Source organism: Telopea speciosissima, chromosome 9 (assembly GCF_018873765.1).
Source record: "Telopea speciosissima isolate NSW1024214 ecotype Mountain lineage chromosome 9, Tspe_v1, whole genome shotgun sequence".
In the NCBI taxonomy this organism is placed as follows: Eukaryota; Viridiplantae; Streptophyta; class Magnoliopsida; order Proteales; family Proteaceae; genus Telopea; species Telopea speciosissima.
Genome location: NC_057924.1, coordinates 54,414,874 through 54,486,962, shown reverse-complemented (window position 1 = coordinate 54,486,962; position 72,089 = coordinate 54,414,874). Strand labels below are relative to the sequence as shown.

Sequence of the window (72,089 nt, the reverse complement as noted above, 5' to 3'; positions counted from 1 at the left end):
TATATATACCCAAGTATGCTTATTTCTTGAGTTCCTATTTGTATTTTATTACATGGAAGATTACTCATTGTTATAGACAGGCAAATCCTATTGAACGATTTGTTTGTAATGGCAAAATGGGATTGGCCAGCCCTGGCTAGTCTTCATATTCCTGCATGATGTAACACTTTCTCTATTTTAATACATACATTGCTGATCTTTACCCAAAAAAAAAGGCAAACCCTATTGCCGATTACCTAGCTAAGGATGCAGTTAAAATCGGTTTTTCTTCCATTCAATTTGATCTTGCTGAACATAGAGATGTCTTTTGCAGGCTTACAATTCGTCTGGGTATGCCCAGACTTTAATCCTATACCCTTCTCAATTCTCTTGACTACTACAATATAGATTTTATCGGTAAGATTGCGTTTGGTGATACTATATATCATATCTAGATGGAGCGGAATCTTATGAATTGGGCTACGTGCTCTAGAATTTTTCACCAAATTTGGGATTCGATCTCTTATGAGGTTAGGAGTAAGGTGCAAGCTCTACAAGAATCATATATGGATACTCCCTTTAATAGGTTCATGGTTTCTTGTTGGAAACTAAAATTTAAAGAGAAGAAGGCAAAAAAATTATTTACCTGTGCTCTTGCACTAGACTGGTTGTAATGGGAGCGTGGATCATCGGAAGTATACATGGAGTACCAGCCCTGATGCACCTTAGCATCAACTGAACCCTGTCCAAATATAGGATCAGCAGAGACCAATATGAAATTCAAGTCATTAGCCCATTCCAAAGGCTGAACCGTTCCCCTCCATGCAACCACAATATCTCTCCTTCCCAAAACTTCCTTCCCTTCATCAGTGGCCACAGCAACATAACCTATCCAATTGGATTCCTTACACCAAGCCTCCCTTGATAAAGACTTCAATATGAAAGCATCTGGAACGTCTATTGAAGAAGTGGCGTAGAGAAACTTGGTCACTTCATACTTGTATGGATTGCCCATCTCCAAACCCACCTTCGAAAAGAAATCTGACCGCCCGTACCGGCTGCTTCCGGCATAGTTGGATGCTTTCTCTGAGTTGAAGGCGTTGTATGTTGCCTGAGCCATTTGGCCGTAATGGATAATGTATCGCCGGAGATCGATGTTAATTGGGTCTAGCAATTTTTCCCACTTATCTTGCCCGCTCATTTGCTTCCATATTCTGGAAAAGCTATGAGTGTGACTACCCATTATTTCTTTGATCCAACCAATTTCTTGGGGATTTTTTTGGGTTGTTTGATCATGCCAATAACCAATTTTATACACTAGGAGCTTGGACCAGGTCTGATCGATGGTTTTCAAATCAAGAAGTCAAGAAGGTTTTTACCAAAAAAAAAAGCCAAGAAGGTGTTTGCTTTGCTGGATTTGCATGCATGGCATGGGCAACCTTAAACCTACCATTCTAACTTCGTTCCACCAACTAAAACTGATTGTGACATTCTAACCATCTAAGAAATCAGAAATTAAAGGATTTTGCTCTACCTAGGCTAATGTAACGATCTAGCCTCTCTCTTGACATGATATTATTTGTCACAGATTTTAAATGTACGTGTCATATCAAGTAGAGGAGGTTATTCTTTATCAATAGCTTAGGATCTTCCTCCCTAGCCGATGTGATTTTCACTCCCTCACCAATCTCCCAAACCCCTTAGTACTAAGTTGTTTCTTGGTGAGGACCCCTCAACAATATATCTCCCAGGCAAGTCGGTACTATGCCATTTTCTTAGGTGTCATAACTAGCTAGTACTTAATATACAGTCCAAGTTAGTGTACATGGGTTGAATTAAGCTGAACGAGAGGTTGGCTAATAGACCCAATCATGGGTTTTTAACATTCAAAGGCTAATTAGGTTCACTTGCATCATTAATGCTTTCTTGGTTAGCCGATTAGCCCACCCAATTTGCATCCTCTACTGTCGAGCTGCCCGACAGGACCCTACTGTCAAGACACAATAAGGCGAGGAATGACCGCCTTACCCCTTCCCAAGTACCTTGCCCGAGTGAGGGTAAAGAGGTCAATAACCGCTTTGTTGTGTCTTGGCAGTAGGGTCCTGCCGGGCAGCTCAACAGTAGAGGATCTAATCCTAGCCCACCCAATTCAAACAAAAAATATTCTTGTTTTTTTGGTAAACGGGAAGATTATTGCAGGAAGGGGGTACAACCAGTGGCTTCTCACACAGAGCTCCTGAAGCCACCGAATGGAATTTGGTCAATCTGTCGCGTACCCAAGAGACAGGGATTCAGACAAAAAATATTCGCATATAAATTTTGGGGAGAGGGATACACACATTGCCCATGTGCGATAAACTAGCGGGCAATACCAACGAGGTGTGGGATGGGATATCATACAGGAGGGTAAAAGGGGGAAAACATAAATATACACAGTGAGAACTAGCTTAGACAGTGTATCCAGCCTTTTTCCTAAAAAAAATTACCAGAATAAATGGTAAATGGTCAAAATCTAAGCCAGCCTACCAGCTGCGATTGAGCCATGAATTATTTTTTAATCAGCTGAAGCTTTTTCACTCTTACTTATTATACCACGTAACTTGATTTTGCAATTGCATTCTTTGACAAGATTATGGGATTCCACCTTCATTACTTTTCTTTTCTTTATTTATTATTTCTGACTTACGATCGAACTAATGTAATTAAGTTAAAAGACTTTTTGGTTCAGGAGTTGCTATCAAAGTCTCATGTTAGGCCAGTCTAATGGATACACTGATACTGAAAATTTTCTTTGAAAACCCTAACCCTACCCTTACCCTTTAAATGCAAAATGGGATATTGGGTCACCTTCGATTGGATCATTGCCTTGCAAGTTCCAAAGTTCAAGCTAACAAGTAATTCTTATTCTTGAATTGGTTTTTGGGTTTTCTTTTCGTCTTCCATCAATCAACCACCTCAAATCAGTCTTTTCTTCTTCTATTTAAAAACCCTAATAAAGATATGTAATTTATAGAGACATAAGCTTTACTTCATGGCTGTTTGTTCCAAAGGAGAAAACCCCTACAAAATTGCTGATCCATTGCTATATATCCCCTTAGTGTACATTTAACTCGAACAATGTTGAGCATTGTTAATTAATCTAATCCTTCATCTTAAATTTATTTATTTTTCCTTATTTTTTGGTTGAATATAAATATATTAAAGAAGAAAAAAAAACAACTATATAGAACTATCCTAAGGAGTAAAAAGACAAAAAAAAAAAAAAAAAAAAAAAATACAAGGCTCCTTGGAGAAGCCAAATCTGAAGATCCTAAGAAGATACAATATGACGATTCTTAGTACAGTCCAATTCTGAGGCATGTAGATGATTGACCTTTGTCTTGATCTCAAAATCAATCGAATACCAAATTAATTTGTTTATAGGCTTGAGATGAGGAAGTCCACCTACGCGTATTTCTTTTCCATCATATGTGATAAATAGATGCAGCTTACTTATTTGATATATGCAAATGATATCTTCATTTCTCTAGAGTATTTGAGATGTCTGTATCGGTTTTTTCGTGGTTAGCCATAAACCCCCAAAAACCATTGATCTTCATCACTGGTATCCCGATCAATAATAAAGAGATTCTCAAGGATCTTGTGGGTTGTGAGATTAGTCAATTGTCCATCTCTTATTGGGTCTCCCCCCTTTATTCCTTCTAGGCTCTCTGAGCGCCATTGTTCCCTTATTTTGGACAGCCTTAGAAAAAAAACTACAGTTATAGAACTAATTAGAGTAGCTATGCAGGTTTCTTACCTCTAACTAGATTGGTGTTTATGAGATTCTAGATTCCACCACCAAAAAGATTAAGGCTCTTATGAGTGCTTTCCTATGGAAAATGAGTGATATGTTGGAATTTTAAATGATTTTAATTCGATTCAAAATATTATTTTGTTTTATAAAAGGTGTGTTAAAGTGTTGAGTCATTTCTTAATAGACACCTAAATAGCCAATGGCTATGTCTATTGAAAGACTTGTATGACTGGCTAACAAACAAACCTTGTGAGAAAAGACATGATTTGGGACATATCTTTTGGAGACATCCCTTAGTGGTGTATCTTCTTCTCCTATATAAAGAGAGGAGATCTTGCTCATTCGATCTAACATTGTTTGAAGAAATCTTAACTCTGTTTTCCTCTCTATCGTAGTGTGTTTGAGTTAGTGAGTATAACATTTCAGAGTGCATCATATGGGATTAGAGAGTTGTTTAATCTAGAAGGTGTAAGCGCATGGTCAACCCGGTTTGCACAAATTGGGACGTTTAAAAATCTTAAGTATCAAATACGACTCAACTCTATCATTTACTGTTCGAGTTACACAAAATGACATTTACCATACTAATTAAATAAGTCGTGTATTTGTTATTCGCTTATCATATTTCTAGTCTTATCCTTTCTGCCCATCTTATTTTATTCTAAAAAATGATAATAACGGATTCTTAAGATATATTATTAGTTAGCCATCTATTTGTCTCAAAAAGAATGAGGGAGAGCTTGGTCTAAGAAAGGTAAAAGAAGTTAATAAATTTTGCCTCTTAGACGCTTCTCTGGAGGATTTTTGAGAAGAAAAATAATATTTGGATCAGCTAGATATAGTCTAGATATCTCAAGTTTGACTCCATTTGGATAGTCTTTTGTGCTGATGATGCTTCATAGACTTCATTATTCTTCTCTCTTCCGTCTTTGGAAGAGTTTGAACATTTGGAATTAGAAAAACTATAAAGGCCAACAATGAAATTCACATAATCAGAAGTATTAATAATTGTTATTATTATATTTGATTAATTAGCAAGATTCTACACTTGCAACTGGCATGATCAAGATTATATAAAAACATTTCTATCGTGACTTGCTCAAGATATTGGTCGATAAATACTGATATTATATTAAAACACAAATTTAGTCTTCTTTTATTCAAAATGAAAGCTACTTACAAAAGAAAATTCGAAGTCCTTATATAAAGAGGCTTGCTTACAGAAGAAGAAAACAAAAATTCGAAATTCAGAAATTTCAAAACTTCGACAAGCTGTTTCGCCTTCAAATCACATGAAAACGGTCAAAAAGAGCATACAATAGCCTGCTAAAGAGCTCGTCGAGATTTTTGACTTGATATATAATTCGCCTTATATTGCTTAATACCTCTGATCAGTCCGGATGAACTTCTGCTGGTCCAACCAACTCAAGAACTCATCTGACATTTTCTCTATATCATTAATATAGATGAACACTTATCTATTCACCAGCCCTTCCTATGATAAATATTAGAACCACCTACAGCAAGAGTAAGGACAGACTCATGACTTCTCTTGTTTGGAGTTTTTCACTCTTTTAATTTATTTATTTTTTTCTCTCTCCCTCTAGGGGTTTGGTGTTTGTTTGAGCTTTGTTGAATATATTGCCCATACAATCAAAGAACCGATTAGACTCAGAATTGAGCTCGTCTCCAGGGAGGCGTGCACCCAGGGTGCTGCCAAGGGGCATCCAGCGGTTGAGCTGTGCCACACACATCTTGGCGCATGCCTAGGGATGTGTGTGGCACAGCCCAACGGCTGGCAGCACCCTGGGCGTTTCTTGCTTCCTGGAGATGATCCTGATCCTTAGACTCACCAGTCAAGCTCTGGTTCCTAGTGGGACGGTTTCGACCCGATTACCTATTCCGATCCAAAATTAACACCCCTACCCTTCCAAGCGTCGAACATGGTCGCCTAGAATTTTTATCACCTCCAATTCGCTGTCCGCTCCAATTCCCTCCAATCCCTCACATAGGAGTAGAAATGATCACCCTATCCCACCTTGGGCAGTGTGTTAGAGCAGTGGGTAAGATGGTCATTATCACTCTTATATGAGGAATTGGAGGAAATTGGAGCGGGCAGGAATTGGAGATGATAACGATTCGCCTCCTCAGCCTTCGCGTGGGCAGTCGCTACTCGAGATTGACGTAAATAAAATCCTCCGATTATGAATGAGAAGAATAAATTACTTAAAATTAGACGACAATACACATATGCCGAAATAGAATTTATCAATCATTAAAAACTCAAGTTAAATAAAACAAAACACTTAAATATGTCGTCAGTTCCTTCGGAGATTAGACTTGAGAGGTTGTAACGATACTCCTCAGGTCCGCATTCATGTTCACGTTCTCAAGCTGTAGGAGACCAAATGATCTGGTAAGGGCTTGGGGTGGGCGATTGATCGCAGCAGGGGTGGGGTTGCGGGGAACTAGAAGCTGGGGGTTGGAGAAGGAATAGGGAGGGGGAGACGGGAGGGTGGGGCATGGGGCATGGGGCATGGAGCGTGGTGGTGGGGTTGGGTTTCAGCACGGGAGTAGGGGTGGCGGATGGGGTTGGGTACTTGGGTTGGATTGCAGCAGGGGTTGGGCTAGTGGGGTTGTTGAGAGGAGAGACGGTGATGTGGCTTCAGCATTGGTTTACCTTCATTTCTATTGTTATGCGCCAATTGTTCATTGTGACTTGAAACTAAGCAATGTTCGATTTACTTAACAGTGATATGACTGCACAAATCAGTGATTTTGATTTGACAAGGCTACTTGTAGAATTTGATGACAATTCATCCCAAACACAAACCAATACCAGTGGGATAAAATGATCTATTGGTTATGCTGCTCCAAGTAAGAAATAAACTATACAAATTTTATTTTAAACTAATGGGCCAAGTTGGGACTTTAAGAACAATACCCAACAAGTCAAAGGAAAAATCATAGACCATATCAGATGAATACTCAAAGCCCAAAATCAATGTCTCCCTGATGGTCCATTAATTCCCAAGAACCATTAGCAACTTGAACCATTCCCTTATTCTTCTCAACCCACCATGAAATAGGCACAAGATATTCATCTTTCAACCCATCCATGGACTTGTTCACAAGTGCTATATCAAGATCAATTTCCAGCTTGAAACCTCCTGTGGCCCCTTGTGTGCCAGCAACACCATGCAAGTACGCCTGCAAGCTATGCCAACTTAAAAAATTTCCAGGACTCTTCAAGTAATTAGACTTCAGAGTGTTGATCACCAGTTCTTGTCCAACATCGGAATAGCCCAAGAGCGGGTAGTTGGGGACGAAATCGGGGTTGTTGCGAATGCGCAACAGTCGGAGTTCATCTAATCCGGAGAAGAACTTTTGGAAGTTGGCATCTCCAACATGAGGGCTGGCGAAGACGAAAGCAGTCACTAGGCAGGCATTGTTGGGTTGGTCCTTGGGCTTGTTCACTCCATTGGCAACTATGTCTGCTGCATTTAGTGTTGCAAGAGCTGCTCCCAAGCTATGACCTGTTATAGTTATGCTGATCTCTTCCCCCTTGAATTTTTCTACTAGTCTTCTCACCTCATTCAATACCTGAAATTTAAAATAAATGGGTAATCTATAAATTTTTATTCCAAATTTCAATCCAATTGTAATATATGATTTTTTTTCACTAAAGATCAGATTTATATTAAAGAATAAGAAAAATAATGTACAAAAGAACGTCAATCTGGAGAGGTCCAAAAGAGAAAAAAAAAAAAGAATAAGATCCAGGGTTTCACCTTTGGCATTGCCATCATCAGAGACCCTAGACCCTAGACCCCAAAACCCCTTCAACAAAAACGAAATTTAACTTTCCCAGCAGCGTCCCAAGAGAGATCCTCTTGCGCCGTCGTAGGGAAGGATAAATAAATCCAGGATGATTCCTATTTTACTGCGTCTTTAGCCAAATAATCCTCAATTGTATTATATGATTATACATCTATTTTTATTTTTTTTTGGGTAAAGATTACATTTTATCAAAAAAAGTAAAGATATACATCTACTTTTTCAACTCCAGTATTTCTTATGTCAGGCTCAATCTAAGATGGTTATTTTGGGGTTTGTGATGTGAACTTGCTAACAGGTCACGACCTTTCGAAACTTGTTAAACTAGCTACCACAAATATCCTAAGAAACCTAGTGCCATGGTAGGGGAAATATCGTGAATTTTAAATGGTTTGTTCATTATCCCTTTGAGTCTTCCCATGTTATGTTAACGCGATGATAACATGTGTTTTTTATGTTCAAGATCAAATTTGTATTAAAGAAAAAGAGAGAATGTATAAAAGAACCTCAACTTAGATAGGTCCAAGAGAAGAACAAGAAAAAAATAAGATCCAGGACTCTACCTTCGGCATTGCCATTTACAGAGACTCTAATCCCCATAATGATGATAACATGTCAAACCCTATTATATTAATCAAATGACCAAATGAATCCAATATCTAAACTGGTATCATTCATATATTCTTAGCTTCCTAAGGCTTCTCTTTCTCTATATATACCCACAGAGAGAGAGAGGTTTTTATGGAGCAAGACCCAAGGGGATGTACATTATTAGATATTCTCGGTTACATAAATTCTATCTTCTTCTTGTTGTTGTTAATGATAAATAAATCTAAGGGTGCTAATTTGGGATTGAGATTCGAAATTGTTCAGCTAATTAAATCCGGAATTGATCCATCTCATTATTAAATGGGATGGTTCTGAGATTTGATCTTGAGATCAATTATTAAATGCAACTAGACGGTTCTACGATGGGTTTCCCAAGGGTCTAGAACCGAAAGACCAATAAGGAATGGGTTGGAATCAGAACCGAAACCACTAAGACCTGTTAAGAAGCAGTTATATAGTTAGGGTTACTTAATACTTAATAATTATAATTTATATACACAAATATGTGGTAATTACAACGAAAAAGCTAAGATTCATATAATTATTAATTATTAATTATGAGGATTGAAATTCAAGTTTATGACTCAAGAGTTAAGATTAATTTCATATTTTTTTGTGTACTTAGGAGATTTTTACATATTTGAGAGTTTGAGACTTTGAAATACTCAAAACCGTTAAAGAACCGGAGCCAGACCATCCCACTATTTTTTGTTTTTTGGGTGAATAAATAATATATTTGACGAAAGCACAATGAATATGACAAAAGCACCTAAGAGGGGAAGAAGGGGGAGAGAAGAGAGGGAATTACATTAAAAAAAGGAGACTAGAATTCTCCAACTACCAACAATATGCCGGTTTCTACCATTAACTGGAACAGAGGGAATGGCTTGCCCAAGCTTTCCCCTGATTTCAAACACAATGAAGTCCCAAATATGTTGATATGTCCTTGACTTATCCGTCCACCTTCTAAGATCCTAATTTTGGGACCGTTTAATAAATAGAATGGTTAAGGGATTGCCCCATTGGGACTGAAAAATCTACTAGATTTTATTCTTTCAAAACCGAAAAAAAGTTGTGTACAAGCACCAACGATGGTGTTTGAAAAAAAGACCCTTTCCAAAAATATTAAAAGAACACTTTCAGTTGGAATAACCTGATTTTCTCTTGTTTTTTGCTGTCTTCTCCCATCAGAGAAGGGTAAATAGAACGCTACCCGGTAGTGTGCAAGGCATGGCAACCACGCCTAGACACAAAAGGCGCCTGGGCACCTGAAAATTACTCTTTTTTAAGGGATTCGGCTCCTCTCCAAGGAGCTTAGCACCCAAGGCACGTCAGGGGGGAATGGCGACCATGCCTAGACACAAAAGGTGGCTGGGCACCTGGAAATTACCCTTTTTTACAGGATCCAACTCCTCTCCAGCGAGCTCAGCACCCAGGGCATGTCTAGGGGGCATCCAAAGGTGGGGCTGTGCTGCACACATCTCGGCGCATGCCTAGGGATGTGTGCGACACAGCCCAACCGTTGGATATTCCCTAGAGACGAGCTCAACTCTTTTTTATATGGGGTAAGGTGGTAATTTTTCAGGCACCTGAGGCTCTTTTTGTACCGAATTGCCAACATTTTTTATATGGGGGTAAGGTGGTAATTTTTAGGCACCTGGGACGCATTTTGTACCCAGTCGCCATGCCTTGCACACAACCGGGTAGCATTCTTTTTCCCAAAAAATAAATAAATAAAAAAAGAAGGAAAAACTAATTTACCTGATCTCTTGCACTGGACTTATTGTAATGGGATTGTGGATCATCGGAAGTATACATGGAGTACCAGCCCTGATGCACTTTGGCATCGCCGGAATCCGGCCCAAATATGGTGTTAGCAGAGACCAAGATGAAGTTCAAGTCGTTAAACCATTCCAAAGGCTGCACAGTTCCTCTCCATGCAACCACAATGTCTCTCCTTCCCAAAACTTCCTTCCCTTCATCAGTGGTCACAGCAACATAACCTATCCAATTAGATTCCTTACACCATGCCTCCCTTGACAAAGACTTCAATATGAAAGCACCTGGCACGCCCACAGAGGATGTGGCGTAGAGAAACTTAGTCACCTCGTACTTGTATGGATTGCCCATCTCCAAGCCCACCATGGAAAATAAATCCGACGGCCCATACCGGCTGCTTCCGGCATACTTTGACACCTTCTCTGAGTTGAAAGCATCGTATGTTGCCTGAGCCATTTGGCCGTAGTGAATAATATATCGCCGGAGATCGATGTTTAGCGGGTCTAGCATATTCTTCCACTTATCCTCCCCGCTCAGCTGCTTCCTTCTTTTGGAAATGCTGTTATTAAAGCTACCCATTCTTATTTCTTCTATTGAGTTTTTCCTTTGGGGGTTCTTTGGGTTCTTCTACCACTTCCATAACCAATTTATAGACATGAAGTTTGGACCAGAATCAAGAAGCCAAGAAGGTCCTTGCTTTGCATGCATGGCAAAGGTAACCATATGTTATTGGTGAAGCCTGATCTCAGTCTAGAAAGTGTTGTGGTGATTCTTTGGTTGGGCGTTTCATTTTCGAAACGAGTCAGAATGGGAAAATTATCTCCTCCAGTTCCCTGCCCGGCCTACTTCCTCAGTTCCTCTAATAGGGGGTGATGGACCCCACCTGGGCAAAGTGTTTGGGCAGGGGGGTAGGGTGGTCATTTACCCCCCTGTTAGAGGAACTAGGGAACTAGGTTGGGTAGGGAACTGGAAGAGATAAAGAGGACAAAAGTGCATACAATAACAGACCTGGTGGATCTCTAGGGGTACAGTTTTGTACTTTCTAGGTTAGGGTTTTCCTATATATTGTAGTTATCTTTTTGAGAAATAGATGTGAGAATTTGTATTTGCTCCATAGAAATAATGGTTTCGTGCTATCGTTCAACCATGAATGTAGCTTCCTTCTTGGGGGTAAATCACGTAAATCTTGTCTTGTATGTGTGATTTCTCTTTCCTTTTGCATTTCTTCTGCAAAGTTATCATTCTGTTGCGCTGTTTTTTCTGACATCATAAACCAACCAGTCTAACTTGGTTCCACCAACTGATATTGATTGCTACACTCTAACTAGTTAGTGATCCAGAAACTAAAATTAATGGATTTTTATAAGCCTAACTACACTCTTGCTCATTTATGTTTTTCGAACTCTACCTGAGTTACTACATTGCCTGATAAAGGTATTATATTATATTGCCTGCAAAACTTGTCAGAATAGGGTTTCCAAATAGAGTATTCGATCTACTCCAAAAACGGTGCATAGTATAAAGTCTGGTTTAGTTTTTGAACCAGCATGGGTTGAATTTGTCCGATTTGGATCTGTTACCCATGTGTGGGGATAGTCCTCTAACACGCGAGAACCACATCTTATGGACGGTATTAATGAAATGGAGATCGTTTCCACGTAGGGAGTGGAATCAGATTCCAACATGGTTGGCTAATCGACTGTTACCACCATTATTTTTATTTTTTTATTTTTTTTGCTATATGGAAATTTTAGTAATATGTGCATATATGTCTATGTAGGGTTTCAATATATATTTGTACCGAGATGATTTTCGATATTATCTGAAATAGGTGTGAGGACGAGTAATTGTAACTCTATTCTCCATTGATAGTGAATCAACTGTGATTACTTGTTTGCATTCATTTCTTGCATCAGTGTAGATATTTGTGTTCTACACCTACCCTTACCTCGAATTCACAAGGAACAAACGCAATATGGAATATTGGATCACTTTCCATTGGGTCATTACCTTCCAAGTTCAAAAGTTTAAGCAAACAAGTAATTCTCATTCTTGAATTGGTTAAAGGGCTTTCTTTTCGTCTTCCATCAACCAACCACCTCAAAGAAGTCTTTTCTTCGTCCATATAAAAGACCCGAATAAAGTTATCTAATATTTAGAGACATAAGCTGTAAATTACTTCGAAGTTCTTGCTCATGGCTTCTTGTTCCAATGGAGAAATTCCCTACAAAATTTTCTACTTCATTGCAATATATCCTTTAATGCATCTTTAACTTGAGGAGTCCATTTTTTCTTCCCCTTATTATTCTTTTCTTTCCATATTTGGAGTTTGGTCATGGGAATTAGATAAACTATAAAGGGCTATATCGTGAACTTTACATAATCAAAAGTGTAAATAATTGTTATTACATTTGATCGATCAATAATCAAGATTCTACACTTGTTGGTGGGCCGCATGACTGTTATTGGTGAAGTCTAATCTCAATCCAAAAAGTGTTGTGATTCTTCAGAGAACCATTTCACCTTCAAAATGCATCAGAATAGTCAAAAAGTGCATAAAGCAGTGTCATAGGCGCTACCCTGTAGAGTTTGTTGAGATCTTCGATTTAATATGTATTTCACTCTATGTTGGTTCAGGTCCGTACCAGACCGAATGGGTCTCTAAGGGCAGTTTTATACTTTCTGAGTTAAGATTTTCTTATATATTGTAGTTATCTCTTTGAGAGATGAGGGAGTGAGGGTTTATATTTGTTTCACATAAATAGTGGATTCGTTATATCGTTTGGTCGTGGATATAGCCTTCCTTCTTGGGAATGAACCACGTAAATCTTGTCTTGTCTTGTATGTGTAATTTCTCTTCTTTTTTTTGTTTTCTTCCACAAAATCGTCATTCTGCCCAACCAACTTCATCTTCAAATACTAGAATCGATAGCTTGTAAGTTGCAGCAAAAAGACCGGAATTAATTTCTGTCGTGATTTGCTCAAGATATTGTTAGATAAATACTCATAGTACATTAAAACACAAATTTGATTATATTATTATATTTTAAGTTGAATTGTTCATCTGAAACTATTTTAAGGGCTCTAATTTTTTGAATGGCTTTGGGTCGCCCGAAACTTTATTTAATTGCAAAGTTCAACCTCAAACAGATCTCACACGTGGTAAAATTATAGTTTTAATTAAATATGTTTGAAAGGTCAATAACATTCATCGAACATGGAGGGAAAAATATGAATTGAATCGCTACCACAAGGGAAGTAGTTATTTAGATGATCACTTATCTATTCAATTACTCTTTGGACTAGCCCTCCATATGACAAAGATTAGAACCAACCAGTCTATCATGGCTACAAGTACCAACCAGTCTTAATAAATTATAAGTTAATAATGTACTTATTTAATTATAAATGGGTTTACTTGTAAATTTATAGGCGCACAATGTCCATCTTACCTCTGCTTGAACGATGTGTCTGGATCGCTATGGCCGTTAGGGGCAACACACCGTAGATGATCATGATCCATATAATTAAAAACAAATAGGTAATCTAGAAGTTAAATTTTGTGACATATCTTACCTATATGAGATTCTTTTTCTCATGCACTAAAAGCCGTCAAATAAGGCTCAATTCAATAAAAAGCAGATAAGGGAATTCTTCTTGTCAAATTAATATTGATTCGCCAACCATTTATTGAATCTTTTACCTAAATGTCCAAATCTTAACTATGATGACCTATTGATTTGGCACAAGGTATTTGATACATCTAAGATTCCCCGGACCAATTAGCGGCTATCACGTGTCACCGAGCAATATTTATTTCATTCTATGTTGGTTCAGGTCCAAACCAGATCGAATGGATCTCTAAGGGCAGTTTTATACTTTCTGAGTTAAGATTTTCTTATATATTGTAGTTATCTCTTTGAGAGATGAGGGAGTGAGGACTATATTTGTTTCACATAAATAGTGGATTCGTTATATCATTTGGTCGTGGATATAACCTTCCTTCTTGGGGACGAACCACATAAATCTTATCTTGTATGTGTGATTTCTCTTTCTTTTTTGTTTTCTTCTATAAAATCGTCATTCTACACGACCAACTTTATCTTCAAGGAATGAAATCGACAACTTGTACGTTGCAGCAAAAAGACAGAAATTAATTTCTGTCATGATTTGGTCAAGATATTATTAGATAAATACTCATAGTACATTAAAACACAAATTTAATTATATTATTATATTTTAAATTGAATTGCTCATCTTAAACTATTTTAAGGGTTCCAATTTTTTAAATGGCTTTAGGTCGACCGGAACTCTATTTAATTGCAGAGTTCAACCTCAAACAGATCTCACACGTGGTAAAATTATAATTTTAATTTAATATCATTGAAAGGTCAACAACATTCACCGAACAAGGAGGAAAAAAAAATGAATTAAATCACTAACACAAGGGAAGTACTTATTTAGATGATCACTTATCTATTCAGTACTTATTTAGATGATCACTTATCTATTCAATTACTCTTTGGACTAGCCCTCCATATGACAAAGATTAGAACCAACCAGTCAATCATGGCTACAAGTATCAACTAGTCTTAATAAATTATAAGTTAATAATGTACTTAACTAATTATAAATGAGTTTATTTGTAAATTTATAACAATGAAGATTCGATGTCTTCATTGAGCACGCAATGTCCACCTTACCCCTATTCAAATATTACGTGACACGATGTATCTAGACCGTTATGGTCGTTATGGGCAGCACACCATAGACAATCACGATCCATATAATTAAATACAAGTAGGTAATCTTGAAATCAAATTTTGTGGCATATCTTAACTATATGGGATTATTTTTCTCATGCACTAAAAGCCATCAAATAAGGCTCAAATCAATAAAAGGCTGATAAGGGAATTCTTCTTGTCAAATTAATATTGATTTGCCAACCATTTATTGAATCTTTTACCTAATTGTCCAAATCTTAACTATGATGACCTATTGATTTGGCACAAGGTATCTGATACATCCAAGATTCCCCGGACCAATTAGCGGCTATCACGTGTCACCGAGCAACCCGCTCTAGAACCAAGGAGAACTAACCGAGGGTTCCACCCGGGCACGGCCAGCACCCAGGCGCGGCCTGACCCAGGCGCGGCCTGCACTCAGGCGTAGCCTCACCTAGGCGCGGCCACACCCAGGCGCAGCCTCTCACTCAAGCGCGGCCTGCACCTAGGCGCGGCCTCTCACCAGGCGGGGTCTGCACCCAGGCGCGACATCGTGGACGCAGACGCGGACATCGGGGCCACTCGTACCCAATCGTGTCACTACAGACTCATGTCACCACCAGAACTCTAGGCCACCGCTTAGAAGTCACGTCATCCAGACGGATTCAAGCATCAATGACGTTATCACCACACGCGGGTATCTATCCACCAAGGATCTTGATACCACCAGGACACTCCCTCCCGCGAGGAGATGGTCAATCAGGATAGAACCGCGTTACCCAGGGCCTCTATCCACTCAAAGGCACAATCTCCATCAAACTGGGACTCTCCACACCTCCATACACTACTATAAAAGGCAAGGTACACAACCCCATTGGGGGACATAAAAACTCATATTGAATAATCACTATTCATCTGTTTGCTCAGGAGATCTAACTTTGGCATCGGAGAGCCCTAGGCCTGAACCACACCGGTTCTCTCTGTTGACCCCTTGGTCCACTTGCAGGTGACGGCACTCGCAGGACTGCTCGACGATTTCTTGACGCAACAGTACCACATAAAGATAAAAACTGACTGCATAATAAAAATTTGGTAAAAGATCTACACAATATCCGTGTGTGGATTCTTTCTCATACCCTTACGCAAAAAAATGAAGGCCACACACTATCTGTGTATATTTTCCCATGACCTTATTTCAAATTAGGCTCTCTATTGTACATGGATCTACTCATATTTAAGGTTTTTGTGCCCCTTTGAAAAAATTATAGAGAGAGTGAGAGACTCACCTGGATCGCATGAGTAGTCTGAAGAACGGTATCATTTTTATCCATCATGATCCCAAGATCATTGTGTATCCCTGTTGTTCCCATTAGAATCTAGTGGATCTTGGAATCATATTTTCATCAAAAATTCCTATTATCAAATGGTGAACACCAAGGATACACCATGGTCAAGGCACCCAAATCTTCATGCTCGAAGCAAGTATATTAGTGGAATCATGAACAATTTACACTCTCAAGAAAGAAAATTGTCACTCCCTCTAATGGCAATTAGGAGAAAAATAAAACTTGAAAAAACTTGTTTGAGAAAAATATAAAGAAAGAAAAAGGCTGGACACACCACCAGGCTGCCCAGCCATGTGTCTCTCTCCCTCTTCAACCCCTATGAAATGATGCCCTTGCTCAACCCATCCTACATTCCCCATTGGTGCATGAGCGAGAGGCGTGCCCAATCCTCACCCTATTCTTAAAAAAATGTTCAAAGAAAAAAAAATGCAATACCTAGCATGCTCAAGGGGGAATTACAACACTTCCATCAGTCTTGGAAACAAGAAATGAAAAGCAACCAGCAATGGACCATAAACCTGGTAAGGGTGAACCCACTGTGGCTTTCATCTCAGCTCCATTCCCTCTACTTATAGCTTAGATTGTCTCCTTTCCCCCTATGAATATGGTGTACCCGGCCAATGAATCAAACGTACCGAGTACACATATACAATCTTCTTAAAAAAAAAAAAATACTAACAAGGAAGTCGTATACATCTTTTGTTAAGGAAAAAAATGTCTAGTTAATGCACTAAAATCTTTTCGAGATACAACACACTGGCTAACATTTATGGGGCGAGTTTTCCTTAATCCCATGTGAATGGATTCTTTACCTTAACCATTGAATCAGACCCTTGGGGTATGAACGAATTCCTACAATAGGGGGATGGCATAATTTACCGTTGATTTCCTTCACCATGGTACGTATATACCTTTTGTTAAGGAAAAAATATCTAGTTAATGCACTAGAATCTTTCCGAGATAAGACACATTGGCTAAAATTTATGGACTTAATTTTCCTTAATCCTATGTGAATGGATTCTTTATTGTAATCATTGAATCAAAACCCTGAAGTATGAACAATTCGTACAATAGGAGACCGACATAATTGATCGTTGATTTCCTTTATTGTGGGTGAATGAAAACTTTCTAAAATATTTATATTATGACCCATTAAAGCGATTTGTTTCAAAAGTAGGATTTTCAAAAGAAAATCAAATCAAATAAAGACCACCAAATCTATGGCATTAAATAGAGAAAAGAATAAAGTGAAAATCCTTTCTATTATTGGGGTTAGAACTTAGTAGACAGCAAAAAAAAAAGGGTTGAGTAACTGTAAAAAGAAAAAAATTGTTGATGGTTTAAAACTATAGAATCGTTAAGAACAAACATTTTGGCACACGTGACTCAATAAAAGATTCATGACCAATTTAGAAGGTCTCAATTTTATATTAGGTGTTTACCTAAAAAAAAAAATGGCCTAATGTTTTAATCACAATCATATAGTTAAGGTTTATCAAGGAAAAAATTATGTAGTCAAGAATAGCATGTCATCCCAAAGTTTAACTTGAGATCCTTACTGAAAGATCCTATTGGTATGATTTTTAATCTTTGTTATGCTTTTTGAGTAATAAAACAAATGTTATCCCAATTTTTATATCATTTATATATTATGCACATATGATAATTGGTTCATAATTTTACACATGTACTACAAATATTAAAAATAAAGTCTGAATTTTTTTTATAAAACGAATAATTCACGAATTTGAATTCGAACCCGAATTATATTTTGTTCGCTTCTTTGACTGAATTCTTAAATTAACAAAACGAATTATTCCGAATAATTCTCCGTCCGAATAATTCCCGAATCCAAATTTGCTAACTAGGGTCATGCGACGATGTGATGGGGGCTGGTGAATTCTGCTCAGCGGCCAATCGATGGTCTAGTCTTGGCTCAGTTGGGCTGGGTCAAGCCCAACTTACTCTAGTTGACACGAAAAATTAATCTATTGTTTTTTTTTTTCTATTAGGTTCCATTTTAATTTGGCCAGGCCCAATATTCATAACTTTCAATCCATGCGATCGATTTTGATGTGCCACATTGGCCCACATATCACCGTGAAGTTCTCGACGTGTTATACCCGCACCCCGGATCATAATTAATTATTATTTCTTTCCCGTGACGTGTAGTTATCACTGCCACATATGCTGGTGAACTGTTCTCACTGGTGGTCAAACCCAGCTACAAAATTATTGACCACAGTACGGGTTTATCTGTGAGGAAACTATTCGGGATCATGGGTGACACACCATGACAAGGAAAAAGTAAGTTCTAGCTCTTAAATTTACTTATTTATCCTTTTTCTCGATGCCCTCGAAGTACGGGCCAAGGTTTGGATCGCCCGGACTATTTTAGTGGAGTTGGGAATATTTTATTTGTGGGTCCCACTTGCTTTGGGGAAACATGTGAAGAGCAATTATACCCATATCATGTAAGCTCATCTTTAAATTAGGTTATTTCCTAATTATAACTAGTGGGCATGCCTATTAGCTTGAGAGGCCCATTGGGCTTAAGTGGCAATTTAACCTAAGGGTCCATCTAACTCTATTTGACCTAAAGTTGGGTATTCCTTTCTCTAACCCAAATAGAACTAATAGGTCAACCCATTAAGCCCTCTTGACCCATTTAACTTAGAGTACCCATTTAATTTGGGTGATCCATTTAACTTAAAGTATCCATTTGGCTTAATGACCTATTTGTCTTGGATCGCCCCATTCAACCTACTTGACCCATTTGACTTGTTGGATCAAAAATGGGTTTTATTCTATTTCTTGTCCAATCAATTGGATCCATCTTTATTGGGTTCTTTTCTAATTAAAACCAATGGGTCAACCCATTTAGCTATTGACCCATTTAACTTAAAGGACCCAAGGCCCATTTTCTATAAATAAGACAAAGCGGGGGGAGAAGCATTCATTCTCATTACTTCTCCCATCTAACCTAAATCGTGGAGGAGAGAAAGAGGAGAGAAAGGAGAAAGAAGAAAGAAGAAAGAAGAAAGAAGGAAAGAAGGAAGGAGAAAAGAAGGAAGAAGGGTGGAGAATCTTGGTTGGAGGTTTGAAGATCACTTCTTGGAGCCTCAACATGGAACCTTCTATATTGGGGGTAGGTATGCCATTCAATCCCACATCTTTTCTTCTATTTTGGGTTTTGGGATTTGGGAAATGGGAGAGATTCGATCTAGGGTTCTCTTGGAACCCAAGGAATCGATGGAACCTCTAAACCTAAACTATGGTGGAGTTATCTCACTCCATTACAAGCTCTAAGCCTAAGCAATCTCTTTCCATTTGAGAAATTTAGGATTTCTACCATTTATGTCCTAAATTAGGTTCTCTTTGTTTTTCCTCTTAAATCCTTGGGATTACATGGACCTAATGATGTCTTAGAACCCTAATGGACCTAGGAGGAAGCTTTCTTGAAGCCTCCTACCTTTAAACCCCTTGGGAAAGGAATCTCCAATTTTCGTTCGCGTATGTGGTTTTACATGTGGTTTGCTTGCAAGAAACCACCAAATTACCTCCCGAGAAGGCCCCAAAAGCTAGGATTTATATGCGGTTTCATTTCGAGAAACCACTCCGCAGTGAGACTAACTAACCCCGGTTTCCTAGGTTTACGTGGTTGCGAATTGGGCATGAAACCACTCCTCAACACTCCACTTTTGAAACCTTACTTAAAGTGATTATGGGAGACCTTTTGGGGATCCGTCCCTTTACTTAATTAACCATGTTTTCACTCTTTATTTAGGTTTAAAGTTTTCGCCTTGTGACGTATGACTTAATTGCGGCGACAACTCATAACATCAGAACATAACTTATATGTGAGTGGGTTTGGTTGTTTGGGCTTGATATTATTATTGCATTGTATATTATGTCATCATTATAAATTATTAAGCATGCTTGCGCATATTGCATACTTTTATATATGATTGTTATAATGTTGATTGGAGATGCTTTACTTTGATGGGTCTCGGTGTCGGTGGGTGCCGATGCCGAAACCCTAGATACTATATACATTTATGAAGTAATTATGTTGAATGTCATGTTGAACTGTATGCGCCGTGTCGTGCTGGTAACCGGGCACTAAACCAGATGAAAAGTTGATGCGCCCGAATTACCCCTCGGAATGATAGAACTTGCATGTAGTATATCTGCGGCTAGGATTTTACACCCTTATGCTACGACCCTTACCAACAGGGGTTTAGGTGTTGGGTAATCAGTACACCGGATTCTGTGGAGGTGGGAGAGGCCAGTCATGGTAGTATTGGTTATCAGGGGTCTGCCACCGAGTGGTCTTGGAGGCTTCGATCGGCGTAGGTCCCAGGTGACAATTGAGGTTTCATTGTGGCGATAAGTTAAGTAACCCACAGTGTCTCCCGAGTTGTCATAGTAGCATATACCTCTGACTTAGTTGTGATGTTAGGTAGAAAATTTATTTAACATATGCATGCATCATTGGACTATGTGAATTGTGTGTTTGTGCATCCCCATCCCCTCACTGGCTCAGTGGAGCTAACCCCCTCGTGTCCATATTTTTTTAGATTATGCTGCAGGTACGGAGGAGCCGGAAGCTGTGTTAGAGGAACATGGCAACGGGTGTCCTTGTGACAATTGTGCCTACGGGCCGTGAGAATTCTAGGGACTTGTTCCCCTTTTGTTTATTTTAGGGCGTAGGCCCATGTATAAACATTTACTGTTATACCCTTGTTGATCATTATTAGATGGTAATGAAAAATGGATTAATTACAATATTTATCATCTAGGCTTTGATCATCTTGTAACTATTTGATTTTATACGCTTCCGCAAAACTATTGATCTTTTGGAATGTAATATTTTTTTTTCCGTACTCTGATATTATATTATTTTAATATTGGTTATGACTGTGTGTTGGGACACTGTGTCAGTGATCCTGGCAGCTTAGTAGGATGACACGCATCGTCCTAGTCACCCCTTATAATGTATTTCATTCCTTGTCTGGGATAGGGGCGTGACAGAGTGGTATCAGAGCTATGATGCTTTGCAACAACCACAGTCTTGCGGACTCTTGATTTACTCTCCACAATTAGGTTGTAAACTAAAAATCTTCAAGAACATAAATGATTGTGTACAGACATAGGAGAAGACTGATTGTAGTGAAACAAGAACTTAGAAGATAATAGGTAACATGGAACTTAGAACTTGAACTACAGGCTGTTAAGTTACAACTATATAATTGCTTGGTTGAGTCTTAAGTAGGTCATAGATGGACAATTATATGTTATAATTCAGAAATAATAATGAATCAATCATAACCAACCACAATTATCAACAATGATTTAAACAAGAGCGAATTAAGCAAATACATAGAGATACATATAAGATTAATTACAAATATCCAATTGTTCCAAATCTTCTTGGGAGGCAATCATATCCTTCCCATTTCAACATTCATGATTTCATTTATTCCAACAAAGACATATGATTCTATCCTACTCAATCAAAAGATACTAATCTAAACACCATAATTGTTCCAGATTCTCTGCTTCGGCATAACTGTGCCTTTCCAAACTCAAAATGCAAGATCACATTTGTTCCAACTTAAAACATTTGATTATGTTCATCTCAGATTAAACATACAAGTCCACCATTTCTAAAAGTTCCCAATTGTTCACCCTAAGACAAAAACTAGAAGAACTAATCTGAGATAACTTTAATTGTTGAGAGAAAGCTGAGCTAGACATTGCACCACTGCCACCACCATGACCAAGAAAGGTGTTGATGTCATCTACCCTTCTCTCGATACCCTCTAGGCGACTAGTCTGGTCGGAGAGTTGCTTCGTGACCTCATCGAAGCCATCCACCACTCGTAGGTTCAACCGCCTGATGGCCGTCAGAATGTCAATACCTCCCGCTTGATGAAGGTATATGGGTTCCTTCCTAGTGAACAATAGGTCTTTGCTCCCGCAATAGACACATTAAGAATCCCTGCTAACTGTGTTACTGTGAAGGCTATAGGAACCCCCTTTACATATGAAACAACCCGATAATTCTGTATGCCCGGGTTCTCGGTGTCCAGATTTGTATAGAATGGTAAATGAGTTTCAGGTAGTATGGTTCAGGAAGGTTGAGAATGTTGGTCCACCCCAATGCCTCGAATCTCTGCCCCATCATGTAAGCTTTGAGATCATCCAACACTACATCCCGCCCTTCCATTATATTTTTGAATAGGAAGTAGTCTCAGTAAAGCTCTTAGTCCTCTATCTTTTGAAACTATAGTAGATCTAGGACAATTGGTGCAACTTGTTCTACGCATGCACGCTGTGTTCTTGGAGCCATTGGTTGTTTTAACCTGCATCCAAAAGCCAAGATTGATAGCAAATTAGTACCCTGAATGCTAAGGCCTAAGTAGATGATCAATGTAAAGTTGTGAAGTTCAAAACCTACCCCTTGATTTTCCTTTCAAAGCAAATTAAATTACAGCAAAATTCTTAGGCTAGCAAATTCTGATTTTTATCAAATTACGATCTAAGAAGTGGGGGAAAAAGGAAAGGCATGGCCATTATGTGAATGACATGATAAGTAATGAAGATTCATGGTCATAATATGCCTAGAAAGTAATGCTTTATGCAAAACAGTGGGTTCAAGCAAGAAATGGATTTATTTAATCATAGAGCATGCCTTGAACTTTAAAGAAATTTTCCAGATTTTGTGGTTGGAAGTTTGAATCTTGAGAAACAAGTAAACATGGCTTGTGACAACTCAAATGATGTAAACTAAGTCCTATCTAGTAAGACCGATTCATACATGGCAAAAGAGAAGAGGAAAATTTGATTAGGTTTTGGTTTTTCCAAAATCCAACCTAAATCCTTGAGTTAGATGCCAAGATTGTATGTAAGCCCTTGTATAGGTTGCTTATGGTGAGAAAATGGTTAAGATTAGGTTGTGAGTAACCTACCGAGCAAAAGAAAACAAAAACCCCAAGTTTTATAAACCTAAAATCGATTTTGGGGTTTCTCCTTGAGAGAAATCGATGGGAGAGGGAGAGATCTTACCTGAATGCGATTGGATGTTGTTGAGGAGTAATTTGGAGCACTAAAATCCACCAAGGAGTGAGGAGAGAGCAAGTACGATCGCAGTTAGGGTTTCTCCGGAGCTTTAGAGTTGTGTTTTGAAGGAGGGAAATAAACCTCTAAGTCGTGGGTTTTAAAATTTTAATTTTGGGCCATGCGGGTTCACCGCGGATTCAATTTTGTGAAACCGACTGAGAATCCGTGAATTTCTGAGAACAAAATTTGGTTCTGTAAAAGCCCGGATTTACTTGTGGTTGCAACTTAGTGAAACCACACCTAAAACCGCCCAAGCCAGAAAGGATTTTTGGCCCTGTTTGGTTTAACCAATCTATTTTTGGTGTTTATTACCTCCATTTGATGTTTCCCTCGCCCCTCTTGTGGCATATCTTACCCCGGTAACTTAAGTTTTATGCTTGGGAAATAAAAGTATAAAAGTGAAATATCTACAAGATATGAAAATTGTATTGTGACAAGAGCATATAAGGGAAATGAGACTTGATAACCATAGGAAGATGTTGGGAGTGAAGAGATATGAAGAAGATCAATGCACATATAAAATCCATGTGAGATCCCTAATGCATGGATGTGAATAATGAGATCAATGTGAACAACATGTGCTTTTGGTTACTTTACATCCCAACCAATACCAAACGAGCAAGTTATTGGCTGAAAATACCCCAACAAGAGACAAGAATAATTTATTTAAGAAAAAGTGGAAAGATTCTAAGGATTTTATCAATAATCATGTATACAAGAGAATATGCTTGAGGATAAGACAACGTGATAATTTTCTATAAGATTTTTTGGCATGTAAAAGAATTAGATTTGAACTTGGGGAGTTTTTCCAAAATATTGTGAATTGAGGATTTTACCACAACCAAAACCTGAACATAATCCAAGTAAAATTCAACTAGACATGATAAACCTAGCAACAATCTCTAAAATACTTGCAAAGACTTAAAATTTATAAAAGATGCAGTAATTAAACAAGGATCCAACAACTTAGTGTCATCGATCAAATAGGACTTGATTTACACCCAAAAACCCTAGTTCCAATCGGTTTGATATGGATTTGGTGTACATGACCATGGGATTACAAGCAAAGTCAAGACATGATCACGCCTTGAAATGACTCATCCCAAATTCAAGAAAAGAGAAAGTAGGAATGGGAAGAAAGCCATATCTTGAACAACTGAGAGTTGAACCTTGAGGCTTGAGATTACAAGAAAAAAAAACACCCAAGGGAAGCTTGAACGGAAGTCCCTGTAGAGCTTTTTCTCCCTACGGTTATGTCCCTTTCTTTGGAGCCAAAAGTGAGTTTTAAAACTTGCGGCTCTGTTTTGTTAAAATTCTACGAACAGACGAACAAACGGATCCACTTGTCGTGAATCCGCTCCGCACAAAAAAAAAACTTGAAATTATCATTTTAAAGCTGTGCTGATCAACAAATGGATCCACACTCATGCGTCCATTCGTAGATCCGTTTGACTTAAACCCTCTCGGCCATTGAGACTTTTGAGATCGGACGAACGAACGGATTCGCATTCCACATCCGCCCGTTAGTCCGCTCTCCCTATTTTCGCGGAGGAGCCACGAACGCACCCGGAGTGCTGACGTCTCTCATGAGTCCACCCGATTTCTTTTAGGATTTTGAGCTTGTTTTGGAGACCTTTGACTACACTTATATGTAATGATTATGTGTCTATACCCTAGATCGGACACCCTTGTTGTGTGACCCATTTGTGGAAACCACCTAAGTCTAGTCAATACCTTGAATTGAAAGAGGTTAGGACTTGTACCCGACTGGGCCAACTAATAAGAACTAGCAGGCATTGGTAACCGCTGTGACTCCTCTCTTACATAAAAGGAGAAGAGTTACTTTTGAGGATGAAGACCTTCGACCCTGTGAATTTAAAGACCCGAACCTTATGGATAGGAAAACCTAAACCTATACGGGTAGAGACCCTTAATGCGGTGCGTAGAATCTAAACCTGTGGGTAGATAATAAGAAAGGAAAGTAATAGGCTGGTTTGGGTTGGTATCTGTGAGTGAGCCATAAAGGTCACGTGTATTTTGAAGTCAGTCATAATACCTTGAGCTAGTGACGACTCTATTTGAACTTTACTTGGTTTATCCAACCTTATTTAGACTCATAGAGAAAGTCCTACACCGTGATTTGACTTTCCAAAAAAAGACTTAGTGAACCGTACCTAAGAACTTCTTGTTCTTGTGGATTGACCTAGATGACAGATATGTCTATAGGGATTTGAATATAATTATTGAATCTATGCCTACATATTGGTGTGATAAATATATATAGATATCCCTTAGAATCTTGGACTTGTGTGACTAGAGTGATTCTCTGGTACTACAAGTATGACTTACCTCGACCTTGCTGTGAAACTAGTTGGAGCCCTGACCTTGGTTGACCAAACCTTAGGGTAATGAATAATGAATTTAATGACCGGATAGGTTAAATTATGGAGACCTGCTTGAAGAGTTGACTTGGACAAAAGCTAGTAAAGGTTGTTGGTTCTCGAAAGAGGACTGATGTGGACTCTTCCCTGTGGGATAACTGTGTTATAGGTTTAAAGGTTGTGAAAGCTGAAACTGAAGGATGTAACAAGACCTTCTCCAACGACAGATATGAATGGGGTAATGGATCACCAAATGCGTTTCCTCCGTACTGGGAGTGAACAATAGGAGATTACATCAATATTCCAAATCATTCTAAAGTTGGGTTAGGTAATGAGACAACCGGATGTGAAAGCCTTCAGAATGTGAACCCTATGTTTGGAAATGGACAGGTTAAATCCTGTAACCCAAGAATGACCAAAGTAGTGAAGGCTAGAGTAGTGTCACCTGATCTGGAAGATTTAGGGAACCTTTGTTCCTTGACACTCAACTTAGTAGTTGGAACCCTGTTTTCCTAGGGTTATTGTGAACCACACCCCTGTGGTAATGTTACCCTGTAAGAAAAAGAAAATTGTGGAACCTGGCTTGTTGTGCCATGTTGGCACGGCCTCATCTTGACTCGACCTGTGACTTAATTTAAGATGTGGGTGACTTGGGATGTTGTTATCCAACAACCCTTATCACTTGAGACCCTAGTTGCCTCAAATTTCGGGGATGAAATTTTTTGTAAGGTGGGGAGGATGTTATACCCGCACCCCGGATCATAATTAATTATTATTTCTTCCCCGTGACGTGTAGTTATCACTGCCACGTATGCTGGTGAACTATTCTCACTGGTGGTCAAACCCAACTACAAAATTATTGACCACAGTACGGGTTTACCTGTGAGAAAACTATTCGGGATCATGGGTGACACACCATGACAAGGAAAAAGTAAGTTCTAGCTCTTAAATTTACTTATTTATCCTTTTTCTCGATGCCCTCGAAGTACGGGCCAAGGTTTGGACGCTGGGACTATTTTAGTGGAGTTGGGAATATTTTATTTGTGGGTCCCACTTGCTTTGGGGAAACATGTGAAGAGCAATTATACCCATTTCATGTAAGCTCATCTTTAAATTAGGTTATTTCCTAATTATAACTAGTGGGCATGCCTATTAGCTTGAGAGGCCCATTGGGCTTAAGTGGCAATTTAACCTAAGGGTCCATCTAACTCTATTTGACCTAAAGTTGGGTATTCCTTTCTCTAACCCAAATAGAACTAATGGGTCAACCCATTAAGCCCTCTTGACCCATTTAACTTAGAGTACCCATTTAATTTGGGTGATCCATTTAACTTAAAGTATCCATTTGGCTTAATGACCCATTTGTCTTGGATCGACCCATTCAACCTACTTGACCCATTTGACTTGTTGGATCAAAAATGGGTTTTATTCTATTTCTTGTCCAATCAATTGGATCCATCTTTAGTGGGTTCTTTTCTAATTAAAACCAATGGGTCAACCCATTTAGCTATTGACCCATTTAACTTAAAGGACCCAAGGCCCATTTTCTATAAATAAGACAAAGCGGGGGAGAAGCATTCATTCTCATTACTTCTCCCATCTAACCTAAATCGTGGAGGAGAGAAAGAGGAGAGAAAGGAGAAAGAAGAAAGAAGAACGAAAGAAAGAAGGAAGGAGAAAAGGAGGAAGAAGGATGGAGAATCTTGATTGGAGGTTTGAAGATCACTTCTTGGAGCCTCAACATGGAACCTTCTATATTGGGGATAGGTAAGCCATTCAATCCCACCTCTTTTCTTCTATTTTGGGTTTTGGGGTTTGAAAAATGGGAGAGATTCGACCTAGGGTTCTCTTGGAACCCAAGGAATCGATGGAACCTCTAAACCTAGACTATGGTGGAGTTATCTCACTCCATTACAAGCTCTAAGCCTAAGAAATCTCTTTCCATTTGAGAAATTTAGGGTTTCTACCATATTATGTCCTAAATTAGGTTCTCTTTGTTTTTCCTCTTAAATCCTTGGGATTACATGGACCTAATGAGGTCTTAGAACCCTAATGGACCTAAGAGGAAGCTTTCTTGAAGCCTCCCTACCTTTAAACCCCTTGGGAAAGGAATCCCTGGTGAGAAACCTTTCAATTTTCGATTCTGCAGATATGTGGTTTTACATGTGGTTTCAGACCTGCAAGAAACCACCCTGAGATTACCTCCCTGAGAAGGCCCCTGGAAAGCTAGGATTTATGTGCGGTTTCATTTCCTGAGAAATCACTCCTGCAACCGCACTGGACTGAGACTGTCCTGAGCCCCTGGTTTCCTAGGATTTACCTGTGGTTGCAGAAATTGGGCATGAAACCACTCCTGCAACTACTCCACTTCTAAAACCTTGTACTTAAAGTGATTATGGGAGACCTTTTGGGGATCCGTCCCTTTACTTAATTAACCCTGTTTTCACTCTTTATTTAAGTTTAAAGTTTTCGTCTTGCGACGTGTGACTTAATTGCGGCGATAACTCATAACATCGGAACATAACTTATATGTGAGTGGGTTTGGTTGTTTGGGCTTGATATTATTATTGCATTGTATATTATGTCATCATTATAAATTATTAAGCATGCTTGCGCATATTGCATACTTTTATATATGATTGTTATAATGTTGATTAGAGATGCTTTACTTTGATGGGTCTCGGTGCCGGTGCCGGAACCCCGGATACTATATACATTTATGAAGTAATTATGTTGAATGTAATGTTGAACTGTATGTGCCGTGCCGTGCAGGTAATCGGGCACTAAACCAGATGAAAAGTTGATGCACCCGGATTACCTCTCGGGACGATAGAACTTGCATGTAGTATATTTGCGGCTAGGATTTTACACCTTTATGCTACAACCCTTACCAACAGGGGTTTAGGTGTTGGGTAATCAGTACACCAGATTCTGTGGAGGTGGGAGAGGCCAGTCATGGTAGTATTGGTTATCAGGGGTCTGCCACTGAGTGGTCTTGGAGGCTTCGATCGGCGTAGGTCCCAGGTGACAATTGAGGTTTCATTGTGGCGATAAGTTAAGTGACCCATAGTGTCTCCCGAGTTGTCACAGTAGCATATACCTCTGACTTAGTTGTGATGTTAGGTGAAAAATTTATTTAACATATACATGCATCATTGGACTATGTGAATTGTGTGTTTGTGCATCCCCATCCCCTCACTGGCTCAGTGGAGCTAACCCCCTCGTGTACACATTTTTTTAGATTATGCTGCAGGTACGGAGGAGCTGAAAGCTGTGTTAGAGGAACATGGCAACGGGTGTCCTTGTGACAATTGTGCCTACGGGCCGTGAGAATTCTAGGGACTTGTTCCCCTTTTGTTTATTTTAGGGCATAGGCCCATGTATAAACATTTACAGTTATACCCTTGTTGATCATTATTAGATAGTAATGAAAAATGGATTAATTACAATATTTATCATCTAGGCTTTGATCATCTTGTAACTATTTGATTTTATACGCTTCCGCAAAACTATTGATCTTTTGGAATGTAATATTTTTCTTTCCGTACTCTGATATTATATTGTTTTAATATTGGTTATGACTGTACGTTGGGACATTGTGTCAGTGATCCTGGCAGCTTAGTAGGATGACACGCATCGTCCTAGTCACCCCTTATAATGTATTTCATTCATTGTCTGGGATGGGGGCGTGACACGACGAGTACGTTCCATCCGTACGATGACTATGATCAGATTTTACCAAAAAGTGTTACTGAACTCGAGGGACACCATATCGAGTTTCTTATTCAATTTTTTAATTATTTGGGTCTAATGACCGTTGTAGGTGATTTGTATAGCTACAATAGAGTCCGCAAAAGCCAATTAAATTGTTGATGTAGCAATCTGGATCATCCAGATGGATCATTCTCAAGGCTTAAAAACACATAATCGGGATCCGGATCAATAGGGACTGATTCATAATTGAAATCAACAGGGACCGATTCTAGAGATTTTGGAATCGATTCCAATTCGATCGGGATCAAAATCGCATGGACCGGTTCAATTTGCGATTCAGGGTTTAAAATTCTTGGTTTGAATCGGTCAATTTAAATTGGAATCGGCCAACTGTGAATATCCCGATTCCAGCCATTACAAAATGATTGATTCTAGGGCTTTTGGGATTCAATCCCTCAATTTTCATAAATGACGGTCGATTCTAGGTTTTTTAGACTGATTCCTATTCCGGTTCCAATTGGAATCAGTAGGGATCGGTTCAATCTTTGAGTCCAAGTTTAAAATCATTGGTTGAATCGGAAATCAAATCGATCTTTGTCAATTCCGATCCGATTTGACTGGAATCAATAACAAAACCCTAGAATCGACCCTCAGATCCAAAAATCAGTGATCCAATCCCAAAAACCCTATAATCGACCATTCCAAAACGATCAAAATTGGGATTGGTCACAGTAGATTCCAATCAGAATCAATCGATCCATGGTCGAATGTGTTTGATGATGGAACCCTATTTGAAGATTGGAAACCCCAGCCCCTCCTTTGTAGAGCTTTCTCAAGAAAACTTTATTATTATGGGTTTTTAACTCAAATTGGTAAAACACTTGAAATGGTGGTTCGAATCCACTAAGATCTCGTTAATACAACCGTTCATAGGCAAATCAGTTGAGGTAATCACGTAGAAGTAAGTGCAACTGATAATTATCATGTAGATAATACCATAAAACTGTAAATAATTGTGTTAAAAGCTTTCTTAAAGCTGATGAAGGAAAATATTCGACTAGCATTTTTTAACATAACCCCAACAAAGATTAGAGAAGAAATCTAAAGCACTAGCCATTGTAATGATATAATTAAAATTATTGGAATTATGGTTTAATCACTTAAAGTCATTTCTGTAATTAAATTTTAAATTTTTGGAATGATTCTATCAATTGCATACCAATCAGTGATTCTGTTCTAAAGATACTCCGAGATCTATTTTGGAGAAATTTTACAAGTAATACTTTTGCTCTCAAAAATCATAGAATCCGAAAAAATAATTCCACCTGAAAACAAAAAATTGAGAGCGAAAATGTTACCAATCAACCCCTTTTTGAATGCCTAGGAATTAAATCAAATACAAATTGGTATGGAAATGCAAATGTGTGGAAGATCTTCACAGACCTTTTTGACCATCTTCCACTGACAACATTGGTTGAATCAGAAATATTGTCTTTGCATGTTGGAAAAATATCACCTCAATTTTTCTGCCCGTCAATTTCCTCAATTCCCTCTAATAGAGGGAGGTGGACCCTACTTCGGTCAGTGTGTTCGGACAGGGGTTAGGGTGGTCATTTTCGCCTTCTATTAGATGGAATTGAGGAAATTGAGAGGCAGGCAAATTGAGGAGATAAAGATCCAGAAGGGACTTGGCCATCGCTTAAATTAAAATTTAAATTGGTATTGAAAGATCTTTATAGACCTTTTTGACTTTCCCCTTCCATTGAGACTCTTGCTTACATAAGGAACTTTTAACCGTGTCTAAGAAGTTTCTCGTGGAGCTTGGTTAATTTGTTAATAGTTTATTTCTATATTTCTGTTATTATCATTGAGTGATTAAGACAAGTATTAGCAGAATTCAAGTCTGATGTAATTGTCAATTATCCTTTATTTATCTCACACCTTAATTAAGGCTATGTTTGAATGCCAAGAAAAGAAAAAAAAAAAAATTTAATTTGAGGAGAAAAATAGACACATAAATCAATCATTGTATCATCTTATTTTTATCTTATTATGTTTTTTCTTTTCTTAGCATCCAAACATAGCCATGTCATGTGAGAAAGCCAAATAGATAAACTGAATGCTCAACTTCCCATTTAATGACGTATCTAACAATTCTTGAGAAGTTTTCCATTAGTTACAGCTCTCAAGAATAGAGAGAGTTTATATTACATGAGATGCTTGAGCAACAAGTAAAGGAGTCCAATATAAAGAAAGAAAGTAAAAATAGAGCAAATACACAATTAGAAACCATATAGGAAACAAACCTTAAATAAAAAACCAAGATATGCACATCTGATCTCAATAGGATATGATTCAATACACCCCCTTAAAATGGAGGTTCGACGAATCGAAACTTGTTAGAACAAAGATTGCTAAGATTATTTGACTGATAGGGCAACTGATGAACACGAACTACTTGATGATGGACACGTTCATGTGGATGACCAAGACGATGATGCCAACCATCTAATGATGTACATTCAGCTAGATTGGCATATAGGAAAGCAAAAGGCGGGACGCAAAGAGTGTAGAGTCCTCCTTTACTTGCTCCGGAGAGAAGAGTAGTTTTGATCTTTTGAATCCTTAACAGAAAAGAAAAAAAAAAGAGGGGTGACATTCAAAGAAACATTATTATCACCCACAAATTGTTGAACAAAAAGAAGGGGTTTAGCAATAGAATGAACATGGAGAACATTAGATAAATTAAAGGGTATGAGGGGGAAAGAATAGAAGTTGAACCAACATGAATTAGAAAAACCCTTATCATTGCCAACCTGAAGTTGATCTGAACCCGTGCAACCATCATAGGAGGAGAGTGACTAAAGATCTGGGGTGGGGTGATGGGTGGTGCTCATATCAGGGAACTAGGTATAGGGGGAGGGAGAGGCCGATGAATATGAAGGGGTAGGGTAGGTGAAGTGGGCGGTAGGGGAGGGAATCGGGTTGAGGGAGGGGGAGGGTAAGTGAAGGTGGGGATATGGGATACCTACTAGGAAAATGAGCACTCAAAGAACAGATGATCTCTACTCTCAAGACAAGCCCAACAAAAGCAGCAGAAGAGAGTGACCTGAATGGATCTTGTCAGAAGCTGGTGTTATCGTCCTCCTATGAAAAAAAAATATATTGAACAAAACAAAGAGAGAGTCACCTGGATCACACAAGTGGTCTTAAGAATGGTATCATTTCCATCTATCAAGATTCCAAGACCATTGTGTATCCATGTTGTTCCCATTAGAATCTAGTGGATTTTGGAATCATATTTTCATCCAAAATTCTTATTATCAAATGGTGAACACCAGGGATACACCATGGCCAAGGCACCCAAATCTTCAAGATCGAAGTAGGCATATTGGTGGAATCACAAACAATTTACACTCTCAAGAAAGCAAATTCTCACTCGCTCTAAATAATCGTTTGAGTGGATGATATGAATAGCAGCTATATATCTCTAGACTTGTTAGTGTTAATCTTGAGAAACGAGAAGCGAAAAGCAGCAAGCAAGGGACTGCAAACCTGGTCAGAGTGAACCTATGCACTATGGTTTTCTTCACAGCTCCATTGCCTCTATTTATAGATTAGATTGTCTCCTTTCCCCAATACCAATAAGGAATTCTTATACATTTTTGTTAAGAAAAAAATATATAATTAATACACTGGAATCTTTCTGCGATACGACACATAGGCCAACATTTATGGATCGAGTTTTCCTTAATCCAATGTGAACGGATTCCTTACCTTAATCATCGAATCAGATCCTTAGGGTACAAACAACTTTGTACAATAGGGGGCCGACATAATTGACCATTTATTTCCTTCACCGTGGGTATACGTCTTTTGTTAAGGAAAAAAAACTTAAGTTAATGCTCCAGAATCTTTCCGAGATAAGACACACTGACCAACATTTATGGACCGAGTTTTCCTTAATCTAATGTGAACATATTCATTATCTTAATCATCGAATCAGATGCTTGGGTACAAACAACTTCGCACAATAGGGGGACGACATAATTGCCCAGTAGAAAATTTTCTACGATTTTTATAGTATGACCCAGTTTTCTTTCCCCCGATACCCTCTCTTTTTTTTCTTTTTTTTTCTTTTTTTTTTTTTAATATTGGTTGGTAGAATCCTCCCAATACCTTTTGGTGGTTGAAAAAAGTTTTCCTTTATAGTACTCTAAAATACAATAGAGGAAAAAATAAATAAGAGAGATTTGTTTCGAAAGTAAGATTTTCAAAAGAAAATCGAATCAAACAAAACCCGCCAAACCTATTGCATTAAATGGAGAAAATAATAAAATTAAAATTCTTTCCGTATTGGTTGGGTGTATTCACCAACATCCAACTTTTTATCACTTGGAAGAGGTATATAGCATCTTTGACTATATGAATATTTAGAAAAATGGTGTGAATTAAGTGGCAACAAATTTTATATTTAAATTTAATCATATGCTCTCTCATGTATATCCATCCACCTTTCTCTCCTCTGGATTGTCTTGAATTTTTCAATACTTTATTTTCGCACTCAACAAACTCCATTTGAAGTTGAATGAATCGGGTCCGTCGAGTCTACCGGTCTACAAAATTCAACCTTATCAAATATTCCATGTTGTAGAACTTGACGTGTTCGGTAAAGATGCCTTCAACCCCAATTAGTAAAGAGAACCTACAAATTATAACTATGATTTTGGGCGCCTCTCTTTTAGTAACGAACACTTAATCTTTCTAGATTTTACTTAGAAAATATTTTCTACATTTAAGGTTCATTATAGAAATTGATTTTTAAATTTATGAAATTACCATTAACACTCTCTTTATGTTTTGGGAAAAGGTTTTCAAATAAAACTAGGGACTACAGTGGGATGCATGGACATACATTGGGACAGTTGAGAAAATACAATGATACATTGACATACATGGGAGGGTATTTGATTGATTTGACAAATGGCTAATTTAATCATTGTCCTATCCATCCAACGGTCAGAATTTTCCACATCATCTTCCTATGCAAATCAAAATAGTGGACTATCAGAACGAACTGTGAGAAGGAAAATAAGCATAAAAGAAAAGTCTCTCTAAGCTGCCGACATGGGCTATGCTAGCAGGTTTTATGTCTATCTCTCTCCTCTCCGCCCATATTGATGAACCGCCGGAGACCCCGTAATTGGTGTGCTCCCCTATGCCTCTTGTTAAGGCAACCATCTCTCTAAGTATAAATATAAATGTTTTGTAGAATGAAAAAGTTCCTCATCTGCAAACTTGTAAAAGCAATTCACATGGTCAAGCTAACAAATACACTTCATATACTTGTTTAACATGCGGTATGGTACATTGGTACCTAGAGATCTTTCCTGGGTCTCTCATTATTGAATAGAAATTTGGCTGTTTTCAATGTTGCCGCCTTTCAATAGGGGTATCCAATTACCAAAGAAATACAAAACTTTCATGCATAACATTATATTGTATCCTACTGCATTATTCCTCAATTAGTCATCCAATTATGGACAATTTTTCTTGTGATACCACCCACAGAACGACAGCAACGACTCCACATCTGTCAAATAGGCCCCATTTTGGTGTAAAGCCCATACCCTTTGTTGATCCCAGGTTGACACTGAAAGGGGGGTGAATCAGTGTTCATAAAAAATAATTCCTAAATTCCAACCCTGTATTGACGTCGATGCAGAAGACTTCAAGCAAACCTAATTAGCCGGGGCAATCCCGTAATTACTAATTTCACAACACACATGCACGTCCACCTCGCAACCACTATGTGGCAGATCTACCAGACAGTGCACCCCACTTTGCAAATCAAACACTATATGAGGACTTAATATGCCATTAAATGGTGTTCTTCAAGTGCGGGTATCCTTGTAACCCTGCCAAATGATCAAAATACCCTTATAACTGTGTAGGTGACTGTTTGACTATTTCAGCTCTTCCAAACCACCAATAGCTACTGCCACAACACCACTATGACCAAATACGTTGCCAACAATGACAACAACATTCCACACACTCCAATGGACTAACAATCTCCCTCTTTGGAATTGGTGGCAACTCACTGCACAAAGTCATGCTGACTGTGTGATGCACTTCTCTCCCCCTTTGACAACAAGTACAAAGGGTACTGACGCTCCCCCTACTCCCCTGCACATGTATCATCAGAAGAATCTACTATGGGAGTATCTACTGCATTTTTCTAATCCTCTAGAGATAGGGAACTCCTCCTACGTACACATGACATCACTAGATATTCAATCAACAAGAATATCATTCCTCCACACACACTACAAAATACCTCATCACTAACACCTCATCAACTTTGCTCTCTCCTCTGCATAATCATATATCTCCTCATATGGTGACGATTCATCCAAAATAAAAAATTAATAAAGGAACTAAACAGGTGATGTCCACGATGATTCCAAGCACTACATACCTAAGACTCCATTGTTGCCATGCCAACTAATGTACCTGTTTTTCTGAAGTCTACCTCTACCACCAATGAATTGTCATTTGCTACTAACTTGTTCTTTTCTCTCCAATCTCTGTTCGTTGTTGCCTTGATCTTCTTCTGTTGCATTTTCTCATTCTGTTTCTCTTGTGCCTTGGGGGCTACCTGCTCAAGGAAAGAAATGTGCTCAACATCTGTACTTCCTTTCTGTACCCAAATCCTCTTCTTGACTGTTTGGGATTTCTGACTATGCTGCTTATCTGTCTTCTTGGGAGCTCTTCTAAACTGTTGTTTCTGTCTTTGAAACTGAACAACTGGCAGTTTGGTTTTGCAATTTCTATCCACGTGTCCCAGCATCTGACATTTGTAACATACAACAGTCGTATAAAATCTTCGAAATCTATGGTCCCTGCCTATGATCCTCCTCTGCCTCATAATGTATCTGCAATCTGACATCCTGTGGCCGTAAGCACCACAACTGTAACACCAACCAGGGAAGTGGGGAGTGAACTTGGATGTGGGTCTATGCCATACTGTAGGAGTCTGCCATCTTTGTCTCTGGTGTAAAGTTCTTCTAAGTCCATCACAATTGGCTCTTCGTTGTATCCGAATGTCCTCTAGAAATGATGTAACTTTCGCGCCTTCCACACATGATATCCCTATGATTTCAAGTACGCCTCCATCCGAATTTTTCAAAAGCTATAATTGGAGCCATAAAAAATCGAAATCTTCCCGTACATGCTTATTCTTTCACTGATGTTTGCCATCACTATCAAATCTCAATGTCCAACCCACAACTGTTAAGTTTTCTTCCTTGGGAACCTAGCTTTGATACCACTTGTTGATCCCAGGTTGACACTGAGAGGGGGTGAATCAGTGTTCATAAAAAATAATTCCTAAATTCCAACCCTGTGTTGACGTCGATGCAGAAGACTTCAAGTAAACCTAATTAGCCGGAGCATTCCCATAATTACGAATTTCACAACACACATGCACGTCCCCCTCGCAACCACTATGTGGCAGGTCTACCAGACAGTGCACCCCACTTTGCAAATCAAACACTATATGAGGACTTCATATGCTATTAAATGGTGTTCTTCAAGTGCGGGTATCCTTGTAACCCTGCCAAATGACCAAAATACCCTTATAACTGTGTAGGTGACTGTTTGACCATTTCAGCTCTTCCAAACCACCAATAGCTACTGCCACAACACCACTATGACCAAATACGTTGCCAACAATGACAACAACATTCCACACACTCTAATGGACTAACAATCTCCCCCTTTGGAATTGGTGGCAACTCACTGCACAAAGTCATCCTGACTGTGTGATGCACTTCTCTCCCCCTTTGACAACAAGTACAAAGGGTATTGACGCTCCCCCTACTCCCCTGCACATGTACCATCAGAAGAATCTACTATGGGAGTATCTACTGCATTTTTCTAATCCTCTAGAGATAGGGAACTCCTCCTACGTACACATGACATCACTAGATATTCAATCAACAAGAATATCATTCCTCCACACACACTACAAAATACCTCATCACTGACACCTCATCAACTTTGCTCTCTCCTCTGCATAATCATATATCTCCTCATATGGTGACGATTCATCCAAAATAAAAAATTAATAAAGGAACTAAACAGGTGATGTCCACGATGATTCCAAGCACTACATACCTAAGACTCCATTGTTGCCATGCCAACTAATGTACCTGTTTTTCTGAAGTCTACCTCTACCACCAATGAATTGTCATTTGCTACTAACTTGTTCTTTTCTCTCCAATCTCTGTTCGTTGTTGCATTAATCTTCTTCTGTTGCATTTTCTCATTATGTTTCTCTTGTGCCTTGGGGGCTACCTGCTCAAGGAAAGAAATGTGCTCAACATCTGTACTTCCTTTCTATACCCAAATCCTCTTCTTGACTGTTTGGGATTTGTGACTATGCTGCTTATCTGTCTTCTTGGGAGCTCTTCTGAACTGTTGTTTCTGTCTTTGAAACAGAACAACTGGCAGTTTGGTTTTGCAATTTCTATCCACGTGTCCCAGCATCTGACATTTGTAACATAAAACAGTCGTATAAAATCTTCGAGATCTATGGTCCCTGCCTATGATCCTTCTCTGCCTCATAATGTATCTGCAATCTGACATCCTGTGGCCGTAAGCACCACAACTGTAACACCAACCAGGGAAGTGGGGAGTGAACCTGGATGTGGGTCTATGCCATACTGTAGGAGTCTGCCATCTTTGTCTCTGGTGCAAAGTTCTTCTAAATCCATCACAATTGGCTCTTCTGTTGTATCTGAATGTCCTCTGTAGAAATGATGTAACCTGTCTGCACAGTCTTCCACACATGATATCCCTATGATTTCAAGTACGCCTCCATTCGAATTTTTCAAAAGCTATAATTGGAGCCATAAAAAATCGAAATCTTCCCGTACATGCTTATTCTTTCACTGATGTTTGCCATCACTATCAAATCTCAATGTCCAACCCACAACTGTTAAGTTTTCTTCTTTGGGAACCTAGCTTTGATACCACTTGTTGATCCCAGGTTGACACTGAGAGGGGGGTGAATCAGTGTTCATAAAAAATAATTCCTAAATTCCAACCCTGTGTTGACATCGATGCAGAAGACTTCAAGCAAACCTAATTAGTCGGAGCATTCCCGTAATTACTAATTTCACAACACACATGCACGTCCACCTCGCAACCACTATGTGGCAGGTCTATCAGACAGTGCACCCCACTTTGCAAATCAAACACTATATGAGGACTTAATATGCTATTAAATGGTGTTCTTCAAGTGCGGGTATCCTTGTAACCCTGCCAAATGACCAAAATACCCTTATAACTGTGTAGGTGATTGTTTGACTACTTCAGCTCTTCCAAACCACCAATAGCTACTGCCACAATACCACTATGATCAAATACGTTGCCAACAATGACAACAACATTCCACACACTCCAATGGACTAACAATCTCCCCCTTTGGAATTGGTGGCAACTCACTGCACAAAGTCATCCTGACTGTGTGATGCACTTCTCTCCCCCTTTGACAACAAGTACAAAGGGTACTGACTCTCCCCCTACTCCCCTGCACATGTACCATCAGAAGAATCTACTATGGGAGTATCTACTGCATTTTTCTAATCCTCTAGAGATAGGGAACTCCTCCTACGTACACATGACATCACTAGATATTCAATCAATAAGAATATCATTCCTCCACACACACTACAAAATACCTCATCACTGACACCTCATCAACTTTGCTCTCTCCTCTACATAATCATATATCTCCTCATATGGTGACAATTCATCCAAAATAAAAAATTAATAAAGGAACTAAACAGGTGATGTCCACGATGATTCCAAGCACTACATACCTAAGACTCCATTGTTGCCATGCCAACTAATGTACCTGTTTTTCTGAAGTCTACCTCTACAACCAATGAATTGTCATTTGCTACTAACTTGTTCTTTTCTCTCCAATCTCTGTTCGTTGTTGCCTTGATCTTCTTCTGTTGCATTTTCTCATTATGTTTCTCTTGTGCCTTGGGGGCTACCTGCTCAAGGAAAGAAATGTGCTCAACATCTGTACTTCCTTTCTGTACCCAAATCCTCTTCTTGACTGTTTGGGATTTCTGACTATGCTGCTTATCTGTCTTCTTGGGAGCTCTTCTGAACTGTTGTTTCTGTCTTTGAAACTGAACAACTGGCAGTTTGGTTTTGCAATTTCTATCCACGTGTCCCAGCATCTGACATTTGTAACATACAACAGTCATATAAAATCTTCGAGATCTATGGTCCCTGCCTATGATCCTCCTCTGCCTCATAATGTATCTACAATCTGACATCCTGTGGCCGTAAGCACCACAACTGTAACACCAACCAGGGAAGTGGGGAGTGAACCTGGATGTGGGTCTATGCCATACTGTAGGAGTCTGCCATCTTTGTCTCTGGTGTAAAGTTCTTCTAAATCCATCACAATTGGCTCTTCTATTGTATCTGAATGTCCTCAGTAGAAATGATGTAACCTGTCTGCACAGTCTTCCACACATGATATCCCTATGATTTCAAGTATGCCTCCATCCGAATTTTTCAAAAGCTATAATTGGAGCCATAAAAAATCGAAATCTTCCCGTACATGCTTATTCTTTCACTGATGTTTGCCATTACTATCAACTCTCAATGTCCAACCCACAACTGTTAAGTGACTGTTTGACCATTTCAGCTCGATATCCTTGTAACCCTGCCAAATGACCAAAATACCCTTATAGCTGTGTAGGTGACTGTTTGACCATTTCAGCTCTTCCAAACCACCAATAGCTACTGCCACAACACCACTATGACCAAATACGTTGCCAACAATGACAACAACATTCCACACACTCCAATGGACTAACACCCTTTGATCCATAGACCAGCCCAAACCCATAAGATTGTTAGATGACCATCCCACCACACTATAGCATATAGATATTATCGGCCAAGGCCATTGAACAAGGTCACAACCTTTTGGCCCATTTGGCCTTTCTTACCTCTGACCACCAAGTACACCCTACCACTGCAAAGGGTGAGCACTTCTCCCCTCACAGTGACACCCTTTGGTCAGGATTTGGACAGTTATACTAGGGAAAGTGGTCCAATACCATGATGGCCCATATAGTTAAATTCGAGTGATGGCCAATCCACATAGTCATCCCTGACCTATCTTATCCTATTGTCATGATATCCACATCAGCCCTCAATGGGTTTGATAGCTGAAAACACAAGGCAGAAGTATTCACAACCAAATAGGCCATCAGGGTTGAAAAGGGCTACCAAATTTACCATATTCAAGAGGTATTTTATCTATCCAAACATCATGTCTGCAAAATCATCCCTCATTGCATAAATAGCATGCCATTAGCTGCCTCTGTAGAGATTTTCTCTAGTGCTCCCTAGAGAACATTTGGCCTAATGAAAATTAGTAACAATAATAGGAAATTAGAACATGTATCCATGAGTAATATTTTACCCGTATTGGGATCATATGTTTAATTGGAAATAGAGAATAAAGAGGAAAATTTTCCTTCACCATGCAGTGACGGGACCGTACAGCCATCAATGGCAGTACTTTTCTGCCCCCTGTTTACGAATGGTTGATAATAATACTCCCACCCTTTGAACAATATTCTCTCAACGCCATACGAAGGCCTCAGTCAAGGGATTCTTCCTTTACTGTGGCTGAAGGAAAATCCGGCCATAGAATAAACATTAACAAAAGAAAAGATGCACCAAAAGTTGCAGGACTGGATGTTTACAATTATTAAATATATTGAAGTTACAGCTGACCAAGGAGGAACTAATCAATTGCCAAATCCAGACATGGCATACAAACTTCAAAGAATTCTAATTCCACTCAAACATGCATAAAAAAGATGATATTAAATCTTCTCACTTTTTTCGCAGAAATTCTCTGAGACATTGCCACAGGCATCCCTTGTAACTTGTAAGTGATGATGTTTCCTATGATTGTTAAAATATATGAAGCTAGTAAGCTTCATTATTCTCATTGAACCTACCCCACGCCACACACATAGCATACTAAATTATGGATCTAAATTTTCAGTCAGTGGCCACAACATGAATGAAGCATTTCCCCAAAAGAGGTTTACTAAAATTTTGTAACTACCTGATATTGTACTTAACTTCTCAGCTGTTTTTGTGGTTGTCCAATTTTTAGGTTCAGGTTTAAAGGCTAATACCCCCAATCAGTTTATGTGGGATATTTCTATTCGGTTCTGGTCATCTGTTTGGGTTGTGAAATATTTGTGCTTGGGCATTTCAGGAGATCTCAGAGCCTAATTTCCAATCCTGGTGACCAACTGTGAAGTGAAGCCAATATCCTTTGGTAAACAAACATATTTGTAAAGATCTTTATGTAAAATAATTGTTTCCTTCTTTCTTTCTCTAAGGTGGATCTTGCCCACTTCTTGCATACACTATTTAATCTTTTCACAAAGAATATTTATTCATAAAAGAAATTGAGAGAGGAACCATTGCATGAAATCCTGACTGTCCAAAGACCAAAATGCTGCAAATGAATAAATAGAATATCAAATAAGAACCCTGACTTGCTCCCCATGTTAAAAATAGGAATTACCAAATAACAACATCTGATTTCTTACCTGTTTTCTGAAGAGAGCATTATGAGCAGAATCAATACTTAGATCAATCATATTAGCCTTGACCGACATGAAAATTACAATCCCTTGCTTGTTTTCTTTGGCACGTTTTCCACAATCCGCAACCCATACTCTGAAGCAATTATTGCTGTGCAGCTGCAGCATATCAACAACAGGAAGTCAAATTTAGATAACAACTTAGAATATTGTAATCTAGGAAGGCAGTTGTTCTCATTGCAATGCCAGTATAAACACCCAGGAAGAAGAGCTGTATCTCATATACATACAATATACATATAGAATATGCGAGAGACATCTTCTAATTGTTATATAAAAGAGTTCATGAGATTAGAAGACTAACGAGATTCCAGATACAATTCCATGGTCCACAACCCCAACAATTTTATCTAAGCTTTCTGCCACTTCAGCTGCCATTAACATTGAAAAACCATCGTAAGCAACAGGGAAGAGAACCAAGACACTAGAATATCAAAGGAGCCAAGAGTTTGAGCATGCACACAACTTTAAGCTTCAAATTAGCATATACTTATATTTTGTTGAAGTATTATCGGAAAGTATTGAAATCAAAGCACACTCATGGCAGTACTATACCTGGATTCAATATGGGAGAAGTGAAGATGAGATCAAGAATATTATGTCCGTCTCTGGTAACTAAAGGGAAGTCACCTCCCAGTGGACCAGAATGTCCCAAAGCCGGTCTCCTCCACACCTTCAATGGTTATAAGGGGTGGGGGAATAAAGAAAATTAGTATCTTAATTGAATTTGTTCCTCTGTCTAATGGCTCATCCATGTCCTCTAAATTCAGAGTTCATGGGGTAATACTTATCAGTGTCATCTTGCGTTTTTTCACATTGCTTTGTCATGGATGGGTGTTAATCTTTTGCTTGTGTTAAAGTGTCAACTCTCCTCTTACTAGAGTAGAAGCCCATCATTTTGAAAGTGATGACATAAAATTTTCAGATGTAACTAACCATCTTCAACAAAGGTCAGTGTGGATGCTGCAAAGGGCAATAGATTATGTTTTCTATTTCTCGTTGGTTTTCCCCAGTCCAAAGGAGGGTTACATACTTCAAGCTATTGGGTTTGATTTGGGATCAATAAGAAAAAAAGGAAATAATGAATAGCTGCATGGAGGCCCTTTCAGTATTCAAAATCTCAAGAGTCTCTCATTAGAATGTTCTTCATCTAGACACTGAATCAAATGGTAAATATAAATTATATAATGTCTCATGACAAAGAGAATCATTTAGTTCTTTTTTTTTTTTTTTTGTGGGGGGGGGGAGAAGGGGGCAGGGACAGGTTGGTTTTACTTCACCAGAAAAGAGTTTTCACTAGTTGAGGGTGTTGTGGGGTGAGGGAACCATAGTTTGATTACATTTTGTATAGGTTGCATAGTTGTCACGGCGGTTAGGCAACCCAAGGCGTTGGAGAGGGTAAAAAATCAAGGCGACACCAAGTAGGCAACCAAGGCGTCCACCTAGACGACCAAGGTGCCCAAGTCGACCAAAGCGCCTGGACGCCTAGGCGTTGTCTGGGCGACGCCTTGACAACTATGAAGGTTGCTCCATTGTGACCAAGTGGTCGCGGGTTCGAGTCTGGAAACAGCCTCTCTGCAAAAACAAGGTTAAGGCTGCATACATTATGACCCTCCCCAGACCCCGCAGTGACTGGAGCCTCGTGCACTGGGTACGCCCCTTAGGGAAGGGATACAGTATACAGAATTGCAGACAATCATATAACCAGAGAAAAGATCATTGTAATAACATAGTGCCTGAAATTTGTAAGAGGCAGACCTCTGCATCTCCTAGGAAAAGGTCGTCAATTTCTTCCGCAGTGTGCATCCAGTTATACTGACAAAAGGAAAGGATGTGTTAATTGTATGGCATTTTTTTAAATTGATTTCCTTTTTCTGAAAAGTGGCGTCAGAGGAAACTTACAGCATGAACCAAGACTGGAACAGAACCATCTAGAAGTCTTCCATATTGCCTTTCAGTAACAATGAATGCAAGCTTACCAGCTTCCTCTACAATGGACTACAAATAAAAAATGGAATAAAATCCAATATTAAGCCTTCCAGATCCACAAAACCAAAATCTAAATCTTCTGGCAAAGAGCTATCAATCCCAGGAGTAGTACTCAAAAGTTACAGATTCAGATAATCTGAGTACACACATGGATTAAATATTCCACAAGCTCAAGCTTGATTCCTCATCAAAACCAACAGAAATAAGACAGGTAAGAGCATGCTGACTCACCTTCTCTTGGATTATAGACTCACCACCTTGCCATTTCCGGCGACCAATGATGGCTATAAGTGTTCCCTCTTCCATGGTATCAGCATCATTAAACGCAAAATCAATCTGCAAGATAGCAGTGTCATGGCAAATTGGCAAGTCTTAAAACAAATATTATATTCAGGCAATGTTTATGGATCAAGAAAAGAACTATGAAGAGAGTTCATATGCAATTCAATTCAATTAACATGCAGTGAGATCACACTAAAACATGTAATACTCACAAAACCCCATAAAAATGCAACTTATTGGACAATAAGAATGCGAGCACACTTGAGAGCTTTCTTGGTATTCATCTAATGGGATTCCTGCCTTCACAGCTTCACTCCCGCTAAAATTAGACCTGCAGGTTCCAGGAATTTCAACTTTTTTGTCAGGAAGAAATGAAAAAAGTAACTTCACTCTCACTAAGAAGTAAAAACAGACCTACAGCTTCCAGGATGTTTAACCTTTTTTCCAGGAAAAAGTAACTAGTAGAACAATGGGATTGAAACTGATTTAGGGGGGGGGGGGGGGGGGAATACTAATTTTGCATGTGTCCTAAACATTTCTATGTGTTTCATACATATCCAACACGTTACAAAGACCTTCCTTCTTGGCTTAAATTGCGTGCTTAGTTTTGAAAGAGCAAATGACCTTTCAACAAGAGACATAGATCACTTGCAAGTACTTCCGGCTTCTTCAACTTTTTCCATCCTGTCCATGCATATCTACACTACGTTCATTATTATTGGTTTTCCAAAAACTGTGCTCAATACGGATACTTCAATCCTTGATAATAAAAAACAGAAAGATGAAAACTACACGATGCACATGAAGAAGGCTTTCACAGGAATCACTAGTTTGCAAACTTGTAAGGTGGTTGGGTCAGCCATAAATAACAAGAAAGGGGAGAAAGGGGCATATGTAATAGTTGGATTTTAGGTTAGAGATGTGAGTGACAGAAGGAGGAGAGGTTGAAGAAAAAGGAGATGAGAAGGAGAGCAAGAAGAGAATAGAGAGAGATATTTCGGCTGTGAATCTAGTGTGTAGGAGAGACTTCTCCACACTCTATATTACTTGAATGGAACTAAAAGAGTTAATACATCCACCTCCCTAGGGAGGTACAAGGTAAAAAAGACAAACAAGATAAAATACATAACAAGGCAACTAGTGTAAAGTCTAGTTCCCAAACTACCCCTGTTACATATCTACTAACAACTCTAACACTCCCCCTCAAGCTGGAGAATATATATCATGCATTCCCAGCTTGCTTAGAAGAGAACTAAACTGAGGAGAGGCAAGGGCCTTGGTGAGAATGTCTGCCAACTGATCACCAGTCTGCACAAAAGGAGTACAAATGCAGCCAGAGTCTATCTTCTCTTTGATGAAGTGTCTATCAACCTCAATATGCTTAGTTTTGTCATGCTGAACAGGGTTGTGGGCAATACTAATGGCAGCCTTGTTGTCACAATAGAGTCTCATAGGGCCTTCAGTGTCAAATCCCAGTTCCTGAACAAGTCTTTTCAACCATATGAGTTCACACACTCCATGAGCCATAGCTCTAAATTCTGCCTTTGCACTGGATCTGGCTACAACATGCTGTTTTTTGCTCCTCCATGTAACCAAATTACCTCCCACAAAGGTACAATAGCCCGAGGTAGATCTCCTGTCTGCAATAGAGCCAGCCCAATCTGCATCAGTGAAACCTTCCACTCTCAAATGATTGTGTCTGGCATACAACAGTCCTTTCCCTGGGGAAGACTTCAAATACCTAAGAATGCGATACACGGCATCCAAGTGGCCACTTTTGGGAGCATGCATAAATTGGCTCACCACTCCCACTGCATATGAGACATCTGGGCGTGTCATAGCGAGATAGATAAGCTTCCCAACAAGCCTTTGGTACTTTCCCGCATCAACCAGAGAAGGACCACAATCTTCTCCTAGTTTGTGATTTTGCTCAATAGGAGAATTTACTGGTTTGCAATCCAACATCCCTGTCTCTGTCAACAAATCAAGAACAAACTTCCATTGACATATGTTGATTCCTTTCTTAGTCCTTGATACTTCAATTCCTAGGAAGTACTTCAAGGGGCCCAGGTCTTTGATCTCAAACTGTTGTGCCAAGTAGCTTTTTAGTGTACCAATCTCAGCTATATCATCTCCTGTGACCACAATATCATCCACATAGACAATAAGAGCAGTGATGGTACCATTGCCCCGCTTGGTAAAGAGTGTGTGATCAGCTTGGTTTTGGGAATATCCATTCTTCATAATAGCCGGTCGAAAGCGTTCAAACCATGCCTTTGGTGACTGTTTGAGAGCATATAGTGCCTTCTTAAGGAGACACTTTCCCTTCAGTTGAAGGCATTTTGAAGCCTGGAGGGGGTTGCATGTACACTTCCTCTTCCAAGTCACCATGGAGAAAGGCATTCTTCACATCTAACTGATATAATGGCCAATCTTTATTGGCAGCCAGTGATAAAAGAACTCTTATAGAGTTATGCTTAGCCACAGGAGCGAATGTCTCCTGATAGTCAATCCCATAGACTTGACTGTACCCCTTGGCAACCAACCTTGCCTTGTATCTCTCCACAATACCATCAGATTTGTACTTGATTGTATAGACCCATCTGCATCCAACTGGGACACGTCCCTTAGGAAGATCCACCAACTACCAATTATCATTCTTCTCAAGAGCCATCATTTCCTCAGACATAGCTTGTCTCCACTTTGGGTCAAGCATAGCATCATTGACATTCTTGGGAATAGAAGCTGTAGAGAGAGCAGTAATAAAGGCAATACTTGTAAGAGAAAGAGCATCATAGGAAACAAACTTTGCTATAGGATTAGTACAAGCTCTTTTCCCCTTTCTAACAGCAATAGGAAGGTCTAAATCACATGGAGGAGAAGGGATGTCACCTGACTGAGATGGATGGACCTCAGGATGTGGATCTGGATCCAAAGAGGACTCTTGGTAGGTCTTCTTTCCTTCATTATGCAAGCCTTCACCTCTCTTATAGGTAATGATGGTAATCCTTCTCCTTATCAATACCACTATCAACAACTAAATCTGTATTCACATTCACATCCACAGCCCTGTGCTTTCCAATGTCAAGTGTAAAGGGAGAGACGGGTAAAGGATGAAGGAAATCAACAGCCTGTTCACTTCCACAATTCTCCCCCTGAAGAGGATTCTGAGAAGGGGCAAAGAAATGAACAGATTCAAGGAAGGTGACATCCTTGGAAATAAGACACCGACGAGAAGAAGGATGATAACACTTGTAACCCTTAGTAGTAGAAGAGTACCCAAGGAAGAGACACTTGAGGGCTTTGGGATCAAGTTTAGTACGTGCAGATTTGTTTACATGCACATAACAAACACACCCAAAGACTTTAGGAGGAAGAGAGAAAGCAGAAGCCTTGGGAGATAAGATGTCTAAAGGAGATTTGAAAGCAAGAAGTTTGGTAGGCATGCGATTGATGAGAAAGGAGGCAGTGAGGAGAGCAGCAGACCAAAAAGTCTTGGGGACATGCATGCCAAACAAGAGACTACGGGTGACCTCCAATAAATGGCGATTCTTCCTCTCAGCAACCCCATTTTGTTAGGGGGTGTCAACACACGCTAGCTGATGGAGAATGCCATTATCAGTAAAAAAGGTTTGGAGGCCACCAAACATGTATTCACCCCCTTTATCAGATCAAACAATTTTGATCCGAGTGTCAAACTGAGTAAGAATCATCTGATAAAAGGTTTTAAATGCATCACAAACATCACTTTTATGCTTCATAAGAACAGACCAAGTAGCACGAGAAAAATCATCAACAAAGAACACAAAGAAACGATAACCAAATAAAGAGATAGTAGGGGAAGGTCCCCAAACATCAGTGTGCACAATATGAAAAGGAGCAGTAGTTCTATTACCATGATATGGATAAGAGGAACGACAATGTTTGGCAAACATACATGGTTCACATTGAAAAATATGAGAAGAAGCAACAGAAGAAAATAAGTGAGGTAATTGTTTCCTCATTACAACAAAAGATGGATGGCCAAGAAGACGATGCCATAACATAACAGACTCCACAGAACTACTATCATTACGTCCACACACATAGGACTGAGCTGTGGGCAAAAAAGGCTCAAAAAGGTAAAGGCCTTGCTCCTCACGTCCACTACCAATAATCCTCTTCGTCACCAAATCCTGAAAAAGACAATGAGAAGGAAAAAAGGTGACACAACAGTTCAAAGATTTTGTCAAATGACTCACAGAGAGAAGATTAAGGGTAAGGTTAGGAACATAAAGGACAGATGTAAGAGAAATAGATGAAGTAACAGGGATACTGCCCTTACCAGAGATGGAGGAAAGGGAGCCATCGCACACCCGAACCTTATCCTTACCGGAGCAAATGGTATACAAATCATAATAATAGGACATACCAGTCATGTGGTCGGTGGCACCAGAGTCAATGACCCAAGACTGGGCTGTAGTAGAAGCTGAGGTGGAAACCTGCAAAGCGGAGGATGAAGAAGAGCTAGCCATTGTGGGTGTAGGAGATGTGCTCAGCTATGACATGACCCTGTGGAACACTGCATCGGCCAAAGTAGAGTCATCATGTGTAGTATCTGTCTCCGTCATAACAGAGTGGGCACCTCGAGCTCCCCTTCGACGGCCACCACGAGCCCCATTGCGTGTACCAGGAGGACGGCCATGAAGAGTCCAGCATCTATCCTTGGTGTGCCCAAATCTCCCACAATGATCACATTTAAATCTGTCTCTGCCACCTCCACTAGCACCACCTGTCTCCACTGCTCTGTCCTCCCCATACGTAGGCCCCTGGCCTCTACCACCACTACGGGTGTCCCAGAAAGAGGAAGAATTGAGAGCTGATCTCTCAAGGGATGATGCTGGAGCAGGTGCCATAGCAACACGCCGAGTCTCCTCACTTTGTAAATAGCTGCAAACCTCATCAAGAGATGGAAAAGGAGACCTCCCCAAAATCTGGAGCCTGATAGGTTCATACTCAGGGTTCAGCCCACCAAGAAGAGTGAAGACACTCTCCTTTTCAAGAGCACGATACACCTTTGCCTCATCCGCTGGGTTGGTCAATTGGAGATCCCTGTAATGATCATACTCCTCCAAAAGACCAATATATGCATTGTAGTACTCAAAAATACTCTTGTCACCCTGCTTCATTGCATTAATTTTTTGGTGAAGTTGATAAACTTTGGCGGAGTCACCCACCCTGTCAAATGTCTGGGCGACACTGTCCCAAATAGCCTTGGCAGTTTCCTTTCTCATAAATCTTCTCCCAATCTCGGGCTTTATGGAGAAGATGAGCCATGTCATGACTGTGGAATTTTCGGTCTCCCATTTCTCATAAGTAGGGGAACCAAGAGCTGGAGCAGTAATGGTGCCTGTAATATACCCAAGCTTCCCTTTGCTCCTAAGGGAAAGCTTCACTGAGTGGGACCAATCCAAATAATTGGTGTTGTCTAATTTCACAATGGAGATCTGTGGGTGTGAGTTCTCAAAGACAAACCGTGAGGCTACCGGAGTAGGTTGTGATTCAGCCGTGCCAAGCCCAGAGGCATCAGATTCTGCCATATTGTGGGGATAAAAGAGGCACTTAACCATGCACAAGTAACTCCAAACAAAGTGGGGAGTACACACTCAACCCAAATAAAGATGCCAATCTCAAGAAATAAATTCCAGCAAAAAAAAAGAGGTAAAATCTGGACAGAACTTCACCCAATACCTTCCAAGGAGAAACACCCACTCAAACAAGTTCTAAGACCTTAAACAAGGTATCCATAAACACTTCTCAACCAAGGGAAGAGTCCATGGTACTCCAAATGCAAGAAAAAGAGGAAGCAGCAGTCACAGTTTATACCTGGGCAGAAAAAGGAACCCCACGAAAATGAGCTATGCTCTAGCAAGAGAACCCTTCAGCAAGGAGACACACATGGGGCATAAAAAGCATCCTTGTACAATCCTAATGAGCTATTCCAAGCTCCAAACCCATGCCGAGAGAAGAAAACACAGGAGCTGCAACTTTGAGATGGCGGAAAACCTAGGTGAAGCTTGGTTGACTTCAAACACTTCAATGGGGCTTCAATACAGCTCAAGGATCATCTTCAAACACTTAAACAGGTTGCAAAGAACCTATTTCATCTATCTACAGCAAGTTGTTCACATAGATGCCTCTTCCTTGAAGTTCCTTGTGTCTTAGGACTTCAAGAAGAGGAAAAGAATAGAGACCGAGGACTGATACGACTCTCAAACCTAAAGCTCTGATACCAAGTTGGATTTTAGGTTAGAGATGTAAGTGAGAGAAGGAGGAGAGGTTGAAGAAGAAGGAGATGAGAAGGAGAGCAAGAAGAGAATAGAGAGAGATATTTCGGTTGTGAATCTAGTGTGTAGGAGAGACTTCTCCACACTCTATATTACTTGAATGGAACTAAAAGAGTTAATACATCCACCTCCCTAGGGAGGTACAAGGTAAAAAAGACAAACAAGATAAAATACATAACAAGGCAACTAGTGTAAAGTCTAGTTCCCAAACTACCCCTGTTACATATCTACTAACAACTCTAACAGTAATTTGAGATTCAAGAATATTATCTGTGCATGATTTATATATGCACGTGATTGCCAGAGAAGAGAGAAAGAGAGATGTAACTTCTCTGATTGCTAAACTGAAGAAATTGAAAATGTTCTTCCTCTCCAAGAGGTGGAAGGAGCATCCACGATCCAATCGTACATGGACTAAATATATTATCAACTCTATTTGGAACCCTAAGAATGATAAAACAGGAGTGAAATCCAGTGGAATGCACTCTTGAATATGGAGGAAGAATAGGAAGGGGGTTCAAAAATATATCCAGCATAACATCCATTTGCCAATGCCATCATCTAGCACATCCTTTAGTGTGCTTTGAAGTCTACATAATTAGCCTGAAAGTCTGAAACATTGATTAGATTCCTTTCACTGACAAGGTGATGGTTGGTGCCAACTAGCAATAAGACATGTCTTCAAGTGCACCAATACAGCACATTTACTGGTCAATGAATTATATATATGTAGGCCAACCATGAAATGTAAAGCTTCTGTCGCTGGCAGCAAAACACGAAGAGAAAGAAACTGGCATTTCTTACTTTTGAGCCGTTAGCTTTTTCAAATTATCAAAACCATGACCACTGCTGAAAGGAGTTATCCACGTAGCATTTACATCACTTCCATTCTCACAGGCTACAGAAGTAACGTGGAATTGGCAGCTAAAGAAGCTGGACCAATACGGAAAAGTACCTCACAGGAAAGCACTGAAAGAATTTCTAACTGTTACTAGCGTGGGGTCAGGGGCATTTAATGCTCGAGTCATAAGTTGTAAAAATGCAGGGAAGGATGATCTTTAAATGCTGAATATAGTCGAAGAGACTATCCAAAGTCGTGTTTGAATAAGAACTGTTCAAATAGTAAGATAGCCATAAAAAAAGGAGAGGTTCAGATAAAAAACTACTGCAGAAAAGAGAGGTTGATGTTGGACAGACAGCCTATGGTTGAAATGAAAGAAAGAGGTGGTGATGCAGTCTCTGGGCACTAGCAGCAGTGCTAAGAGAAGAAGAAGAACCTGTGGTTTGAGGAATTTCAGAATTCCTAGTCTCACTAGGAATTGTATTCCTAGTCTACTATGGAGTTCTATTTAAGTAGAGTTCCATTCTCAGTTTCTCTTCCTATTTTGATTATGTGGACGTAACTAAAGATATGTATGATGGCGTGGTGGCTAGTGTGAGAACCGTGAGAGGTCAAGGTAGTGAATTCCCAATTACAATGGGTTAAGTCAAGGATCAGCTTTAAGCCTTATTTGTTTGCACTTATCATAGATGATTTAACCAGAAACATTCAAGATGAGGTTCCTTGGTGGATGAGATAAAAGCAGATAAAAGCAAGGATTAAGGTTAAGTTAGAGTTATGGAGATCGACCTTGGAATCAAGAGGTTTTAAGATACGTAGAACGAAGATGGAGTATATGGTGTGTAACTTTAGTTACACTAAGACAGATAACGAATTGATGAGAGAGAGATAATGCAAAGTGATTATTTGAGATATATGGGGTCAACCATAAATAAAGGTCATATAGAAGATGATGTTTCACATAGAATTGAAGTAGGATGTATGAAGTGGAGAAGTGCGTCCGGAGTGTTGTGTGATCGACATATTCCTTTAAAGCTTAAAGGAATTTTTTATAGGACAGTCGTACGACTAGCTATGATGTATGGGGCGGAATGTTGGGCAATTAAGAAGCATCATATAGATAAACTAAGCGTGGCAGAGATGAGGATGTTGAGATGGATGTGTGGCAAAACTAGGAAGGATAAAGTAAGGGATTATCATATTAGAGCTGATTCAGATGTTGCTCTGATAGATGATAAGCTCTAAGAAAGTCGTTTGAGGTGGCATGGCCATGTTCAGCGGAGGCCTTGGGATGCACCAGTACGTAGTAGTGATTTGATTCAGATTGAAGGAACTAAAAGAACTACTGGCAGGCTTAAAATGACACTAGGAGAAGTAGTAAGGAAAGACATGCATAGTATAGGCCTTGTTTCAAGTATGACCTCGCATAGAACTGATTGGAGGGCAAGAATACATATAGCCCACCCTAGTTAGTTAGGATATGGGATAATGCTGATTTGTTGTGGTTGTTGTTGTTGTTGTTGTTGCGATCTTTTTCTTTTTACTATTTTTATTAATATTTTGTCTTCGCAAGGATCCATGTACCTGACCCCATTTAGTTGGGATAAGGCTGAATTGTTGTTGTTGTTGTCGTATGTCAAGTCCTAGTTGGTTTAGGACTCCAAACACAGCTGGAGGTTCTTGAGTCACACCCGCAACCAACAAGTTGCAATAGCGCAACTTAACCGTTGCGCCAAGGCTTGCCTACTATAAAGTGATTAAAAATAGCAAACCTGGATTACTATAAATAAGTGAAAGAATTGTTTAGTAAATTAATAAAATTAGCATAAAACCCTCAGTAACCCTTAAAATAAGACTAACTGCAATATTATCTCCCCTGATAGAAATAAATTAACTCCTATCTTCTGCGACACAGAAAAAACCCAAAAAGAAAGTCATCCTAACTAAACAATTGGCCAGCCTGGTTGGCTGGTCCCACATCAAATCAAGTAGAGCCGAAATGAACAACTTGGAAAGTCAACAGAGCAATAGGCAACATATGATAAGACTATTCAAACTTTGATAACCTGTATATTTTCACCATCTACTAAATGCTACCAGATTCCCATCCAATGAGGGGAATGGGGAGGGGAAGGTATGTCATTTTCCTCGTGTGGTTAATGTGCATGAACATGGTGAATCTGTCGTCTAAGAATTCATTTTAAGTTTCCAACGAATATCCAGCTGTCATGCTTGGTTGTATTCATTTTGAACTTGGTATCTTCTAGTTTGTGCCCTTCAAGAAGATTGGAAACTCTTTTGAAGTTCTTACTAACAATAACACTGGAGTAATTCTGATTTCAGTTTGTCACAGGAGAATTTTATTGACTGCAATTACCACTAAAATCAATTATTAGGCAGATATAGTTGACATTTTCAAGCTAGAATGCTATATTCACTCTGCTTGTTCTACAAGAATTTCCATGCCTCGGTCTACCCCACAAGAATTGCATCAAGTTTTTCAGCCATGTTAGTTCCATAATAGAAAATTCAGGATCATTGCCAATTGCCTTTTGAAGCCAATCAGTGTTAGGGATATTCTTTGTGACAAGCTGTTTGATGTCTTTCAAAGACTTACATTTATTCCATCTGTAAGGAGTCAAAGCAGTGTCACTGAATGGGACTCCATCACCATGATTAGGTGGTTCTTTTGAGTACCAAAAGCCTTTTGATATTATCTCATTCCAGTACATGTCAAAATCTACCAATTCTTTATATCCAATGAGTTCGTTATAATGAGAATCTATAGGCAAGAAAAATACTTCACAAAGCTTTGAACACTTATATAGTTATATTTTATATTTTGGATGGTTGGGGTTAAGGTTTGTTCAAGTTCAACTTTCCCGTCTCTAGTCAAATTATATATTTCTAAAAAAGGGCGTACCCAGTGCATGAGACTCCCGCCACTGCAGGGTCTGGGGAGGGTCAAATGTACGCAGCCTTACCCCTGCTTCACGGAGAGACTGTTTCCCGTCTTGAACCCGCAACCACTAGGTTGCAATTGAGCAACCTTACCGTTGCGCCGAGGTCCGCCCTCTAGTCAAATTATATTTAAAATTGAAAAATAGGAAAGCGCTAAAAAATGAAATATTTTCTCACCCTATTCTTCCTATATGGGGAACAAAATAAGAGAAAATAAAAAGCTTTCAATATAATGAGGTGGGTAAAAACAAACTCACATGGGTATCCCTACTATATCTTTTAAAGTTCCTTCTTTAAGTTGTCGGCCCAAATACTCTATTGCCAAACAAGAAGCATGACCAGATCCTAGTCCAACCACCATTCCACTTCTGATGTAAGTATCCACCTGCAAGAATCCCAATTAGATGCATGTTGTTCTTTAAGTTAGTCACACCAGAACTGCTATTGTACTTGAAAAAGAACTAGTAAAGTAAACCCCATTGCATAAAGTGCACACAAAAGCTAAACTAACGCTGTACAAACACCACAAAATGTTGAAATTGCATATCACTACTCTTCCATGATTCAACTCATAAAGTATAAAGCTCTTCCTAATATTATTTGGAAAACAAAGATCGTTAGATATGGTAGCCAATGTGACTGATCTATCTCATAAAAAAAATGTAATTGAACCATGGGCTAAAGAACCATTTTGAAAGACATTGACAAGCATTTTGAACTCAAATAGGGTTTGAAACTCTATTCTACATACAAGTAGCAGGTATTCTAGTCAACCAGAACAAGCTACTTACTAATAATGGGGCTCACTTTTTATGTGTTGTTAGATGCCATAGAGGAGTCTGTGTCTGTGTCAAGAATATCATTTATACATGTCATACAGTTTTAAATAAATTAAGACAGTATGTAACACATGACTGCATCTCTTCCTGTAAAAAATTGTAAAGGTTCCATGAGTCTACACAGTCTACAACATTTCTGTGGCATGGACATCTCAGGAGATATTGACTGATAAGAGCTCATTACGCCTCAGATTCATCCATCAATCCATTTTAGACAAGGCAGATAATGTGTGGCTCCTCAAATGGTTTAATCTAGACTATGTACCCTCTTGACCTCTCAGATTCACCTTTAAGTCCTATCTCATCTTCGTTTTTAGTGATAAATGGAGTGGTTGCAAATATCCATTTTAGACAAGGCAGATAATGTGTAGCTCCTCAAATGGTTTAATTTAGACTATGTGCCCTCTTGACCTCTCAGATTCACCTTTCAGTCCTATTTCATCTTCGTTTTTAGTGATGAATGGAGTGGTTGCAAATAAGTTCTTTCCATCAAAGTGTAATATAAATATTTCCTGCAATGCGAAGAGGAATAGATTCTCCACGTAATACAGGAGCCAAAACTCAGACAAAGGACCATAATTGGAAATTTAACAGCATTCAGAAGGGTAAGTGTTAAACCCATGTGGTTGTTTAAGTGTATGTAGGGCATTCTATCATACAGTTAATGGGTGTAGTTATTTATGGTAATGGATGTAATTAATTGATGTAGTTATCTAGTAGTTAGCATAGTTAAATGGGGAGTTGTATGGGCAGTTACCTTAGTGGTGATGTACGTGGTTAACCAGTTATTTGTAACTACTTGTAACTATTTGATAGCCATATAAATAGACCTAAAGAGGAAGGGAAGGAGGACTTTGAATAACAAAAGGATTCCTATTATTTCTCTTGGAGAAGGAGGCAGGCTTCTTCAATTAAGCCAAGATGTCATGGCTTCGTCCATTAAGCCAAGTTATCATATTATTTCTCTTCCCTAATATTTTCTAATGAGATAAGGTTGGGCTACCTTGATTAAGCCAATTACCCGTTCCCTACAATCTCTCCCTTCTTCTTGTCTAAATTTCCCTGCAATGAAATAGGTAACCAAACCCAACCAGTGTGCGCATCAGTAAGATCTAGTTGATGTGCATTGATATTTTAGCTTTGCAAACATCAGAAATCATACACACAGCATATATGGTGGCACCAGTACATAAGCGTTAACCATATATAGTTTAAATCAAACTAGATGATGAAAAACCATGCATAAGGTTATCAGTAAAACTGCTTCATTGAGTTCTCACCATAGCCCAGTTTTAAGTTTAAATTATGTACACTAGAATGTCAAAACAAAAATAACTGAATGCAACAATGGAAGGAAGAGAAGAAGGTTAGGACCACCCAAAACTAGGCCACACATCACGGTTTATTGTTCTACAAGTTGTGGGATGGGATTTCCTGTCTGCTAGTTCCTGTTTTCTTGACAAAGGTATGTAGACTTTACACTTCATCAGAAAAGGTTGGGTAGATGAGCTATCTAGAAGATTGGCTTGGTGGCCTCTTCATTTGAGCACCACGGTGGGTTGACATGGCTATTCCAATCATTAGATTGGCGAACCTATTGGGTTGGCCGCATGTTAAATTACAAGCCTTCCTCCATATATGATCTCCCATGTGTTAAACTTTCGTTTATATTATCACACATGAAAGCATTTTTTCGACCACTTCTCAAAATACTAGACATTTCAACCATTTCATCAAAGTTTCAATTGAAATGATTCTCTCGAAAACTTAGCACACAATTTAATGATGGCCACCCACTGAATGGGCATACACAATTAAAGAATCTGATAGGGTTTGACAAAGTTCTTCAGCCCAAGGGCCAAAACCTTCAAGCTCTCTCAACAGCTTCACCAACTCTGATCCCCCCCCCCTCCCCATATTAAGGCACTTTAATGAATGTTGATGTGTTACCAATAAACCAGAGACTCCAAGCTAAACCAATTTCACAAATTAATCAAAGCAGTAAACCATTCAAAGCCTTTTCACTTGAATAATTCACTAGATTGTTCTTTCTTCTTGAAATATTTTACAGAACAGTAGTAGTATAGCAACAGACTTCAATCAGATCTCTATTTTAGATTGAATTGAAACCATAGTAAGAATGAAAACAGAGAAATGTAGAATGATAATCAAAGAAAAGATATTAAAACACAAAAAAGAAAAATGTGAAGACTATCAAAGGGGAATCTTACTGTGTACTTGGCTGCTTTAAGCAGCGCATCACCGTCGGCCAGACTCGCCCTCAACATTCTAAAATTTTTGCTTCGTTCCCAAGTGAAAACTTTCCGCCAAGGCTTTTGCAGCGGCATGGAGGAGCTCAGAACTATTGATGCCATTCTCTCTCTCTCTCTCTCTCTCTCTCTCTCTGGCCCCAGCTTTCTGTTATTAGTGGTAGTGGATTGGATACAGGAGAAATTTGAACAGGGAAACACTAGAGCTCTGTGAGTCCAGAAAGTCTGCCACGTGGAATGTTATCCCAATCATCCAATCAGACCTTAGAAGAGGAAAAATGTCAAATCAGACCGGACCGTCTGATCAGCCGGGTTAATATGAAACGACCACCTCACCAAGGGGGTGCAAAGTAGGGCAAAGTAGGGTTGTAAACGGATCGGATTCGGCTCGGATAGTGCTATATCCGCATCCGCATCCGATTAGCTATCGGACGGATTCGGATAGTGCTAAACGGATACGGATACGGATACGGATCCGATATTTTATCTGTTTACATGTAAATATAGCTTTTTGGATAGCTATAGCCTATCCGTATCCGCATCTGTTCAGCTTTCAGACAGATTCGGATAGTGCTAAACGGATACAGACATGGATACGGAAACGGATTTTGGCTATTCATTTACACCCCTAGTGCAAACTGGCAACCATGGTTTGACGAATCGACTGATTCGTATCGGTATCAAAGGAGATCGAAACTGATTCCTGGTCAATCGTGTATTGGTGGATCAAGTAGACAAGGGTAAAAATGTAAAATAATTTTGAAAAAAATATGGGTAAACCATATTGATCCAAATAGATATCGAATCGATATCGACAAAGACCAATATCAATACCAATACCGATACCAGTTATTAAAACCTTAGTGGCAACTCGCAATAGGTTATATAGCAAATTCTCAGTTTTTCTTGTTGGGCACGTTAGCACGCCCATTTATAGTTGAGGCGTTAGCGCTTTTCTAGGAAGCTTCTCCCACTCCCTTGCTCTATTTAGTTGTAAGGGGAATTAAAGGGAAGGGAATTAAAATTTTCAAATCTATACATAAATAAAATATTTATAATTAGGGACAATGTTCTTTGCTCGGTAACTTAGGGGGCATAGGTTGCACCCAGACACATGGGGCGGGATGAAACAGTCATTTCAATCATTTAGGGGTGGGCCGGTCATTTCGCCCACCCCCCATTTGTCTAGTCGCATCTTGCACCCCAAGTGCAAAGAACATTTTCCCTTATAATTATTACATATACAAATTTTTTTAGGGAAAATTACACGACGACCCCTGAGGTTTGCCCTAAATATAGTATAACCCCCTGTGTTTCTAAAATATAGACTCCGACACCCTGAGTTTAGGGTACTTGTTACACTCAACCTCACTCTGTTAAAGCATTCCCATTAGTTACTGACATGTTGGTCATTGATGCCTTAAAATGACAAATATACCCTTAATAGAGTGTGAGCTTACCATCTTGCTTATAGGGCAGCCTAAACTTCACACCCCCTTCCCCTGCTACTTGAATTATTTGCGGGTTTAAGGTTCTAACGATCTGCTAAGGCCATCTTCAACTCCATCCCTTGTTACTCGAATCATTCGCGGGATAAGGAAGATGGGGTTTATGGTTCTTGCTTATGCCATCTTCAACTCCATCCCCTACTACTCGAACCATTTGCAAGATAAAGGAAGAAGGGGTTTAAGGTTCTTGCTATGGCGATCTGCTGAGGCCATCACCGACGACTTGCGACGACGAGGGAAGTAATTTTTTCAATTGAATTAGAATTCAGTCTTATCCCAACTAATTGGGGTCAGCTATATGGATTATTTCAAAACAAAGTAGCAAAAAATTGAGGTCCTCATAAAGGTAAAGGAAAGTTAGAGGAATGAAGAATAAAAAAAGAAGAAATGAGATAAGAAAAGTAAGAAATACATAATGAAAAATGAACAATAAGAGGAAAGAGGATAGCTCAGGAAATTAGGAAAATCTCAACTACATGATGTCGACAATGTGGATCTTTGCCTTCCAATAGGCTCTATCTAAGGTCATACTTGGCACAAGACCCCAAACTATGCTTGTCATTCTTCACAACATCACCTATGGTCATTTTAGGTTTACTCCTAACTCTTTTAACTCCTCCAATCGAAATCAGATCACTCCTCCTTACTGAGGCCTCCCCAGGCTTTCATTGCACATGATCAAAACACCTCAGACTACATTCTCGGAGCTTGTTGCTGATTGAGACAACTCCCACATCAGTTCTAATACGTTCATTCCTCACTTTATTCATCTTAGTTTAGCCGCACATCAATCTTAACTTCCTCAACTTTGCAACACATAGTTTCGCTATATGACACTTCTTAATTACCCAATATTCTGCCTCATACATTAATTGAAAAAATTCCAACGGAAATAACTCCATGACGACAAAGCACATCAAGAGCAACAAAAATTGGGGGAAAACCCACCAAATATGAGCTAAGCAGCGAGACGAGGACAGAGAGGCCAATCAATTCTTCCAACGAGGGTAAACATAAAGCCAAAGTCCTTGTAACCATGGCTTGAAGAATTGGGAATTGGATTGGGAATCGTCCAATTTAGATTGGAATCGATGGACACCCATCCTCGATCCTAATCGTTGATATCTGAATTGAAATCGGATCAGCTAATTCTTATTCAATCCTGTTTTTCACCCCAAAATGACTTGGAATTGGTTGGATCGGATTAATTCAGGCTGATTCCGATCCCATTTCGCTTTTTAAAACCCTGCTTGGAAATTGGAACCAAAACAATGTCTGTGTAGCGTACTATGCATGGTTTCAAGAATGGCGAACTGAACTGGTGAATCGGTTGACACAGATTCCGATTTTCACCGATCCTAATATCTGCAGTTTGAATCAGATCGACCGATTCCGTTGTTACCCCAATATTGCTTAGAATCGTCTGGATCGGACCGACACTGACCGATTCTGTCCCCGATTCTTGTGTTTTAAAGCCCTGGTATATGTAAGCCTATCCACGGCATAGAAGGAGAAACCCAAACAGAGGGAAAACAAGAGAGACTGAAAGAGTTGAAGTCGCCGCCGGCGAAGAGGTAAACTTTTTGAATTTCTTGTGTTACGTTTTCTATTTCTGCAAAGTGCAAGTATCAAGTGGCGATTGTTGATTCTTTTGTGATCTCTTTCTTTTATCTTTTTTCAATCTTCACTCTTCCTTTTCTTTCTTGGGTTTTATAGCTTTCAGGTTTCCCCCCTCCCCTCTCTTTTATGGATTTCAATTCTCGATTTTCCTCATTTCTTTTCCTTTTTCAAAGCTCCTATCTCTCTCTGCTTTTTATTTTTTATTCTTATTGTATTTTTTGAATTCCGGCACTGATGATTTAGCACAAACTGGGCCGTCTGTAGGATTACAATGCTGCATTTGAAGCTGTTACTGTTGCAATGAATGCAATGCAGATCACAAACAGAAATCCGATTTTAAATCAGGGCAGCAAAAGAAAAGGATTGGTTGCAAAAATGGCTGTAGAGATTTGAGCTACTCAAGTAATGGGTTCGCATTCCAGATGACCTTCCTCTTCTTTGTCACCTCTCGATTACGGTTTCGAGTGTCTGATATATCCATTTCTCGGTTCCATGATCATGCTTTCAGAGGTCCCCGCCATGGAGAGAGAGCCCTAGACCACTCTGATGCTTGGGTTATTAAGGTTGTATGTACTCTATGTGTTCGTTCAAGTTCTATTGATTCTTGCTTGCATTATTTCAGTAAGGTTTTGAATCCTCCGATTACTTATGGGGTCATTAAACGCTTAAATGATCCAAAGTTGGCTTTGAAATTGTTTGAAGTTACTAGAGTGAAGTTGGAGCTTAATCATTCTATGAATACTTATAATTTTCTAGTGAAGTCACTTTGTCAAGTGGGACTCCATGATGCGGCAAAATTGGTTTTTGATTGGATGAGAAGTGATGGGCATTCACCGGATGGTTTCATGTTGGGTTTTTTGGTATCTTCTTGTGCACAAGTGGGTAAGTTCAGTATTTCCAAAGAATTGCTTACTCAAGCTCAAGGCATTGGAAGAAGTGTGAACCCATATGCATGTAATAAACTATTGGATCTTTTGGTTAAAAGTAATCAGGTAGATGAGGCTGTTTGTTTCTTTAGAGAACTTTCAAAGTCCTGCTTCTGTCCAGATACTTGCACTTTTAATATTCTAATCAGAGGCTTGTGCAGATTAGGAGAAGTAAATAAGGGTTTTGAGTTTTTTAATGACATGGGCAATTTTGGATGCTGTCCTGATGTTGTTACCTATAACACACTTATAAGTGGATTGTGTAGGACTAATGAGGTAGATAGAGGGCATGGGTTGTTAAAGGAAATTCAATCAAAACATGGTTTTTCACCAGATGTTGTGACGTACACATCAGTCATATCAGGTTATTGCAAGTTGGGCAGGATGGAAGAAGCTTCCAATCTTTTAGATGAGATGGTCTGTTCTGAAACCAAACCAAATTTGATTACTTACAATGTTCTTATTGATGGTTTTGGTAAGGCTGGTGATATGGAGTCAGCTGCGGCCATTTATGATGAGATGCTTCTTCAGGGATGTCTTCCCGATGTGGTTACATTCAGCTCCTTGATTGATGGTTACTGTCGAAGTGGGCAGGTTGATCAGGGTTTAAAACTTTGGCATGAAATGGGCAACCAGAGTCTTTGTCCAAATGAATATACTTTTGCTATTCTCATTAATGCTTTGTGTAAAGAGAACAGACTACATGAGGCTCGTGAATTTCTGAGTCAGTTGAAGTGGAGGAATATAAATCCCCAACCGTTTATGTACAACCCTGTGATTGATGGTTTCTGTAAGGCAGGCAATGTAGATGAGGCCAATTTGATTGTGGCAGAAATGAAGGAGAAGCAATGCAAGCCAGATAAATTGACATTTACTATTTTAATAATTGGGCATTGTGTGAAAGGGAGAATAGCTGAAGCAATCAGTATTTTCCATAAGATGTTAAGTACTGGTTGTACCCCAGATACTATTACTGTCAATTCTTTGATATCTTGCCTTGTGAAGGCTGGCATGCCTAATGAAGCAAATCAGATTGTGCTAACTCTGGAGAAGAACTTAGGCTTGGGTTTATCATCTTCAAGAAAAACCCTTGCACAAATGGCTATTCCTGTGGCTGTTTAGTGGAAAAGTTGAGCTAAAAAGACCCTGAACCTCAAGTTGATGGTGAGCTCAATGGCTGGCTGGAGGTCCTTGAATCATTACATACGAAGCATCTTCAGCTCGTGGATTTTTTTATAGACGACTGATTTATAATTTAGTAAGTACTTCATATATTTTTCTCAACATTATGTCTATTTGATCTTTCCCATTTCTAATGTGTTTCCCAGATTCTTGTCAAATTGATGTTTATCTTGTATGCACATGTATCTTTGCTTTTTCCTAACGATGACTAATGGATGCAAACAAGGGATCAAACTTATCTAGATACTTTCATCAATGGTTTAATTTACTTAATTTTCATCTAGAAGTCATACATGTACATTTCAAAAACCTGACTTGACAATTGACATTTTGAGATAAATTCAACCAGACTTGAACTGTTGGAGGAAAGTAGTAGTGGCAACCAGTAACGCTTAGCAGCTCTAATGAAGCTTGACCACAGCTAGCTAAGAATTCCCACAGGAAATTGGAATTTCGTAATTTAAAATTATCAGATCTTTTTGTTAAATATGCTCCAAGACCTTTCTATATAACATGTAGTCTTCCTACCCTAAATGGGTCCAGCTCTTTGAACTTGACACTGATTAAAAGTATCAAATAACCCTTCTGATCCAGTATGGTGCATATGCTTCACTTCAATTTCTAGCTTTTGATTATTTGAGTTGTATTCACTGGATGGTATTACAGGGACTAGAAAGTCCTTTCCATGGCTGTGTGGGATAAAATAAGTCTCATAGACTGGCTGGTTCACCTTCTGTTTGAAGCTATCTCTATTTGGAGAGATTCTTCTTCTTTTCAGCCTTCTAGGTGATCAATCTCCCAATGAAGGAAAGAGTTTGACCTGACCTTTCCAAATACCTTTCCTTTAAGTATTCTGTAACTGCACTGTTAGACAAAGAATGTGAAAGTTGTCAAGTAGGGTTTGCCTCCTTGTGTCTCCCGTACTGCATTCTCCCATGTTAGATGACTTAGATCATCCTTGAGTCCTACAAGGGTGTCTCCACCTTAGCTAGGAAGCAGTACACAAATTTTATGACTAGCCAATATTTTAACTGCAAGCATGCAGTCGAGTTATTTATACTTAGGTGCACCATTGTTATAATATGCTCAACTCAGCGATTTAGCCTTTTGCCCAACTAAATAAGGCTGTTTACTTGAATTCTGTATCGCCATTCAATCTTGTTTAAAGACATATGTATTATTGAACTTAAGGCATCCATATCTTTTGTCACTACTTCATCCCCAGGTAATCTTCGGTCTACCCGTTGTTCTTTTAGATTTTCTAATCCACAAACTACAGTCGTCCTTGCTGGTGTATTCTGTGGTCTCCAAATGCAGTCACACTTCAAGAATAGCCCCTGTTTTAATGTTAGTAGTGGCACCTAGTAATAAATAGCAGGTATAATGAAGCTTGACCTTAGCCAGCTAAGAACTGCCACAGAATATCAAAATTTCTTCCATGTAAAATTTTCAGGTCTTTTTGTTACATAGCCCCAGGACCATTATGTATAACATGTGGTCTTCCTATTCTAAATGGGACCAGCTTTTTGAATTTGATACTCTTCTGATCTCGTATGGTGAGTATGCTGGATTTCTGTGCAACTTCATTTCATCTCTTAGTTTCTGATTGTATAAGTTCAATTTTATCCATGGATGGGATTCACTAGGACTGGAAAATCCTTTCTCATGTCTTTGTGGGGTAGAATAAGTCTTACTTGCAGACTGATTCACCTTTGCTTTGAAGCCATCTCTATTTGGATAGATCCTTCTCTTTTCAGCTTTCTTGACAATCAAAATTCATCAGAAGGAAAGAGTTTGACACTGTAACCTTCCTCTCACTGTGATGCAGTGGTGTTGACATGGATGGACCGGCACGACCCATTGTGGAAGCCTACACCGAGACGGATCCGGTCCAATCCGGCTTTTTGGTCCAACAAGGGTTGGTAGGATTTATTAGGATTTATTGCTATGTTGGGGGATAATATGTAATCTTCTATTTTATTTTGGTAGGAAGTTGGATACGTAGGAAGGTAGCTCTTTTGTAGTTTCCTAGTTTGAGACTATTTCTATTTATGTTTAGGTACTTAGGAGTCTTTTCTTTTTTAAATAATGTAACTCACCGATTGAGACAATAGAGATGAATGAAAAGAAAACTTGGGTTTTGTGTACCTGTGTGATGCGAGTGTAGGATGGGTAGCCTTTCTCCCTTCTTCCCTGTGATGTTGGTTTTTCTCTCATCTTTCCAGGTTCGCTTTCCTTCCTAGTTCTTCTTCTCTTTCTTTGTTATTTTTCTGATTTGTACTTCTTTCTCTGCTGTGACCTTGTAATTCTCCAATTTGGCAACCAGCTATGGTAACAGCCCCTATGTGCATGATCGATCTCCCACATATTCGATCCTTTCGGCCTAATATTATGGGTGTAAATCAGTCTTCAATAGGGTGATTAAAATCCCCAAAGCTTGAGCCTGAAAATCCCTTCCATCGTGAGAACCATAACCTGTACACAGGCTGATTCAAAGCCTACCACCAGAAGCAGTTTTAGTCATCTCTCTTTATAATAAAACTTGAATTCTAGTATTATTATTGCCCACCCTTAAGAAGCCTATGTGTTACACATTTATGCATAAAATATCAGGTCAACTGAAACCTACAGAGTGAGTTTTATCAACCGAATCAAAAGAGGGTTGCCGCTGGACTGTGTCTTGACTCTTGAGAGGTTGAAGACAACATCAGGTCGTGAATTATTGCCCGCCCCTAAGAAGCCTATGTGTTACACATTCATGCATAAAATATAAGGTTAACTGAAACCTACAGAGTGAGTTTTATCAACCGAATCAAAAGAGGGTTGCCTCTGGACTGTGTCTTGACTCTTGAGAGGTTGAAGACAACCTCAGGTCGTGGGTTATTGCTGACCCTTATTTCTTGTTTCCAATTGCCCCTCTTCTTCCTTATTTTTATTTTGTCATTTTAATTTTGTTCCTAGTTTGCCCCTATTAAATAATTACAAATCCTCTTGTGTCCTTTGTTCTCTTATTCTACCAAGTGACCCCTTGATAATTCTGTTTAACTACCAGGTTGCCATTACCATTTTATAATTGGGCTACATTTCTGTAGGTGGGCCCATGGTGATAACGTGGTTTTCAAACCCCAAAACAAACAAACTCAACTTTATCCCAACTTAATGGGGTCGGCTACATGGATCCAACAAAACACAGTAGGGAAAACTAAGGTCTAAACAGAAATAAGGGGATGAAGAGATGGGAAAAGAGGGATGGGGAATAGTAAACAGGAAATGACAGATGAAAGATGGAATATAACAGCAAAATGAAAGATGAAAGTAGATGAAAGTAAGAGGAATGAGGCACAACCCCGCAATTTAGGAGAATCTCATCTAAATGGGGTCTGCAACATGGAGCCTAGCCCTCCAACAGGCTCTATCCAAGGTCATACTTGGTACAAGACCCAAGCAATGCATGTCCTTCCTCACAACTTTTCGTATGGTCATTTTAGGCCTGCCCCTAGTTCTTTTAGCTCCTTCAATCGGTATCATATCACTCCTTACTAGCCTCCGTTGGACATGACCGTACCATCTCAGACGACTTTCTCGGAGCTTGTCATTGGTCGAGGCAACTCCCAAGTCAGCTCTAATACGATCATTCCGTGCTTTATCTTTCCTAGTTTACCCACACAACCATCTTAACATCCTCATCTCTGCTACACATAGCTTCTCAATATGACACTTCTTAACTGCCCAACATTCAGCCCTATACACCATTGCCGGTCGTACAACAGTCCTATAGAACTTTTCTTTAAGCTTTAAGGGAATACGTAGGTCACACAATACGTTCTGTAACTGCAAGTTTACTCAAAGAATGTGAAGCCATCATGTAGGGTTACCTCCTTGTGTCTTCTTTTCTGCGTTATTCCGTCCCCTCTTAGATTATCCATGTGTCATTCGAGGACATCTCCGCTAAGCTAGGATGGCAGTTTACTAGTTATATGACTGGCCAAAATTTTAACTGCAAGCAAATAGCCCAAGTTGTAACTTTTAATTTAGGTGCATCATTGTTGTAATTTACTCAACTCAACTCAACTCAACTGTAGCCTTTCCCAACTAACTGGGGTTGGCTACATGAACCTTATTTTTCCATTCAACATAGTTTAAAGCCATTTTTATAGGTAAACCTAAGGCATCCATATTTTTTCTCAATTCTTCATCCCAAGTAAGCTTCTGCCTATCACTTGTTCTTTTAGCTCTTTTAATGTGCAAATATCACTCCTCCTTGATGGTGTATGTCTTTGTGATACATGCCCTAACTACCTCAAACAACTCCTCTTCAACTTGTCACCTTTGGGGGCCACTCCTAAATCACCTCTAATGTGTTCAAATTTTATTTGATCTCTTCTAGTTTTGCCACTTACCCACCTCAACATTCTCATCTCAGCTATACCTATTTTATTTGGGAAAATTGTTTTTACACGGCCTCATTTTGGAAGGGTTTTTTACACGGACAACCATTTTGAGCCACATGGACAATTGATGTGGCAATTCCAACAGTTAGGTAGAGAAAATATCATGTGGATTAGCCATGTTTCAAATTTCACAGCTTAATTCAATTAAATACCTTGTTTGTATTGGCATGCATCCCCATGTATGTCTATGCACGCCTATGGTATTCTGACCACTATGTGCACTGTCCCATAGTCTTGGATTTTCAAAGCTCTATGTTGCAACTTGGCTAGCTCCAATAAGCCTGAAACTTAACATGTGAGCAGGGGACTTGTGGGTCTACCTATCCATACAATTTGGGCCACATCTGATCTGCCATGTGACAGGTTAAGAGTCATTTAGATAAGGCTTCCTAAATGGACCATGTAGGAAGCCTTACCCCTATTTTTTGTTGTTTCTTTGTTGCCCAACACTCCGCTCCATGCAACATTGCTGGTCTTATGGCTGTCGTATGAAATTTTCTTTTGAGTTTTATTCAAATATGTCAATCACATACAGCTCTAGAAGCACCCCTCCATTTCTTCCATGCCGTTTTAATTCTATAAGAAACATCTTCTCCAATTTTTCTTTGTTTATTGTTGATGGAGTCTAAATAATGAAAAGTATTCATTGAGATCTCTCCGTTTCATCAAACCTGACCAACCATTTTCACTTTAAACTCCATATACTATCTTTTAGCTCAGCTTATTGTAAAACCGTTTGACTCTAGAACGGCCCCCCCATATTGTTGTAATTTGCTACTTTTACAAGTTTTTGTAAATTATTTTTAATAATGTTTGAAATCACAAATTTGTACTGTTTTTGGTAGATTGTGATACACTGTTTATAGTAAATCCTGATTTAATACTCCCTTTGTTCCAAAAAAAAAACTCCCCATTTTTGGCTGTCCCGAATTGTTGTCCACCTCACAGATTATGAGATAGTTTTTATGAGTTTGTTAAATTACATCTTGTATTTAAGAGTGTTGACCCTTATGTTTGAGAGGTTTAGATAGGTTGTGAGAGGGCTGTGTTTGAAAATAGAGGGGTTTTCATGCTATAAGCACCACCTTTTAACGTCAAGCTTTTCCAAAGAGGACAATTTGTTGGGTGGAGGTCTGAGGAAGTATTTACAGTAAGTTTGAAAAGAACTAAATACTTGAATATATATATATATATATATATAAGCTGAACTTCAGGTGTATCAGGATCAGTCAATAATTTTCCTGTTCATATTCAAGAAGAGATTAGAAAGGATATTCTGGGAATGCCCAGATATCGATTTTGTTCATAGTTTCTTTTTGAGGTTGGCCAGCCCTGTTGATGGCATTGCCGAAGGTGGGGGCTGTCCTTCCTTTTTTTGTACTTGTAATCCCTGGGTATGCCCTGGTTCATTCTTTGTAACTCTCTCTTTTTTAAATATATTCTTTTTGATTCCTAGCAATATATATATATCTCTTTTAGTAAATTTATTTTCTGAATTGCTAGGTTTATTAGCTGTAAAAAAATTTATTGTAATTGGGTTGATCATTTGATGATGGAAGTCTAAGCAGAATGGAGGGATATGGTTGGTTGTGCCAGCTTTTTTTTCTACCCGCTTTCTTCTGGTTATATATTCTTAGTGCTAGAACTACTCATATTCTTCATAAGTTTGGTTAGATTTTTTGCATTATTCTTCAATTCATGATCAGTTTATGATGTCAGAATCAGTTCTTGACCTGCAGCATAGAGAATTTATCAAATCTTTGATCAATCCTCCTTTCTTTGGTGAAAGGGTGTTGATAAATAACAACAATTTTATTGAATCAAAACAGTAAGGTACAAACCCATAACCCGGTAGGTCAACAATGTCATCTGTTGTCTTTGGCTTCCTCTTGAACAAGCAGTTCACATGTGCAGAAGGTTTTTTCTTTATTACTGTATAAATCTGATCCTGTGGTTTACTTTGAAATCTGCTTAAGGTTTTTTGTATAGCACTATAGCATTGCTTCAATATAGATGATTTTGCTGTCCCATTTGTAGTTCTGCCAGAGAGTTGATTTCTCTTCATCTCAATTGCCCACTTTAAGAATGTTTTCTGAATCAAATGTTCTTCTGTATCCATGAACCATGACTTCTTCTGTTCCTTGCCAAGACTCAGTTCTGTATATATATTCTGGTCAATGGACTCGAAGGTTAAAATTAAATAAGTTCACCTGGAGTGCATAAACCACAAACAATATATTGGTCTGGTACTGATTGCCCTTAGCTGGGTTAATCTAACAATATAAAAGTGGTGTCTAGTATTCTTGGCTTGAAGTGTTGAGGAACCCATAGCCAAGGATGGAATATTGTATTCTAGAAACTCAAGCTTTAGGGACATGTTTAAACCCAAGTTTCTACTGTTGGTGCTTGTAGAGATGCTGGATAAGGGAGTTCTAGAGCTGATGACATAAACTGTTTGTCATCTGGTTTTTTCTTGAGTACTTTGTTTTTTTCTGATGAATTTTTATTTGGAGAAAATATAATTCTATACTTGCTGACAGTGTGATCCCCTTGAAACTATAGAAATGGGTGGTCTTTTGGGACTTCTATTATATTTAGAAGTGTCTTCAGTTTCTAATTGCATTCCTTTTTCAGCTGTTAATTCCTTGTATTATTTGTTCAGAATGGGGAAGAACAAGGGAGCAGTGGGAGCTAAGATTGCTACGAACTCATTTTGGTAACTTTCAGACTTTTGGATATCCATTATTGAAATTATGGCAATTCTGCCTTTTTCCTTATGTGTGATATGCCAGGAGATTGGTGTATGTTGCATTGATCCACAGTTCTTGTATGCCTTAATTCCCAATATACACCCCACAGTCTCACACATGATGCCTGTCCACAATATGATGATCCAAAGTATGTAATGTTCAGGTCAGAGGTGTATAGTTTTCAGTTTTCTTGTTATTTATTTATTGTAACTTTAATTTTTGAAAACAAGGAAAAGAAAATAATTTTTGTTTACTTATTCGTTTTGTTCATGCAGTGTCTTGTATACTTACATTATTAAAAATAAACGACTTCGTGTTTTTTTAAGATAACAGAACCTTTTAATGCAACCAGAAGAGAGACCACAATGCACTAGTAATATACAACGACGACGACAACAGGGCCTGAGCCTACAGACCCCACTAAGTGATAGGAGGATTACCCACAAACAGCATGTCTCTATTAAGCCTAGCCGAATGATCTTCTACAAAATTTGCGGATCTCAACCTCCAAGAGGAGGAGGTTGATGGTGCCAATGACCTCTTCAACTGGCTTGCATCCATCTAATCACTGAGAGTCCCCTTTTACCAACTTAGTCGACCAGCCTCTGTCAGGAACAATCTCTCGACCTGTAAGAGCTTTTACTTCTGTCGCGATTGATTCCACAATACCAATAGACCCAGAAAAGACCAATAAGATCACCCGATTATGTTCTCTAAAGACTCCACCTGTACCAGCTGGAACACCAAGAGAGATCTCCCATCCTGTTATGCTTGATTAATTTCAGTATAAAAACAAGTGACTTCATTTAAGCTGTGAAATACAATGAAAGCTCCGGTCCTAGTCCAGCTCAAGAAATGTTAAAACCACATCAGAAGAGCAAAAACCTTAACACCCCCCCCCCCCCTTCCCCACCCCCAAGGCCCAAACTACATTACCTGTTGGTCTCTGAAAAAGCAGAATGGATTTAAGCACCACTTTTGGTCTTTATAACTTGGCATAACAAACTATTGTCTATATAATGCTATCATATGTTTTGAAAATTGAGACACCAAGTTGTGTTTTGGAGAAAATAGGATATTGAAAAATTAACTTGCTAGACATTACTGATGGTTTGCCTAGAATTCTGTTTATACTGAGACATGACATGGTAGCGTAAATTGATTTATTTGGATGATTTGAATTGATATAATTGGTTGGTGCTAGTGTTCCAATTAGGGTTTGGTTAGTGTATAGTATTTTTATGGTGTGGAAAGGAAGAATGTATATTTGGGATCGGGGTCTCGGTATACCCTCACACCGATGTAAAATAGCACGTCCCAATTACTGCCATGTGGCCGTTCAGGTGGGGATGAAAGTTTGTGTGTAGGTGGACCTCAAGGTACTCTGCTCACCAATCAAATTTCAGTCCAATCCAACTTTGTAAATTGGGGACTACAGTGGGGTTGCATGGATATACATGGGAAGATATGCTACATATGTGAGGCGTGGATACATTGTTCTCAGTCTGAAAGTTGACATGTGGCAAATCCATCTTACTTCCTAAACATCCAGCGGTCAGAATTTTCAGATCACATTCCTACTTGGCAAAAAACATAGGGTATGCTGGAATCTTTTTCCCTCCCCTACTTCCGAGCTGCCCCTACAGCCGTGCACCCCAGACACAGCAAGGTGGTAAAGACCCCCTTACCCCCACTTGGGCAGGGGTAGGTTGGTCTTTTCACCGCTTTGCTGTGACTGGAGCGCACATGGAAGTAGGGGTAGCTCGGCAGTAGAGGACCCCGGCGCATATTTATGTGCTGCCTGAAGGTAATGTGAAGACATCCTCACACAATTAAACCTGTCCTTACTCCCCTTTTTTGTAGAATTATTTTTCTTTTCTGCCATTTGTCTCCTATTAGCCATGGTTGAATTAAGGGTATTATATGTAATTGGGTCAAGTTTTCTTTCACCAAGGTGAAGAGAGAATCTCTTCACTAATCATCATTAACTCCCACCTCAATTGTTCATGGCTCGAAATATCTTTCTCCAGTCCAATCAGATGATCAGATGGGTGGATAAAGAGATTCTCACTTCACCATGCATGGACAGAAATCAAGTCCCATATAACAGAAAATTATCTGCT

The 72,089-nt window shown here is 39.1% G+C and overlaps 4 protein-coding genes across 6 annotated transcripts in view; 1 reads left to right on the top strand and 3 right to left on the bottom strand.

The window, feature by feature from the left end:
* The window catches only part of LOC122639107 (phospholipase A1-IIgamma-like), a 3,867-nt gene extending 2,645 nt beyond the window's left edge, over positions 1-1,222 (bottom strand). Inside the window, exon 1 of the mRNA XM_043831941.1 lies at positions 626-1,222. Coding sequence (XP_043687876.1) covers positions 626-1,222 — 597 coding nt within the window. The remainder of the gene's footprint in view (positions 1-625) is intronic.
* Positions 1,223-6,744: 5,522 nt separating this feature from the next.
* Positions 6,745-10,584, bottom strand: LOC122639301 (phospholipase A1-IIgamma-like). The gene is made up of 2 exons (XM_043832125.1): positions 9,983-10,584; positions 6,745-7,378 (listed from the first exon to the last, which is right to left on the bottom strand). Exons 1-2 carry the CDS (start codon positions 10,577-10,579, stop codon positions 6,764-6,766), a joined length of 1,212 nt encoding a protein of 403 aa, XP_043688060.1. The 5' UTR covers positions 10,580-10,584; the 3' UTR covers positions 6,745-6,763.
* Positions 10,585-41,992: 31,408 nt separating this feature from the next.
* LOC122639472 (probable ribose-5-phosphate isomerase 4, chloroplastic) lies at positions 41,993-57,683 on the bottom strand. Of its 2 annotated transcripts, XM_043832341.1 has the most exons (9): positions 57,491-57,681; positions 54,678-54,805; positions 44,554-44,623; positions 44,242-44,346; positions 43,924-44,019; positions 43,780-43,836; positions 42,577-42,694; positions 42,326-42,392; positions 41,993-42,120 (listed from the first exon to the last, which is right to left on the bottom strand). In XM_043832341.1, the coding sequence occupies exons 1-9, from the start codon at positions 57,632-57,634 to the stop codon at positions 42,042-42,044; spliced, it is 864 nt and encodes a 287-aa protein (XP_043688276.1). In that variant the 5' UTR covers positions 57,635-57,681; the 3' UTR covers positions 41,993-42,041. The 2 variants fall into 2 exon arrangements, with proteins under 2 accessions (XP_043688276.1, XP_043688277.1); XM_043832342.1 differs by lacking the exon at positions 42,326-42,392 and having other exon boundaries at positions 57,491-57,683.
* Positions 57,684-60,859: 3,176 nt separating this feature from the next.
* LOC122640939 (pentatricopeptide repeat-containing protein At2g06000-like) lies at positions 60,860-69,974 on the top strand. 2 transcript variants are annotated; one of them, XM_043834233.1, is made up of 2 exons: positions 60,860-62,841; positions 69,879-69,974. In XM_043834233.1, the coding sequence occupies exon 1, from the start codon at positions 61,080-61,082 to the stop codon at positions 62,703-62,705; it is 1,626 nt and encodes a 541-aa protein (XP_043690168.1). In that variant the 5' UTR covers positions 60,860-61,079; the 3' UTR covers positions 62,706-62,841; positions 69,879-69,974. The 2 variants fall into 2 exon arrangements, with proteins under 2 accessions (XP_043690168.1, XP_043690169.1); XM_043834234.1 differs by lacking the exon at positions 69,879-69,974 and adding an exon at positions 65,379-65,470.
* Positions 69,975-72,089: the final 2,115 nt, after the last annotated feature.

What these genes read in the sequence shown, in the direction of transcription:
- LOC122640939 (XM_043834233.1), top strand. Translation starts at nt 61,080, where the DNA reads ATGACCTTCCTCTTCTTTGTCACCTCTCGATTACGGTTTCGAGTGTCT.
- LOC122639472 (XM_043832341.1), bottom strand. Translation starts at nt 57,634, where the DNA reads ATGGCATCAATAGTTCTGAGCTCCTCCATGCCGCTGCAAAAGCCTTGG. An exon ending in GATATAGTAGGGATACCCAT is followed by an intron (nt 44,624 to 54,677) that starts GTGAGTTTGTTT and finishes TGGAACCTGCAG; the next exon opens with GTCTAATTTTAGCGGGAGTG. An exon ending in TTCTCCCATATTGAATCCAG is followed by an intron (nt 42,393 to 42,576) that starts GTATAGTACTGC and finishes TGTTAATGGCAG; the next exon opens with CTGAAGTGGCAGAAAGCTTA.
- LOC122639301 (XM_043832125.1), bottom strand. Translation starts at nt 10,579, where the DNA reads ATGGGTAGCTTTAATAACAGCATTTCCAAAAGAAGGAAGCAGCTGAGC. An exon ending in AGTCCAGTGCAAGAGATCAG is followed by an intron (nt 7,379 to 9,982) that starts GTAAATTAGTTT and finishes TTTAAATTTCAG; the next exon opens with GTATTGAATGAGGTGAGAAG.